The sequence below is a fragment of the Mustela putorius genome, unplaced genomic scaffold (genome assembly GCF_011764305.1).
Source record: "Mustela putorius furo isolate JIRA1106 unplaced genomic scaffold, ASM1176430v1.1 tig00000577_pilon_pilon_pilon, whole genome shotgun sequence".
NCBI lineage: Eukaryota > Metazoa > Chordata > Mammalia > Carnivora > Mustelidae > Mustela > Mustela putorius.
This window is the reverse complement of record NW_025421421.1, coordinates 1,809,552-1,881,640: the sequence shown is the minus strand read 5'-3', so window position 1 is coordinate 1,881,640 and position 72,089 is coordinate 1,809,552. Positions and strand designations below refer to the sequence as shown.

The 72,089-nt window shown below is 38.9% G+C and overlaps 1 pseudogene; it reads right to left on the bottom strand.

Annotated features, from left to right (window-relative positions):
* Positions 1 to 18,150: 18,150 nt before the first annotated feature.
* Positions 18,151 to 57,502, bottom strand: LOC101670179 (annotated as a pseudogene).
* Positions 57,503 to 72,089: the final 14,587 nt, after the last annotated feature.

Below are 72,089 nucleotides of genomic sequence, written 5' to 3'. Positions count from 1 at the left end.
TGTTCGATTCTGTAAAAATTTCACAGGGGGGTTGGAGGTAGGGTGCTTACTTTAGACATTGCCCACATCTATCTATCTTTCCCCAGTCTGAAATTAGCAGGACCCCAGTAATGGATGTTGTCTGTATCCCTCTGTCACAGACCATTGGGTTTCTTACCTCCCTCTCCCCCTGCAACCAGTTGGTCATTTGGACTTTAACATTCTTAACCTCCTTAGTTTAATAGTATTCACCTATCTACTTATTTATTCCAAATTCAGGGTTTCCTAAATAGTAATTCAAGTATAAAAATCCTTGACATCCTGTTACACATGCAGTTTTCTCTTAATACGTAAAGATTAAATCTACTTAGGGCACCTGGGTGGCTCAGTGGGTTAAGCATCTGCCTTCAGCTCAGGTCATAATCCCAGGATCCTGGGATCGAGCCCCACACTGGGCTCCCTGCTCAGTGGGGAGTCTGCTTCTCCCTCTCCCTCCACCCCTCTCCCTGCTCATGCTCTGTCTTTCTCAAATAAATAAAACATTTAAAAAAAGAAAAAAGAAAGATGGGCTTTGAGGGAAATTTGACTGCATACTTGTGGACATGTCTTTCAAGGCATGAACATTTTATTCAGGTTCTTCTGATTGTGATCTTGCTTCTGTGTAAGTTATATGTTGCCAGAAATTTCAATTATTCAAGAAAAATTAGAAATCTAAACTCAAACTGAAATATCCTCGGTTTTATAACTGGCCTAACTGACACCCAGATGGCTCAGTGGGTTGAGTGTCTACTTTCTGCTTGGGTCATGATCTCAGGGTCCTGGGATCGAGTACCATGTCAGGCTCCCTGCTCAGTGGGGAGCCTGCTTCTCCCACTGCCTGCCCCTCCCCCTGCTAGTGTGCTCTCTCTCTCTCTAACAAATAAAATCTTAAAAAAAAAAAAAGATTAATTCTGCTTAATGCCTGTGTCTTCTGTGTTAGTTATGACTTATAATTGGATATTCCAGAGAAAAAGTTTGATAAAGAGAATACCTTAGAAATCATATTATCTGCCATAAATACAAAACTTGCTCCTTCTCTCTTTTGATAAATAGATGTCATTTGTGTCAACAGTTCTATCTAATCAACAATAGCAAAGGGTATATTTTAAAGGTCCAAATCACATCATTTTATGTTACATTTTTAAAAAATTTCAGTAGTATTGTCCTAACATATGTGTGTACACACACAGCTCACCACCCACCCCCGTTAGACATATTTATACATTAAAAATGACTACATTTAAGAAGTTCTGACTGGGCGCCTGGGTGGCTCAGTGGGTTAAGCCGCTGCCTTCGGCTCAGGTCATGATCTCGGGGTCCTGGGATCGAGGCCCGCATCGGGCTCTCTGCTCAGCGGGGAGCCTGCTTCCCTCTCTCTCTCTGCCTGCCTCTCTGTCTACTTGTGATCTCTCTCTGTCAAATAAATAAATAAAATCTTTAAAAAAAAAAAAAAAAAAAAAAAAAAAAAAAAAAAAAAAAAAAAAAAAGAAGTTCTGCACTGAATTTCCTTAGAAATCACCTTAAAACACTCTGGAATCTTAAGAAACTCTAAAACCCTGTGTGATCTTAAAATATGTCTGCATTTAGTATTGATTGCTCTATCTACAGAACAGAAATCTCTCTGAATCACTCAGAAAGGCTTATGTCTGCTAGGGTATCCAGTCTGAATTCTGAAAAGTATTTGCCATTATTTATAATTTGTGGAATGGATAGCTAATAATGTCTGTAATCTTGGTAGTTCTAAGAATAATACTGTAGTCTACACAGTAAGACTTAATCAGTATTGGCTGAAAGCCCTGTAAGTACGTATAATGTGCCCTTTCCATGGCTATGAATAACTCTAAGAAAATGTCACTATTTCACATTTGGATCAGGTGTAGTTCTCACTGAATGCTTTACTGAAACCGTACAAATGTCTTATTTATATGTAGGCAACTACAGGTGGCTCAAGGAGGATGTGTGTTGAGATTATTAATTGGGAAGGCAGACAGATGTTGTTATCCTGGTAGTTTATAAAGCCACCATTTACTCCTTGTGATAGAGTTTGGAGGGGTTCTCAGCTCCTTTCTGAGAGGAAGGAAATGTTGCAGGGACATCACAGACGTGCCTGTGGTCAGAAGGCCACTCCCTTCTCTTTGTTCCATGGTCCTGCTCACACCCTCTCTTCCACATCTCCAGATCTCTGTGTGTCCACAGTGTGTGAGGTGATTATTGATGTAACCTTATCAACACAAGCATGTAGAAGATACAGATACAGAAACTTCTCAGTGCCTGGCAAACTCCCCAGGGGGAGGCCCAGTTCTTCCACTAGCATACGAGAGCATAATGCCGGGTACCTGGCTCTCCACTCACCTGGAGGGGCAATTCCACCGCTACAGGGCAGCCGGCTCTCCTCACCCACTGTTTCCAATCAAACTAGAAGATGGCGGGGGTCTCTGTAAGTGTTCAAGCCATGTAACACATGGTCATCAATAAGACGTCTATGGAATACCTACAGTAGGCAAGACCAGATGGTCCTAGCCCAATACCAAAAAAAAATACACTGGGTATTGCCTCAAAGAGCCTTTCTCTGACAGGACCATGGAGGATATTAACTCGTGTTGCACTTCCCACTGTACCAAATAGCCTACAACAGAGCAGATTATACGCAAACTAGAAACACCACCTGAAATACACCAGAATATGCTAGAATTTATATCATTTTTCGAAGTAGATTAATTCCCAAACGTTTCATTTTGATTCCTACAAATTTAAAAGTTAACAATCACTTCTACTGAGACCTCACTTTACTGATTCCACAGTTACAGCCTCATAGCTAGGATGACCAGAGAGATGTTGATCTGATTGTGAACAATTTTTAGAGTGAGAGGAGGACTAACAATAATTATATCTGAACAACAGGTGTAAACAAGGACTGTCCTGGGACTGAGACATATGGTTATCCCAATGAACCAGATTTTTCTTTGGATAGGAATCAAAATGGCCATGGACTGCCAGTAGCTTGGAAAATATTGGGGGCCATCCATCAAGTGATATAGGCTAAATGGGGCATGGTCATAGACAATGACTTACAGATTTTAAATGTTTAATATGTTGTAGAGAGTGGATACCCACTTATGAGGAAAGTTTACAAATAACCAAAGAACCTCAGAAACCAAAGCTTTGCCTTAATTCACATGCAAATGAAGCTTCCCATTGTCCTTTTAAAATAAACAAGGGGGCACAGAGGCCCTCACATAATCACTAAATTACAAAGAACAGATGTGAGCCATTTATGGGTAAATGTGCTTGCTGGCAGAGAGAAAACAAGATAAAACAGCATGCACTGAAACAACCAAATTGGCTTTTTAATGACTCATACATGTGTGATTACTAAAGACAGCAACAAAAATAAAACTGTTCACTTGACTAAGGCTAATACACTTTAGTTACTTCAAATTAAAGGCTCATTATGCCATTTTTGTGTGTCATACATCCGTTTCTGACAGCCTCATAGAAAGGCACCTTTTCAGAATTTATAGGAACAAAGACATTGCCTGACTCCCTCATGTTAGGGCATTACTGGTTTTGTGACGAACTGTTCTTTCTGTTAAAAGTGTTCTTTCCTAAGTTATGAAATTTCTATTCAGAATCACTTCTGAAGTTCTTAACTCATAATGAACGTTATACCCAGTTTTGAAATAAAGCGGGGAAGGATCTTTCCTCTAAAGAGCATCAGAAATGCAACTTTAAGCCAGGGCTGCTGACCCATCTCCGTTCTTCCTCCTCATCCCTTGCACCCAGCCCATTCCAGCTCACACTCTCTCGGACATGTAGTCCACCAACAGACTCATTCTATTGAGGCCACTTCTCAGCATGCCACATATGAAACACAGGTCTGGATCTTAAATTATATTATCACCCTTTAAAAGTAAACATATTGGCGAGCACTATGAGGGATGATAGTTAAGATTGTATGCATTACAGAGAATGCATGTGATGCTATGTGATTTCAGAGCAAGGGAATTGTTTCCAAAAATTTCATTTAAATTTCAACAGTAGGACAAAGTCAAACTTAAGTCAAAATGAGAACTTTTATTGCACTTCGGCTCATTTAGCCAACTCCCTGACTTCTCCCACTGCTTCTCTCTGGCCACCAGGGACTCAGAAGATGGCCCCCTGGACACATCATCTCAGAAGCACAACCTTCTCCAAAGAATTTTGAATACTGCACAGAAAATGGATTTGCTTAAGCAAAATTGGGAAGTGATGCTAATGTAGGTTAGATACTATGAAGCTTTTTTTTTTTTTTTTTGATGTACATATCTTGCTTGATTAGTGCTCCCTAATACACACCTAAAAAGTACTGCTCTAGGGGCACCTGGTGGCCAGGAGGCTAAGTACTTTTTAGGTGTGTATTAGGGAGCTGAGCTCAGCTCAAGATCTTGGGATACTGGGATGAAGTCTCGCATGAGCCTCCCTGCTCAGCGGGGTGTCTGCAGGTTTTAGTAGTTTTTCTGAGCCTAGTACTGAGCTAGACATTAAACTTCAGAAAACAATAAAGGTGGACTGATGTCAAGCAATTCTTAGTTTAATGAGGTTATTAGTATATTCGTCCTCTAAGCCTGTAAAGCTAGGTGTTTTCTAAAGAGATACTTTGAAAACAATGTCATTCATTAAAAGAGAATTCCACAGATAAAATAGAGCACTATTTAGTTTGAACAAATGAGAATGGATTCTTTAAAAAAAAAATTTATTTATTTATTTTATTTGAGAAAGCAGGCCTTCAAGGGAGTGGGGGGTGGGGGAGGGAAGCCCAGAGGAAGAGGATCTCAAGTGGACTCCTGGCAGACTGGGGAGCTCTGTGCAGGAATTAATCCCAGGACCCTGAGATTCTGACCTGAGCCAAAAACAAGAGGCAGACACTCAGCCAATTGAGCTACCCAGAGACCCCTTGATTCTTTGTTTTAATTTGACCGTAATGATTTAAATGCCTCATGGGAACTTGGAGAGAGGTTAGGGTTTCTAAAATTCCCTTGTGAGCATCCAGTCCCACTCATATCTGTATTAAGGAGAATAACTGCAAATAAACCAACTTTTTAATTAGAAAGGTTAACCTTTACTAGAGCAAACATATATGGTAAATATAGTCAGTCTTACTACTTTTCCACTTGTCATGTATTCAAACAGAGAGCTGGTTGATACATAACCAAGAGAACGCTAGAACTATAATATCTCATAAAAATCTTTTATGCATTGAGTACTATTCCTCAAGTAAGACTCTTCATCACTTTTGGCACTGGACAAACCTCCAGACTAAAGTCAGATCAAAGTCAGGATTTGTACTGACCTTCCTATGTTGACGAGTCTAAAGTTCTCTCATGCATGGTGCCTATAAAATTAGGTTTCTGAACATTTAATTTAAATTAAATTTAGCAAGCAAGAGTTTTTGAGCACATTTTATATGCAAAGCATGATGTCAGGCATTGCCAGAAAAACAGAGTTAAATTCTGCTGAGGTGGGGGCTTGAAAAATATCATATAAAATACATATTAAAATATCAAAACCATATTGATCCCAAAATGCTATTTTTCTATAATAAAGCACTTTGTTAATTGCAGTATCACAAAAGATCAATTACTTAAAGGACAACCTACTATAGCTAAAAGAAACGGCATTAGTTATACAATCTTCATTTGATATAAAATACTGTGATTTTTGTGATCTCCTTTTTAATGTTCCTATTCACAGTAATTGGGTGGCACATTGAGCTCACCAGAGTGATCTTTTTAAACTCTCAACAAATCTACTAAAGTCAGAAAGATATGCCAGACTGTTTGTGTTCATTAATTGCCCCATTCCTTCTGCAATGTTGGAGTACGTTTGGGAGGACGCTGTTCTACACACCATGATGCAAGGGTGAATAAGACAATGTCATCTTTATTTATCTCATTGGAGCATGAAAAAATAAACTATGTGCCACATTAAAATGTGATAAATACTATCCAGAATTGTGTAGTTTTTAGGGAATGGTAATCTTTTTACCCAGGATTCTGTGTTTTATGGGGGATTAGCAATAAAAACTGCATCTACATTGAGACTAAAAAATTAGCCAAATGAAGATATATGAAATGGTCCAGGAATCTGATTCTCAAAGCTAGGGAGGAGGACTCTTTGGGCTACAGACCCCGATCCATGATTACATAAGTTCAAAATTGCCCTCACTTACGTTAGTGATTGAAAATAAAACAACAAATATGGGGCGCCTGGATGGCTCAGTTGGTTAAGCACCTGACTTTTGATTTCAGCTCAGGTCTGATCTCAGGGTCATGAGATCAAGTCCCAAGTTGGGCTCTGTGCTCAGTAGGGAGTCTGCTTAAGATTCTCTCTCTCCCTCTGCCCTTCCCCCCACCCCTGCCAACTTGCATGTGTTCTCTCTAAAATAAAACTTTAAAAAAATAAATGAAACACCAAACAAACATAAATCTCCCTGCCCCACCTGTGAATGTTTCCTGGAGGAGATAAACTTCACCACAGTGACCAAGAGCAGCAAGTGCTCAAAGAGGTGTGAATGCTGCATCCTAGGAAACAGCAAGCAATCTGTGCACCATTCCTATTCCCTCAGTGATCATCAAAATCTCCTAACAATGCTAGACTGTTACATTACACTATTGCTGCTGTTGTAGGGCTCTGTCTCCAAAATGTTAAATATCTGGGGTAGCTTTCCTACATGATAGAGCACTCTATGCACATTCATTTAGTCTATATTCACTCCCAATAGCTAATAAACACTAAGAACACACAATACTCCATGCAAAAGCTTTGAAATATTATGCATATATAAGGAACAGTGTTTAGAGAACAGTTTATTATCTACATGGTATTAGTTTTGATATATAGTAGTTATTAACAGCATTTATAAAGATGAATATTAATTGGAACAACTCGAGAGAGGGCTATCACTGTACAAGGAGGTATTCTTGTGAATTTGCAAAATGGGAGCATCTCCAGGAGCTTATAAATGTTCCAGCAAGAACCAGGAACTTAGAGGCTGGTGTGTCAAGAGTAAAACAAGCATCTTGTGAATTCAGAAGCAGAAGAAGTAAGTTTGTGCTGCCCAAAGGGAAAGCTCCATACCTAAGGGGTGGTGGGATAGGCTTTTAATGATTTCCATAGATGAAGATACCATTCCAGATGGGAGTAATGTTTGCCCCAGAAGGAGGAAGGCCCACAATTTCTTTAACCATAATGAGATCAACTAATTAGCTGGAATAGGTTCTGCATACAGGGGGAAAATCAATTACATAGTTCTGTGCTAGAAGGAGGACCGGATCTCTTCTGTAAAAACAGAGCTGAAAGGAGAGATATGGACTAACCACAGTAGCATGTATTGTTTTTAACTGCAGTTAATGAAAAGAAAGTTCTGTGTTATCATATCCAGAACATACTAACATATAAAAGGATAGCACAGGTAAGGAGAGAAAGGGTCACCTGTGCTAACCATGTTGGTGAGACATCGGATAGGACCTCACGGTAATTATGTGGCATAACTGTGGCGAATGATAAGCAGGAAAATGTCCCATAATCTACTCCAGAGGGGGGCAAACCCAAAACAGGGAAGCCCGGTTATAGGTCAATAATGGATTTTATCTCAAGTTTATAAGTCAATAAATACTTATTTATATATGGAAGAAAATAAGATTCTATGCGGTCACTACCATAAATACAGAAAGGCATGACAGGATTGTATTATTTTCAACATAATTATCAACTTTTTTTTGAAATGCCAGCACGCACGCACTGAGGGAACAGAGAGAGAGGAAGATGGCCAGGGCACAGCAGCCAACTGGCATCCCACACCTCTGCACAAGCTGACTTCACAACAACACAGGAATAAAGGGAGTGAAAACTAATCTGACCCCAAATATAAAAATATCCTACAAGGGGCGCACTGTCAAGAGAAGTTCTACTTAATCACCATGAGGAACTGTGTCAAAATCGGTACAAAGGCTGGACTCCAAGTACCAGGTAACTATCTTCTATTGTCCCCTGCCTGTCATGTCCACCCACATCCCCATCCTCATCACCCCACATAGGTCCTGTTGGCCACAAAGAGGTCATTAAGAGCAGGCAAATGACCTCTTTTGGTATTGACTTTGGTCCCAATGCCAATTTTGAGTTTGCCCCAGAAACTGCTAAGAACTCAGGGTTTTGAGTTCCCACTGCCAAAAAGCATTGAGTATGCGGCTGCTTTTCCAGTGAGTGTGTTTGAAAGGTGCCAAATCTAATTAAGGAAGAATAAAACACAGACAGTATAGAAGTGATATTTAAGAAGATTCCTAAGTGAGGCGTTCTAGGATTAAAATCTGTCAAAACTAGCAATACCTAGGATACAGGATGCTGTTAGAATAAAGTGTGACTTCCTGTAATAGTCATACTGTCACCATCGCTCCTTCCTTTCAATCCTGTTTCCTGGAACCCTAGTTTATCCCAACTTTGTCTAAAATGTTAATTCCCATGTTAAATGTTTTTGTCTGCCTCAACACAATCTCTGTATTGGAAACTGTTGTGACAAAGGTTAATGTCTTCTTCTTTCACCTCTTTAGATCCAGAGGGGAAGTGGTCCTGTCTAGTCTGCTCTCGGAGACTCCAAATCAGTTCTGTTCTGCCTGTATATGATAGTTGAGAGGACCTGGACTTGTTCTGCAGCTTCAGCCAGACTAAGAAATTCTCCTTTTAGCCCTCTGAGATCCTTGGTCATGTCCCTTTGCTTAATCAGCATGGGATGTGTGTGTGTGTGTGTGTGTGTGTGTGTGTTTAACTTCCCAGCTAATTAACATATTTGCCATTTACATTTGCCCTTGAAAATGACACTCAAATTAATAGAAAGAAAATTCAGTGAACATCAGTAAAATATGTAAAGCCACTTTGATTTGTTTTAGAACTGAAGTCCTAGATGTGAAACTTAGAAAAGTAGGTAAAATTCAAAAGTAACATGGAAATAATAGTTTTGTTTGTTTGTTTGTTTGTTTGTTTTAAGAAGCTTCAAGTAGAAGGCTGTACCTATTAAGAGGCCATATAACATTTCAGGGCTATAGTTATCAAATTGAGATCATGGCTCATACACACACACTTATATATTCTTTCAGTGGTTATTAAAAATGATAACAGTTTATATATGATAATTATTTCCTAATATTTGAAATGTTCATTTTTGCTGCCCTTCATCTAGAAGCTTTGCTTGAAATAACATCTTATAGTGTATATAAATCTGCACACAAGCAAACCCCATGTGGAAAAATTGTTCTTTAATCCTCTACTTCTTACAGGCAAACCCAGTGTTTAATGAGATAAGTGACAGGTACGCTATCCCACCAGACCCGCAGGACTCGGAGCCAGGCTACTACGAGAAAATTGGACCTCGGAAGAATTCTTGCCCTTGGCTTCTCAGGTCTCATCACAAGAGCCACCATTTACAGAAGATGATGCTTTTTGGCTTCTATTTAAGCTCATCTCTTTGTCCTTGGTTTTTAAAGCAGCATTTCCCTTCTGCAAGGAGCAGGAGGGTTTCATCTGGCTTTTGACTTACCGTATCTGAATCATGTTCAGGTTCTGTTTGCCAGACTCCTAATTTTAGTTTTGATTACTCAAAGAAGGTATATAATACTCCCACATGACCTTTTAGTAATTAAAGTTTTAATTTTATTGGCTTTTTCTTACAGTCTCAAGATTTCACGCTGGATTTTACTCTTGTTCTCGGGGAGACAATGTATCCATTAATGGATTCTTCAAATAATATTTGACATAACACTGAAACAGGACCTCTCTAAACAAGGGTTAACTATTTCAGTTTGGTTATTCATCTACATTAGTGGTCTCATATTTACTAAGTAGGCCAAAATGAAGAATTAATGCTTTATTTGATGGGATACAAATAGTAGAAACTTCTAAGCAACAAAGTTAATATTTATTTCTTGGCCTAAGATTATTCACCTGTTTTAAAAAACAAAATTAGGTACTTAGGCAATTTCTAAAATAATGCATTTTCTCAATAGTAAGCAAGGCACTCAAGTGTTTAAACTTGATGATGAGGAAGCACCACCCGTAAGAATGTTCAGCTCATATATGGGTAATGGTGTCACAGCTGTAAAGTGCTTGTTGGCTCTTAACCGTATAGTAAGTTTTCCTTCATTTCAAAGAAGAGACTGGAAATACCATCTCTAATACCCCAGGCTTGTGACATCACATTCTCAAGGCAACTGAGTTACAACAAAGGGAGGGAAATATTAATCCACAGAAGAAAAGAGGAGGAATGTATTCCAAACTCTAACATGTTAAAGTAGGTATTCACTAATTTGTAATCTAGGGAGAAAAACAGGTTTCCTTGATGTTTATTTTTCAAATAGGATCGTTTGGGTTTGCCTAAACTTTTCTAGGCAAAATAGCTTATTGCTATTTTTCCAGTTTTCCATAGAAGACTGTATAGAACAAAGCATTCCTCAGGTTTATATTAGATCATTACATTGAGCTCCTGACAGTCAGCAGAGCTTGGCTGACCTTGGGCTAACCTTGATTAGTACGACCAATCAATATTCTTCTATGCTTTTCTTTTAGCATCCTTTCTGAGCCTCTATTAATTGAAGATACTATGCTAGCTATGGCAGAGGTTTTCAAAAGGAAACTTGTCTTCAAGCAGCTTACAGAACATACTTGGATAGGAGACAAATACATAACCAACTATCAGAAGCGAGAATGATGAACTGTTCTGCGAATTCAGAGGAAAGAGATCCGAATTGCAATCCAGTGCTCTTCTCAGACTTTGTTCCATGCATGTGGTGAAAGAGGAATAAATCTTTCTTTAAAGGAAGCTACCCATTTGAAACTCTACTTCATGTAGCAAAAGAGTTAAAGGGACATGCTTAACGTCTCATGGACTGATTTTTTTTTTTTTTCCATTTCTGGTAAAAGCTCATAGGCTGAAGCATCGGTTTCAGAAAAGGAACTGAATGATAGAAACGAAGCCTAGTATATAATTTCTACTTCCTCTGTAGCTAGTAACTTTTAATTAAGTCCTCCAAACCTAATCCTTATTAAAAACATTTACATATTTCTTATTTAGCCATGTTTTAAGATTCTGTTAACAGATATGAATATTGTGGGAAAATAATTGGATTATTTTACACACACACACACACACACACACACATATTATACTTTTTATATTAAAGTGTAACATTTTAGGGGCTCCTGGGTGGCACAGTCAATTAAGCGTTTGACTCTTGATTTTGGCTGAGGTCCTGATCTCAGGTTGGTGAGATCAAGTCCCTAGTCCAGTATCACATGCAGCTCCTTGCTCAGCAGGGAGTTTGCTACTGCCTCTCCCTCTGTCCCTCCCCCTACTTGCACTTTCTAAATCTTTTTTTAAAATAGTAATAAAGTACAAGGTTTTAATTAGGGACAACAAGTAGTATTAATGATCATGATAATTATAAACTAAACTAGTATAGCCTAAAATTCAACACAAAATTAGACATATTTTAGGTAAGGTATGAAAGAAGATACATGACCCTTTGTTTCCAGAACAAAACACTTATGCATTTATCACTTCCACACCTGAAGACAGCATTGAGTGAACAGATGAAGCATTAGTAGAAGAATGGCAATCCATGACCTTGGCCAAGTGAGGCCTAACCACCTACTGACCAAACCCTGCCCTTTGAGTGGTTATCAATCTACCATCTATGAATGAATATAAATCTATTGTCTATTTCTCTCTCCATCTATTTCCTACACCTCTGTCTTAGGCATCAGTCATCATTTCTTATGAAGAGAATGGAAACCATAGCACAGTACATCTCTCAGACTTTCTGATCCATCACTCTTCGAGGCTCCAGGACGGTATTTAAGATGTCTAGATCATTTTGTAGCTAAATGCATGTGGTGCGTTTTGAGATTCCATAACTTGTGCTACAGATAAAATGTTTTTGCTACCTTCAGCTTTCTTAGATTGTTTTTGCTCTTACATGGATCTCTTGGCCTTAGTCTTCACTGGTTTCTTAAATCTGTTTTATTTATAGTCAGTTTCCTCTTCCTGATACTTTTTTATTACCTTTACTAATTTCTAGCCAACGTATACATTAATTATACTAAATATCGTTAGAACATTGTACTTTCTCACCTATATTTTTCTGGCTTTCCTAAAGCTTTCAGGATATTTATTCCAACAATAGGAGAATCATCTTCTTCAAAAAACTTCCGTAGCATGTTTGGCCTTTGCTCGCTAACAAGGACATTGAGTTATGGAGGCTCTATTTGTCTCCCTGTGGATTATTCACTGCTCAGCGGGGCTCAAAGTCCAAGTACAAGAGAAAGAGAAATCTCCCTCCCCAAGCCCTGCTTGTCTCTTATTTTTCTCTCTTCCTTCCCCATCTCCCATCACTTCTTTCTCTTGAATCTGCTCTACGTGTTCTTAAAAAGAAGAGAAAGAGAGAAAATGTTTATTTTTTTCCTCTGAGACACCATAAAAATGTTAACTTATTTATTCATTGTCCTACTCTGTTGTTTTGATATTCTGGAGAAATAGTTACTTGGGCCTATTTTTGGCTCAGTGGGTTAAAGCCTCTGCCTTCAACTCAGGTCATGATCCCAGGGTCCTGGGATCGAGCCCCGCATCGGGCTTTCTGCTCAGCAGGGAGCCTGCTTCCCCTTCTCTCTCTGCCTGCCTCTCTGCCTACTTGTGATCTCTGTCTGTGAAATAAATAAATAAAATCTTAAAAAAAATCTTAATGAACATCTCATTCTCAGCGTGAGGCATGTGGATTTGAATATGTGAAGGTAGGGATGGTGTCTTTTAATTAAGAAAACAAATCTTCACTTGTTGATAGCACGTCTCTGTGGTTTCTCTACATGAAGAACCTACCATTTCCCTATAAATGGAACAGTAAAGGATCCCTTCCCTTGGTACCCTAATTAAGACCTTAGGTGATGATGGATGCCTTCTTCAATTTGACTAGTCTCCTAAAGTTTTCCTGGAAATATCCTAACAGTCTAAACATCTGGAACCAAGGATAAGAAAACACTTACTGAAAAGGTAAAAAAAAAAGGGCATAAGGAAAAAGTTGAATATATGTGTGAAAAACCTTATAGAAACATATGGCTTAAATTTAGTATCAGGTATTTTGTATTTCATAAACTTAATAAATAATAACTTACCCAGTACATACTAAATTGTACTTCACAAATGTCAGTTCATGTAATAATTTTAAAAACACTACTTCACACACGAGCACATTAAAACATGGATATGTTAAGTAAGTTGCCTAAGGCTATACAGGTAAATATGCATTAGAACTATTGGTCAAACCCACATAATATGGCCCCAAAATCACACCCTTAAATACTATACTTTCCCACACATGAACAGTTGTTTACTGTTTGAAAACAGGGTATATGACTCAGATTTCTGAAAGGTTAATTCCCGCATGTGCAGCAGCGCTAATAAGTTTACTACAGAAAAAAAGGGGAGACAATATAATACCCAAAGCAATCTACACATCCAGTGAAATCCCTATCAATACTAATAGCATTTTCACAGAACTAGAACAATACTAAAATTTTTTATGGAATTACAAAGACCCCAAAAAGCAAAAAGTAATCTTGAGAAAGAAAAAACTGAAGGCATCATCATCCCAGATTTCAAGATACACTATAAAACTATAATAATTATGAAGAGGAGAAGGGAGTTGAGGGAAATTGGAGGGGGAGATGAACCATGAGAGACTATGGACTCTGAAAAACAATCTGAGGGTTTTGAAGGGGCGGGGGGTTGGGAGGTTGGGGGAGCCTGGTGGTGGGTATTTTGGAGGGCACGGATTGCATGGAGCACTGGGTGTGTTGCAAAAACAATGAATTGTTATACTGAAAAGAAATTAGAATTTTTTAAAAAACTGTAATAATCAAAACAGTGTAGTATTGGCACAAAAATGGACACATAAATCAAGAGAACAGAGAGCCCAGAAATAAACCCACAATTATATGTTCAGTTAATATACGACAAAAGAGGCATGAATATACATTGGGGGAAAGACAGTCTTTATTTAATAAATGGTGTTCAGTAAAACAATGAAACTGGATCGCTTTCTCACATAGTGCACAAAATAAATTCAAAATGGAATAAAGACCTAAAGGTGAGGCATGAAACTATCAAAATCCTAGAAGAGATCACAGGCAGCATTTTCCTTGATATCACTCATAATGACATATTTCTAGATAGTTCTCCTCAGCCAAGAAAAACAAAAACAACAATAAACTGTTGACACTACACCAAAAATAACAAAGCTTTTGCACAGTGAAGGGCACAATCAACAAAACAAAAAAGCAAGTTCCTGAATGGGAGAAGATACATACAAATGACATAGGTGATAAGAAGTTACTACCAAAAATATAGAGAGAACTCCTACAACTCAACACTAAACGAAGAAAGAGAGAAAATAAATAAGCAAGCAAAAAATTATCTGATGAAAAAAGGGAGAGGAGAGGGTGCATGGGCGGTTCTGTAGGTTAAGCATTTGACTTCGGCTCAGGTCATGATCTCAGGGTCTTGAGATCAAGCCCCATGTTGGGCTCTGCATTGGGCTTGGATCCTGTTTAAGATTCTCTCTGCATCTCCCCCACTCTCACCTTACTCTCAGTTCTCTCTCTAAACACACACACAAGTTTCTGTTTGTTTGTTTGGTTTTGTTTTTGTTTTTTTAGGGGGAAAAATAGAAAACACAGCCTTAATTTTGTATTCTATTGCTGGTGGGCATCAGATTTCCCATACTGCACCTACCAGAAAAGGCAGTCATTCTAAAAGAGCTAAAAGTATTAACAAAGAAGAAGCAATCATCATCCAAGGACAGAACACTGTAAATGCCGGCTAGGAATCTGAGGAAATCCAGTAACTTCTTGCCAAATGAAAATAAAAGAAGTAAGACTGAGAGAAGCAAACTCAGAGAAAAACGACTCTATGAATAAGGTGATAGGTGTGGTATGGATGTAGGAAGGAAGAATTATAGAGTGATGGTATTGCAGTTCTCCAAATATTCAGTAGCTAATAATAGATAAAAGTAACACTAAAAATACATAGGGAAATAAATTAAGAAATACGTGAACAAATTGCTTTTAGGCCGCAGTATAAAGAGTTTAAGAACTACCTGATACCATAAGCCAGGTAATTAATAATAAAGGAGGTGAGCAGAATACTAGTCTCCATAGGAACCTGCAAGTATGCTACAGCCAAAAAAGAGAATCCTTGGACCTTAACACAGAGAGATTACCCTGGATTGTCTTGAAGACCCCAAAACAATTATGGGGGGTCCTGAGAAGTAAAAGAAGAAAACAGAGAAGTAACACAGCGTGAGAAGGACTCTACGCTCCCCTGCTGGCTTTGGAGACAGAGGAAGGGAACAGGTTCTCAGCTAGAGGAGCCAAAAAAGTACACAGTCCAGCTAATGTCTTGCTATTATTAGCACCGGGAGGCTTGCAGTGGATTATTTCCTGTAGAACTCGGTAACAAATCGGTAACAACAACAAAAAAGGTAACAAATCGGTGTTGTTTAAGTTGCTGTTTCTGGAAATTTGTAGAAAACTCAGGCCGGTCATGAATCCCTCTGCAGGAGTTCCGTCCTGTCACTGCAGCACTGTCCCCACTGCAGAGGGTCCTGACTAGGGAATGAGTTCCCACAGCACAGTGAGATAGGGCCTGCTTTGCAGAAGAACGGGGGCTCCTTTGCAGCTTTCCGTAGGTTGTCCTTGGGCTCTGAAGCAACTGCTGAAATCTCCATGATGCTCATTCACACACATCAACGTGCTTTCATCCCCATCTCCTGCTGCCCTGAACTATGTCTTATCCGTGAAAACAGACCTGACTGGGCTGAAGAGAACTAGGGCCCATGCCACTCTCTCTTACGATGGACATACATCTATGTCCATAGGTAACTGGAGGGTGAACATGCTTGAAATAGCATATAAAAACACATCCTAGAATATACACAATTATGTTTAGATTAAAAGTATACATAACAGAATACAAGACTCTGTTATTTTATAAAAAAGCACTAAGGGTATAGAATGTTTCAAACTTTCAATGCATTGTATAGATAAAATGGCTCCTTAAAAGGTAACAAAGTTTCAAATGATAATCCACTGACTCCTTTACATCTCTGTTCAGTAAGTGCCTGTGGAAGGGATTCCAGATCAGTCTTGGACTGTATTCTTCTACTCACCAACTACACCCTTTGGGAGTGCTGGCAAGATTTTGAGATTTAAAACTCCTCTGATTTTGAAGAAAATATGTCCCCCAAATTTAAACTCGAACTCATAAAATTCTATACTACAAGTGTATGATTTGATAAATTTAACACATGTATGTTTTAAAATTTAACCTTATGGGCACCTGGGTGGTGTCTGACTCTTTATTTCAGCTCAGGTTATGATTTCAAGGTTATGGGTTTGGGTCCCATGCTGGGCTTTAAGCTCAGTGGGGAGTCAGCTTGAGACTCTCCCCCCCCTTCCTTTGGCCCTCTCCCCACTCATGCGCACTGGTATGCTCTCTCTTAAAAATAAATCTTTAAAATTAAAATAAAATTTAACCTCAAAGAAGGCTATGAAATACTCAAGCTGTAACTATCTCAAATGAGAACACTCAACTTATGGTGGATTATAAACAAAATCTTGAACACCCAAATTCTGATGGAGAAATGAATCATTAATAACCAATAAATTTGACTGGAATCATCTATTATTTAGGTAAGAAATAAAGAAATAACTCTCCCCCCACTGCTTTCCTTTCTCTCCTTAGTCCTTTCTGAATTTCTCTAGGTTTATCTAATTGAACAAGTTATCTAAGAAATTCCAACTTTTTTTTAAATTAATTTTTTAATTTTAATTTTGTGACCCCTTCTTGCAACAATTTTTATAAGTAATACTGGCCATGTTGGCAAGTTCATGATATTTATATTTGGAAAATAACCAAAAAAAAATCTGTATGATTATCATACTTCATCACAGTTAAAAGCTTCTGATTTTGACAAAGCAAAACCAAATAAGATAGAAATTGCCTGTTACAGATCTACCAATGTATCCTATAATCTAAGGTCTATTATGTTTTGGTAAAATTATACAATATAAACTCAAATTGCTTATGCAACTTGAAAAGATATCAAATCCCATATTATGCATGGAATTTCATATATATTGTAATATATTTGATATTTTCTTAATACAAAGATTCAGAAGTCAACCAATGAAAAGGGGACAAAAAATTCCATCATTATGTCAATATTTGAGGTTTTTTATTATGTCTTTTTAAAAACTTATATGGGTATTTGATTAAATATAAGACAAAAAACTGGAATTCCTTCATTGTACATTACCAAAGGATTTGGTATTTATTTAACCAAAATAAAACACTTGGAGAGCCACAGATTATTCATACAAGTATTGAAATATTTTAATGAGGAAAAACTACAGAAACTGCTTAAAAATTTTAAATTATGGTAGATAATAAAATATGTTCTAAAATTTCAGGTAATTTTTTTTTTTTTTTTTTTTTTTTGCTTTTCTTTTGCAGGATGTAAATCTGGAGGACCTCAAAGAAAAATGTAGCAATTAAGTTTGGAAAAATATAAAAGAGACTTTTACTTTTAGATGGACATTTTTCCCTTTCCTAAAATGTCTATTATTCAAGAAGTATGTTCATAAGTTTCACTAAAAAAACTGTATTTTTAATAATGTAATAGACCTGCTCTAAAAAGTGGTTCTCTTATCTAGATAACATCTATCACACTGCAGTCAACTACAAAAACAAAAAGAGCAAAATACAAATTTAGAGAAACACTTTTTCTAAGGGAAGCCTATTTAAACCCTGTAACCTTTAGAAAAATTCTCAGAGCCCCAAATATATTTCACAAAAATATAGTTTCCCCAGTTTCATGTAATGTGTTCTTAAACATTTTGAGTAAATGATTAGTCAATGGACAGTTGCATTTATAAATAAATTGAAAGTCAAGTAGTCAACATTTCTCATAAAAATAAATTACAGTACATCATGGTCTCCATTGTCCAACACTATTGTTATTACCAGATCTACCTGACAATTTTTTAAAACCAGTCCTAAATCCTACAACTCCCAAGTCCTTGATTAAGCCTGCTACTGTTAATTAAGTGTCCATGATTAACACCCAAACCATAAAGTCTTGGGTGTTTAGCTGAATTACAGGGCTCATGTTTTCCCAGGAGTGTTAAATGAACACTCTGGAGGTGGACTACTGGGTCTAGCTTGAGTCAATGTGACAGGGTTTAAATCATTAGTACCCTTTAAAGGAGGCACTGGAGATACATGATGATCTGAAAAGTGTACGACATTGGCTGCAGTAAGTGTAATCCAATCATCCCTGAGAATTTACACAAAGTTGACACTAGAGTGTACAGCCTGGTGGTCACATGAGCAAGAAGTATGTGTTCATTTGTATCTCATTGAATTCTTCCCATGCTCTGATCCAGCCAATGAGCCAAAACCGAGGGTCTACAAATGCTTATCTCAAACTTCTAAAACTCCATCCAAGGTAGATCCTTCTATGATAAGTTTGTCCAACTGACCAATAACATGGAGTGGTGTCTGGTGGGACAATTGGCCACTGGACACACTCATTGGATACAGAGTGCCAAACGTCATCAGAGCTATGGCTATGGCAGAGGCAGTGTCTACAGCAAAATAATTATTCATTTCAATTAGCATATATGTAATACAAAGAGCAGATTTTCCTGCTAGATTGGCCAAGCAAATGGATTCATTCAAGGATACTGTAAGATACTGTAAGTCCTAGAGGAATTCTACACAAACTTCAACTAGGAACTATAGCATGCTCTCGAAGCCAACTTAACTAGCAGCTTCAAAGAAAGAAGCAAAAGGCTGACTCCAAATAGAAAGCATCATGAAAGAGTTAAAAGAAAGAGCTAACTAATAATCTTCCTGTGTGTATCTTGCAAGGATTAAAAAACTGTTCTTTCTTTTAACATAAAGAGCTCCCCCATGGGGGCAGATACTGCCAAGACCTTAATCTTTCAAATCCGGTGAATAGACCATTTCCTCATCATCACCGGGGAACTTATCAAACATTCATGAAGCTACAACGATCAAACAAGGTCAAGTGGGTATCGGCAGGGAAAGCCCTACCATTAGGGGAACTACATCACACCAGTACGAGTTCGGTACGTGTAAAGTTTACTGCACCAAAGAGCAAGATCTCCCAGGACCCCCAGTCAGCTACTACACATCTAAACCCCTGTCATAACTGGCCAAAAAAAAAGATCTTTGTGGTTTTCTAAAGAGATGATGGGCCCCATAATAGGGAGCAGCCCAGCGCCTGCCAGAGGACACTCTGGAAGCTGGTCTTCCCTGAGCAAGTATTTCAACCTCTAAGGGTAGAAGTATTTTTTGTGATATTTTGTTAAAAGGTAAATGGAATTAATATTTGGACCAGAGGAGCTTTTGGCAATCTCCTCTTCATGGCTGGATATGTGGTATGCCCACTGTGGATCAAAGACTTCTGTAAAGGATACACATTCAGACTTAACAACCACCTGAAATCCTAAGTGGAAATTAACTTTACTGTAGGAAATTTGTAACATATGCTCTTATGATGAAGCTCAAGTGGGTCAAAGAATTACATGATAGAAAAAGAATCTGCACATTCACAGAAAGTGAACGGGTAGGCAAATAATATTGTATGTAAAATACAGTGACTCAAGAAAGGTTATAGGCTGTACTTCACAGCTTATAAGCATTTTTTCCTATACTATTCTTTTTCCTAAACACAAACAACCTTAGTTTTTAAGTAAGTATTTTCAGTTAAACTGTTTAAAGGCCCATATATGGTAACTATGTAATGATTTAAGTTAAACACGGTTTCTTGGTCATGAGGTGCCCTAGTCATCATTCCCCTTTAGGTCCATGACCTTGAGCCTTAACCATCCTTCAGATGTATTCTTATACTAAAAGCTCTTAACAAATTTCATCTTATTTCTAATTGAATGTCAGAGAATTAATGTGTTGACATTGGAATTAATTATCAGTCCCAGCATAATTAAAGTGATATTTAACCACTTAATAGATCAAGGAATGTAGATGGAGAAAAATCTAAGAACTAGATTCTCTATCTGAAAGGAAAACCGTTATTTCAAGCTCTATGCTAATTCAATCCATGATCCCCAAAACAGAACTTTGGGGCGTTCTATTTCATTCTGACTTTAATGAATCCAAACTGAGTCACTGGAACCAATGGCCACTTATTCACATATGTCGTCTATTTCTAATTCTTGGGCCAAATAAGCTCTCAGAAAGATGATTTAAAAAAGAGTCTTAGCACCCATATATATGACAAAGGTATTTTGGCTTGTGAAGAATGACTATAGCTTGTATTCTGGCAAGATTTTTAAAAGATGAAAATCAGCATCATCCTTACAGGAAATAATTCCTAACCCCTTCTGTTCTGTTTGAAGAACAGTCACAAATCATTTTAAAGTCATCGCTCCCAGTGGTGAATTCTCACACTGTCCTAGGCTTTCTACTTTATGGGATTTGAAAAATCAATGAGAGAATTTCATTCAGAATAAAAATGTGAGCACCTTGGACTTGGGAAAGAGCAAACTGCACCACAGCACATCAATATCTTCCATTTGGTACCAGTTGGTACAGAGGTTAAAAAAGTTTAAAAACAAAACCACAAAAACCAGGAAAGAGAGAGGGAGGTGGCTAATTGGAGGGGGAAGGGTGATATATGGACAGAGCATACACAACTCCATACCTGTTCAAGCCCTTAATCTTGGTGCAACACTGGTTTTGGTAAGCTCCCGAAAACGCTAATGAAGTGAGTATCCAGGTAACATACCAAGGAAGGTTAAGGAGCAAGAAGGAGAGCTCATTTATCACAGATGCAGACAAACTTGGGTTCAATTGTCCACTCTGCAACTGCTCAGCTCTAGGACTTAGGGCAAGCTATGTGCCCCCTTTTAAACTCAAGCTTGCCATCTGAAAAATGAGGCCAATAGCTCCTACTTGATAGGATTCTTGTGGGGATTTCATGAAGCCTCAGATCATGAGTATTGAGCCTGTAGAGTCTGTGGTTCAGAAGGATAGGCGTTGGAGTAAAGGCTGACCACCCACATTCTCGTCTCTGTTCAGCCACACACCAGCTGTGCAACTTGCATGTGTGACAGAAATTCTCTGAGCCTCATCTCATCAGTTCTGCCTGAAAAATGCACATGAGTCTATCGCTTCTACCTTCCTCATTTTCCTATTTTCAAATCCAGACAAATAAATTTATATGTGGGAAAAAAAGACTGTTTTTGGATAATAACTACGCAGAGAAGTGGCCTCTAAAGACATTTTTACTTTGAAAGAACCCTCCAGACTCTTTAGGGAAAAAAAAAAAAAAAAAGGCATGAACAAAGCATATATTTACATCGTATTCTTTACTTTAAAAGGTTTAATGTTTCTTAATTAAAAGGCCTAATTAACATTAAAAGACTTAATGCTACTGAGAACAATTATCTTCACTTATATCAGCTAAACTAATAAAAGTGAGATTAAATGGGTATTCATACAATATTTGTCTTGAAATCTCATATTCTGTGTTGTCATTTTGTCCCATATAAAGAGAGGGACTTTAGTAAAGTAGTATTTCCCACTGCGAATGACTTTTTAAAATAATCATCTTAGGTAACTGTGAAGCTTCTTAAGTTTTTACTCTGGATTTCAAGCAAAGGAATCCACCCTGCTTTCCGTATTAACTGCAATATATATATATATATATATATATATATATATATATATGCCTTTTATAAGGTAGTATCATTATTCATAGATGCTTTTAAACAATCACTCCAAATTGGACTCCTTAAACAAGTATGTAAAGAGAAACCAGTCATTACAGGATTTCAGAGGGATCTCAGAAGGCCTCTTGTGATTGGTGGAATTTCTAGAACATAATCCATGTTGACAGTGAGTCAAGAGCTAAAAAAAAATACTATGTTTAAAAAAAGAGAAAGGAACCTGAGGTTATGAATTTGACTTATTTCAGGAATGTTTAAATTTTTTTAAAAGATTTTATTTATTGCACTACTGGGTATTTATTCTAAAGATACAAACGTAGTGATCCAAAGGGGCACATGCACCCGAATGTTTATAGCAGCAATGTCCACAATAGCCAAACTATGGAAAGAACCTAGATTTCCATCAACAGATGAATGGATCAAGAAGATGTGGTATATATACACAATGGAATACTATGCAGCCATCAAAAGAAATGAAATCTTGCCATTTGTGACAACATGGATGGAACTAGAGGGTATCATGCTTAGCGAAGTAAGTCAATCGGAGAAAGACAACTATCATATGATCTCCATGATATGAGGAAGTGGAGATGCAACATGGGGGGTTAAGGGGGTAGGAGAAGAATAAATGAAACAAGATGGGATTGGGAGGGAGACAAACCATAAGTAACTCGTAGTCTCACAAAACAAACTGAGGTTTGCTGGGGGGAGGGAGTTTGGGAGAGGGGGGTAGGGTTATGGACATTGGGGAGGGTATGTGCTATGGTAAGTGCTGTGAAGTGTGTAAACCTGGTGATTCACAGACCTGTACCCCTGGGGATAAAAATATATAATATGTTTATAAAAAATAAAAATAAAAAATAAATTTAAAAAATTTAAAAAAAAAGATTTTATTTATTTGACAGAGAGAGTGTAGGCAGAGAGGCAGGCAGAGAGAGAGGAGGAAGCAGAGAAGCTGAGCAGAGAGCCTCACCCAGGGCTTGATCCCAGGACCCTGGGATCATGACCCAAGCCAAAGGCAGAGGCTTTAACCCACTGAGCCACTCAGGTGCCCCAGGAATGTTCAAAATACATAGGAATGATGCGTTGTTCAGTAGGTGCCTCCCCCACTTGGGGGTGGGGAGGGCTCTCTGAAATATACATGCCAGCCGAAGAAAACCCAATATTCAGAAAGCTACTGAGGTTAAACAAGTTTTAATTCAGCTTTCCAAGGGAATCCATGTCAGTCATGCTCAATTGCTCCTGCCACTCCTGGCTAACATGGTGTGGGCTTTGCAACAGGTGGTTTCGTTCATTCCTGCATCCCTTCACCCACCATGTATGGAACTCTTGTTACCTATCAGTTAGCTTCTAGTCCCCCCAGTTCTGGAAGGAAAGAAAGTATACATAGTGGCTCATCTCTTGAAGATCATAGTCTAGTAGTAAGAGAAGACTAATGAGTATGTACTTATGTGAGGTGAGGGTATGTGCTGGACAGAAAACCAAGGAATAAGGCAGATGGAGAATATAAGGGATGGGAACAGGGGAGGGAGCAGTCCAGCCCAATACTGAATTACATTTAACTTTATTTTATTTTATTTTTTTATTTACAGCATAACAGAATTCATTGTTTTTGCACCACACCCAGTGCTCCATGCAATATGTGCCCTTCATAATACCCACCGCCTGGCTCCCATAACCTCCCACCCCCCGATGGTTCATCTCCCCTTCCAATTTACCCCAACTCCCTTCTCCTCTGCTTTAAAGCAGAATCTGAAACAGGTACCAGCCAGAGCCACTGTCCGAATACAGCTGTGCCTCTCAGAACCTGATTACCAACTGAATTTGTCAATAATGAGTCATTGAGAAGCCCTCAAAAAAATAACAATTGTAATGTCCCAAACAGAAAGTTATTTCTTGAAAACAGACTGAAAATCTAGGTACTGCATTTGACGTTTTATGTGTATTCTTTTTCTTTTTTTCTTTTTTTTTTTTTTTAAAGATTTTATTTATTTATTTAACACAGAGAGAGAGAGATCACAAGTAGGCAGACAGGCAGGCAGAGGTGGGGGGAAAGCAGTCTCCTTGTTGAGCAGAGAGCCCAATGTGGGGATGGATCCCAGGACCCTGAGATCATGACCTGAGCTGAAGGCAGAGGCTTAACCCACTGAGTCCCCCAGGCACCCCTATGTGTATTCTTTTTCGTTATGACATTTTGGGGTCTACTAGGGATGGTTGCAAGATGCAACAGGGTTATATAATTGCAGCCACTGCCACCAAGAAGAGGAGCCTATGTCGCCCACCTTGAATCTGGTGTTTCTTCAGTAAATGGTGGGAGAAGTAATAACACCATGAGTCCCAGGGCCTAATTTCAACAGGAATGCAGCTTCTGCCTTGTCCTCCCCAGGACCCCAAGCATGCTAAGCAGTGAGGAAGCTTGCAATGGAAAACCACTTGCAGAAACATTCCAGACAGTTCAGCTGTCCCAGCTGAGCTCAGGCTCAGGCAAACAAGCAGTTTCTGAGCAAATTTAAGTGAGATTGGCAGCAAAACCTCCCAGGTATCCCACACAGTTCACAGACATAATAAACCTTTGTTGTTTGAAGCCTCTAAGCTTTGGGGCAGGTTTTTAGGCTGCAACAGACAGAGAAACGGAAGCTGCCAGTGATCAGAGGCTCACAGCGAGAAAGAACAGAGCCAAGACTATGAGTTGCGTCTGTCCAACTGCAACCGCTAACCTTTGTAGCACCACAGGTCTAATTTTCCTGAAAACCTGTTTCTTTTTAGTGAAAAAATGAGGTTAAAATAATTCATTAATATCTACCATATTCAACATTCCTATGATTCTGTCAATCAAGGAGCATGTAGGTATATTCCCTGCCCAGCCTCCCCCTCAAATAATCACACCATCCCAGCAATTCCCAGGATAAAAAGTTTTGATGTCTTCAGATTAAAATTCCAGTTATATCAGTAGGTTATATCTAACCTAAAACAAATTACTCTACTTCCAAATATGTTAAAAAAAAAAAAAAAGATGGGTAATGGTAATAGTCATGGAGTACAGATGTGAGCAGATGGAGTAGAGGGCATGAAATGCCTTTAGAGCACACTCAGTTACATTCAGTGCAGTGGAACACAGATCATCCATGTGTATGTGTGTGTGTGTGTATGTGTGTGCAGTCATAAGTAACATTCCAAGCCATACCTGCCTACTACTTGGCATCAAGAATAAAGATGGTGGGGGCGCCCAGATGGCTCAGTGGGTTAAAGCCTCTGCCTTCAGCTCAGGTCATGATCCTAGGGTCCCAGGATCGAGCCCCACGTCCGGCTCTCTGCTCAGCCGGGAGCCTGCTTCCCCTCCTTCTCTCTCTGCCTGCCTCTTTGCCTGCTTGTGATCTCTGTCAAATAAATAAATAAAAATCTTTAAAAAATAATAAAAAAATAAAAAAAGAATAAAGATGGCCCCCAGTCCTCTGATAGTCCTTTCATTGAGAATCGAGGTCTAGGTTTTCTCTTTCAAATTGTTTTGGAATTCTAAGCCATCATGTAAGAAATCCAACTTTTCTGAAATTATCAGGCTGGGGAGGAGGTCAAGTTTGGTCACCTGAAGAGATCACATGGAGAGGGCAGTTCCCATCAGTACAGGCATCTCGATCAAGTGACAGGGGTCCATGAAGATTGAAGGTGCCATCATCAGCTCCAGGTACACCAAGGACCACACAGACAACATTCTACTTCTGCCCACAACCCCCCAATTCATAAATGATCCCATATTGTTATTCTGTGGCAGTTTATTATGTTGAAATAGATAACCAGGACACAAGTGCTTCTAAGTACAAGAAAGACAAAATTCTTAAAATTTCTGTCTCAGTAACTTCATGGCTGCCTGGAACACATTCTCTGTCCCCTTACTCCCCCCACCCCGCCGACTGTCACATACACAGACACACACATGCTCTCCTACATACAGATCTAAATCTATAAAAAACACACAAAATAGTATTATTTTCAAGTTGCCTGATAAACTATGAATTTATAGTGAGAAGTGTATTATAAAATGGAGGATAAAATATAATAAAAACAACAGGAAACACAAATTTGACTATTAAACTCGACCATGAAGCTCACAACAGCCAGAAATCAAGAAAGAAAAATAAAAGACTATATATCTCTCATTCTTGAAAGGGAAGAAACATTATTACTCAAGGTATATCTTGTTCTCCTAGAAACAAACAAAAATTCTTTCAATGGTTCGTTTTATCTGGGCCAGTAGATAAGATAAAAAATGTCTGATGTTAATAAAAACTCACAATTAGTTTTTACAATAAAATCAGAAACCATAAAAGAAAATGTTAAACATGAACCCGTAAGTATGATTTTAAAAAAATAATAAAACATTGGACCTTTTTCTAAACCATATAAAAATGAATAGTCCCCTTAATATTTGAAAGGTTCTTACAAATACATTAGAAATTGGAATACTGACATAAATACACAGTTTACAGAAATAAATTAATGAAATGGCTTTGAAATATATGAGAATATGGCTCAGTCTACTAGCTGAGAATGCAACTTAAAAAAAAAAAAAAGATGCAGTGTTTTCAGATCTCTGGCAAAGATAAAATAGATTTGATGACCCAGCATATGCTGGAGGGAGGTGAAGGTACCATCCCTGTCTTTCTCCATGGCTTGCTGGGGGCATTTCTGCAGTAACTCTCCAGCATACACCTCTAAGACACCATCCTGCATAACTGTTTGCACACATTCACAGATATTTCTGTAAAGATGGTCATTAAATCACCATAATAAATATTTCAGTCTAAATATGGACAGTCTGTTAATGATTGGTAAAATATTAACTTTCAAATATTGAAATTTTATGCAATATTTAATAGATATAAGTATATGCTCAAATACAGAGAGAGTTCTAATATTTCTTCTTAGGTGCATAATGCAAAGTGCAAGTCGTATGCTTTTTACTTTCTCATTCATATAAAAAAGGGGGCATGGACTGTGTATATGCACATATGGGCACAAGCATGTGCATGGAATATTTTTGGAAAGATTCATAAAAAAAACAATATACCTGGGAAATACAACTGGGAAATAATATGTGCAGCAGCTTCACTTTTATATAATTTTTCCCATTTATTTAGATTTGTATTTTTACCATGTACTATTATTCCTCTCTAAAATTAGTGGGGTGGGGAGAAATTCAATGATTTCCCAAGGGCTTCCACATGACATGCAACAGAATAACTAATGGTAATAACACAAATGCAGTATTTGGGGACCTGGAGGTTGTGTAGTTACATACCAGAGAACCCCAGAGTCCCCCAGTTACTTGCTATCACTGCAGAGTCCGATGGGGAGGCAAAGTTCTACCTCTTACCCTCACCAGCTTTAATCAAAACATTCCACTTTTATCTATTTTATACATTGCAGCTACACAAAAGCCTTTGTTTAAATGGGAAAATTCCACTCTTAGACAGGTCTGAGAATTCTTGACATAACAGAATACACTAACAACATATCCCCTAGCTGTCAGCTGTGATCCAGGACACAGCTGGCTAGTTTGATTTTAACCTACATCATTCCATGAGAGTTAAAGGACTCTGTATTTATAGATATATGAAGCTGCCCCAAATCATAAAGTCTCCTACTGACCAGTCTTGTTTGAATGTATTCTGATTAGGGGACAGTATCTATAAAAAGCATTGGCAATTTATTTACCAAATTTCCAAACATGAAAACAAAACAATAAACATGAAAACAAACAAATAAAAACAACAAATGTGTTGTTTTTTTTTTAATTTAATTCTGTAAGGTTTCCTATGTTTTATATAACGGAATTGTTTCACATTAGACTTTATAACTTTGTCCCATTTACTGAGGAACCAATCGTGGGAATCTTGAACATCACAGACTACAACTTGATATTCTCCTTAATAAAAAGAATTTGTAGTTGTGAAGTCTTGGCTGTTACTATGGCCCAGGCTTGCATCGTATTCCTTTCCTAACTGCAACTGAATAGGTCTTCTTTCCCACATCACTTCTATCATTTAAAATGCATTGGCTCCAGTATTTTATTGCCAAACACTCAACCTGCTTCTGTGTCCGAGACCACTTCTGCTTCCTCAACAACAGTGTTCTGTGCAACAGAGAGCTGCTATGGACACAGCTGCTACGGTTTATTCCTATCTTATATAATTTGGGCACGAGAATTTTCTCCTGATGCTCCTGATACAAACAACAGGTCAAATACCAGTCTCTCTTGCAAGGCATAATTCCTACAAATTTTGACTACCCACCCCCTTATGTTTAACATTCCTTTTCAGCCACATTTTTCTACTGGATTCTACTCAGATGTCTAATAACTCCTAGAAACTGATCCTTTTCTGGCAGTTGGTCTTCATTTCTCGACTTAATTTTCATCACTATTCCTCTGCCCTTGACCCCTTCCCACGGGCCCCTCCTCTGAGACTTTTCCTTGGACATGCCTCTCTCCAGGCTAATTGACGGCTTCGCTTGTCCTAGGCTCCACTGAGACCCCAGATAACATGATCTTCTATCCACCCAGAAGGAGAAGTTTCATAGGATTTTCAAACAAATTCAAGTTTTGACGTTCTTTCAGGTCAACAAGAAGAATTTAAATCCTGAATGTTATTCTGAATGTACAATCACAAAGACTTTTTAAAAAATCTTATTTGACGGAGAAGAAGAGAGAGTGAGTACACACACAAGCAGGTGGAGTGGGGAGGTACAGAGGGAGAGGGGGAAGCAGACTCCCCACTGAGCAGGAAACCAGGGATCCCAGGACCGGGGGATCATGACCTTAGCCAGAACAGACACTTAACACCTGAGCCACCCAGGCACACCACAAAGACTCTTCATTAGAAACGGACTAGATATTAATGGGGAACGTAATATTGATTATCAAAAGCCCACACCCAGAAACTATACTTTTACTACAAAATTAATGAAATGAAAGTTTTCTCTACCATAAACTCTGGTACACTTGATTTTTACAGTAATATCAATCTGTTCCCTAAACTTCACTGATTAGGTATAACAGCGCCAAGTAGTTCATAGGAATGGATCACACTTAAATGTCTCATCAATTGGAACTGAGCCACTGGAAATTTGCAAGCTATCCTGCTTTGTTTTGTTTAATAGAGGGCAGGTAGGGGGAATCAGTTCAGTCCCCTCTGTGAATAATTTTGGGAGAAGTCTTAACCGGATTAGGAAAAAAGGCAACTAACAATAATGATCACTTTCCTTTCTCATAGTTGTGTTAACATAATTGCATATGCACATCCAAACAATATAGTGAAGAATGGTGTAAAGGAGAAATGAACACCCCACAGTGAATCAATCTTTTTCAGAGTCAAAGCTGACATTTCAGCTTCCCTGAGGGAAAGTGAGGGGTGAGGTGAGACTAAGACAGTCAGCAGGCTGTCTGGGAGAGGGGGGGAGAGAGGAGAGCTGAAGAGCTGTCAGCTGAAAAGGGAACAGGGTGTAGGAAACATTCCTGCAAACCAGCTGTGCTCTACCACTTTAAACAATCCAGCAAAATCACTATTTTTTTTTCACGTCAAAAAATAACTTATCCTTAGAATATAATATTCTTGCTTAATACTCAATTACCTATGTACAGTTTAGCATTATCTTTGCAGTTGCTAATTTGCAACAGTGTCCCTCCTCCGAAGCATGGAGATCATGGTTAACAAAAGCCAAATGGAAAGATAACACAGTCATGAGTGAAGTTAAAAATAGAAATGAGACATCCTTGCAGACAGTATTCAAAACCCATACACATCTCCTATTAAACCAGATTCCCAATGTCTCTGCAATCCTAGAGGGACAATTTTGGCACAGTCGGAAGTTGCCTCATTTGTCTTGTGTTTCTGAGAGGAACGTATTATCAAAATACCTACAAAGCCTCTTAAACCCTGAACTGTAATTTTCAGCCACCCCCCTTCATCTCTCGAAGCCAGTATCTGAAAGAGTACTAACATCCTGGCTTTGAAGTTTGGTAGAAGTTTAAATACCCAAAAATAATGTCTTTGTGAAAAAAATATAAAAATAAACATCCCGAAGAAATTTTGGTATCTTGCAAATGCCAATTTGTAAGATTTTGGTATCTTGCAAATACCACTTTGTAATGTTGAATACATTACAAATCCAGAGTTAGTAGTTACTTTTATAATATTAAATTCTTTACAAACTTTTAACTTTGGAATATTTTTAAAGATCTTAACAGAGAGAGACAAACACACACTGAGAGAACGAGTGGGAGGAGGGGCAGAAGGAGAAGCGGACTTCCCCCTGAGCAGGGAGTCTGACCCAGGAAGGGATCCCAGGACCCTGGGATCATGACTTGAGCAGATGTCAGATGCTTAACCAAGTGAGCCACCCAGGTGTCCCAGAATATTTTTAGATTTTCCTAAATATTTGGAACAGATTACAGAGTTTCCACATACTCCACACCCATTTTTCAATTATTAAAATCCTACCTTCTGGTTCATTTGTCACAACACATGAATCAATACCTATATACACTTTTAACCTTACTTTGTTAAGATTTATTTTATTTGAGACAGAGAGAGAGAGAGACAGAGAGCATGAGAAGGGAGAGGTCAGAAGGAGAAGTCCACTCCATGCTGAGCAGGAGCCGATGACAGATGTTTAACCAACTGAGCCACCCAGGTTCCCCTGCTCTTTTAATCTTAAATTCAAACTGTATTCAGACTTCCTAGCTTGTACCCTGGGCCCACTGTGTGGCTTTACCACTTCAACAGGCCATCCAGGATAACTCATAGTTGACACATCCCCTGGGCTTTCAGATATGATAGCTTCTCAAATTGTTTTTGATGACATTGGCCAATTGAAGTAGATGGGTCAGGTATATCATAGATTGCTCCTGAACTGGGACTATAGAAATGGTTTTCCATGGTTCGACAGGGATGACTGGTTTGGGGGAGGAAGATCACGGTGGTAACGCATCCTGTGTATCAAAGGTACACACTGTCAACATGACTTCCTGATGTTGATCATGGTCATTTGGCTCAGAAACTGTTCTTCAAGGTTATACTCTGTAGATGTATCTTGCTGCCCTTTTCATACAGTCCTTTTTGGAGCCCACACTTCATGAGCAGGGAATGATGCCCCTCCTCTGGACACTGCAGTATTTCTATGAATTACTTGTGATTCTTCTACAGGAGAGGTCTGTCCTCTCCCCCCTACTTATTCAGTCATTTCTTTCTATCAGCATGGGCGTAAGGATATTTTATACTTTGGGTCACACACTCTAGTACTACTCTACTGTGTTCTTCCTACTGCTCTGTATTTGGTCATCAGCACCTCTTTCAAGAAACTCCTGAGTCCATGTGGCATAACCCTATGATTGGGGGCTTTGCCTTTAGGAGTTCCTGACTTTCTGGAAAAATCAGAGGTTACAGGTTCATGTTACACATTTCTTGCCTGAGTCCTAGAACGAGCTATTTCCCCAAGGAAATAGCTTTCATAGGAAAATGGCATTAGAAACCAAGTACGTACACTGCTGTGGAGTCTGGGGGCTTCCAGCCTCTCCTCACTATGTGAACAAAGAACTGTGTGTGAGCTCACTCAGGTCTGCATGTATAACTGGCGTCCGACCAGATCCACACTGAGCTGAACACGAGCTCATGCAGAGATCACTCTAGTCTCCTCTCTCCACTTACCTCAAAGCTCTCACAGCAGTGGAGAGAAACCTGGCTCCCATGAACCACTATCCTTTCCAAATTATGTGCTTATAAGATTCTGTGATTCTCTCTTAAAGTCTGTGGATGGACATAAACACAGACTCACAAACTTGAAAAAGACTTCAGGGATCATTAGGTTCATTCTCCCTTTTACATATGTGAGAATTGAAGCTTACATGACTTATCAAAGGTTATAAAACTAGTTGCGGACAAACTGACCAAAAAAAAAAAAAAAACAAAAAACAAAAAACAAAACCAACAGGTGTCTTCTCATTGAAATTATTGAACATTTAGGTTTTAGAGTGACACAGCCGAACATTCATATTACAGACGAAGAAACTAAAAAACACCCACAGTTTAATGGTTTACATCTGGTTACTGACAGACTAAAAGTCCATGTAAAATAGGAAACGTGACAACTGGACAGGTGAATCCTCTACTTACCTGAAAAAACCATTAAAATGTTAATCATCAAAACGTATTCTTTGGCTAAACTAGGAGTTCCTATCAACCTACATTAGAGACAGATACTGTAAGTAAATGTAAGATACCTAAAATATTTTGAAATAGATAATGATCTATGACTCAGTACAGAAGTGAATCCATTTAGGGAATTATGGAATTCCTCACCAAGATACAACAGTTTTCTTAAATTCTGCTCTTTCCTGCATAACAGGGAACAAGGTCCTTCCAACTGTCTTGACACTCTTCACAATCAGTCATGAAGGAAATAAATGTTGATGTGGGTATGCCAAGTAATGTGATCAAAGACCTACTGTTATTTAAGAGTTAATATTCATGGAAGATATTAACGTATTTTATTAAGCAATGTTTTGGTTATTAGTATTAGTCATATTAGAAAGTACAAAATAGAGTTTTTCTAAGAAGTAGTTTTTATAACCTTTTTAATAGTAAAATTTACAGAGGACATTTGCAAAGTAATATAAATGAGCAACAAACTAAAATAAAAATTAACATTTATTTAGCTCCTAGATCAGGCACTGAAGTTTTATATGTATTTGCTTATTTAATCTTCAATGAAAATTATTTTCCTTATTTTTGTTTGAGTAATCTATGGCACACAGCAAAACAAATCCAGAAGTAAGGTGGATATTCTAGTTTTTATTGAATTTCAGATTTTCTTTTAAAATGAGATATTATGGCCCTTATGTTCAGAGATCACCTTGTCCAGGAGTTCTTACTGCTACCTGCATATTAGCTAACCTTTAGGACTAAAATACAATACCACTCTGGGAGATTACATGTGGTTCTCAAATTAATGCACAGTCATATGGATTTTTTTGTTTTTAAACACTACTCACTGGGTCCCAACACCAGCGTTTCAGATTTAGTAGATCTGGAGTAGATCCCCCTTATTCCTATTTCAATGAAGTGTCCAAGTGGTGTCAGTGGCCTGGACACCTCACCTGAAATCAGGGAGTGCTGAGTTAAAATCTCTAGAAATCGAGGAATTGGAGCCTGAACTTTTGTTGTTGTTGTTTTTTAAAGATTTTATTTATTGATTTGACAGACAGAGATCACAAGTAGGCAGAAAGGCAGGCAGAGAGAGAGAGGAAGGGAAGCAGGCTCCCTGCTGAGCAGAGAACCCGATGTGGGGCTTGATCCCAGGACCCTAAGATCATGACCCGAGCCAAAGGCAGAAGCTTTAACCCACTGAGCCACCCAGGCACCCTCTTTGGTTGGTTTGTAATGAACTTGGCAACCTTATGAAAATGGAGAATAACCCCCATATGTTAATTTACCAATGTCAGCAGTATGGACCATCTTGTTTTATTTATTACACACAATTTCATTTTCTCATTTCCTTCACTTTTCTTGTCCTTCTCTTTTCCTTCTTTTTTTTTTTTTCCTTCTGTCTTTCTTGAGACTTTTGAAAACAAATCGCAGATGTTATTTCCTTCATAAAGAATTCACATGCTGGGCACCTGGTTGGCTCACTCTGTTAAGCGTCTGATTCATGGTTTCACCTCAGGTCTTGATCTTGGGGTCGTGAGATTGAGCCCCCTGTTGGGTTCCATGTTCAGTGTGGAGTCTGCTTGAGATTCTCTCTTTCCCTCTGTCTGCCCCTCTCCCTACAAATGTTCTCTCTCTCCCTTTAAAATAAATCTTTTTTTTTTTTTAAGATTTTTTATTTATTTGTCAGAGAGAGAGAGGGAGAGAGAGCGAGCACAGGCAGACAGAGTGGCAGGCAGAGACAGAGGGAGAAGCAGGCTCCCTGCTGAGCAAGGAGCCCAATGCGGGACTCGATCCAGGATGCCAGGATCATGACCTGAGCCGAAGGCAGCTGCCCAACCAACTGAGCCACCCAGGCGTCCCTAAAATAAATCTTAAGAAAAAAAAAATTTACATATACTTCTAATCTTTCTTTTCTATCTTTCTTTCTTTTTTTTTTTTTTAAAGATTTCATTTATTTATTTGACACAGAAAGAGTGGGGGAGAGCAAACTTCCCATGGAGCAGGGATGCTAGACTCAATCCCAGGACCCTGAGGATCATGACCTGACACAAAAGACAGACGCTTAACTGACTGAGTCACCCAGGTGCCCTAAGATTTTTTTGTTTTTTCTTAAATAACCACCATGCCATTATTACACAAGTGTCTCTCAACCCCACTCTGCCCATATTTTAATACACAGCCAGGACTAGGAGTCTCTAATGCTAGTCCCACTCCCTTATTTTATGTAATTTAGGAAAAACTGAATCAAGGCAAAAATGATTTGAGACCATAGGTTGGAGGCCTGGAATTAGAGGTCTCACTCCCTAACCTTCTATCTTTTAAACTACATTTTCCCATAGAAAATTAAAAAATACAACATGTTACAAGAAGGAAAACAAACTGTAGTAGGATTGAAGAAGTAATGGTAAGGAGAGGGATTAATGTGTTATGATTGGATTGTGCTACATTGTATTTCAAAAAAATCAAATGACTATCTCTACAGATATGCTCATCTATGGATAGCAGTATGTATAGTGTATTGGAAAGTTGATTTGATTGAGAACACACATTAGTTTCTAGCTCCCCATATACTTGTCAGTCCTAGAACAAATTGCTTAAGTTTCAGTTCCCTAAATGATGTAATATGAATAAGCAGCAACAACTGAAAAAAGCACTTGCAAAGATCTTTATAAAACACTAATAAGTTAACCAAATTTTAAAAATGCTTATTTAGCCATTACTTTGTTTTAGAGGCTACAAATGATTGGGACTATTTTCATTTAAAAATGTGCATATAGGAGCTTCTGGGGAGCTCAGTCAGTTAAGCATCTGCCTTCAGTTTAGGTCATGATCCCAGGATCCTGTGACTGAGTCCCACATTGGGAATCCCTGCTCAGTGGATGGTCTGCTTCTCCCTCTGTCTCTGCCCCTCCCCCTGCTTGTGCTCAAGCTATCAAATTTTAAAAAATAAAAATATGTTTGTGTGTACTTCAATGTGCAAAATATTATGGTTTTAACTTTAAAATATTCTAAATCTGAGGTGCCCGGGTGGCTTAGTCATTAAGCATCTGCCTTCGGCTCAAGTCGTGATCCTAGGGTCCTGGGATTGAGCCCTAAATCAGTCTCCCTACTTGGTGGGAAGCCTGCTTCTCCCTCTCCCACTCCCCTTGCTTGTGTTCCCTTTCTCGCCGTGTCTCTGTCAAATAAATAAATAAAATCTTTTAAACATAAAAAATAAAAAATAAATAAAATACTCTAAACTTGTTTAAGGACTTGTTATATCTGACTTAAGCTATCCATTAAACTTACCGGTTAGGGGCACCTGGGTGGCTCAGTGGGTTAAAGCCTCTGCCTTCAGCTCAGGTCATGATTCCAGGATCCTGGGATGGGGACCCGCATCTGCCTTTCTGCTCAGCAGGGAGCCTGCTTCCTCCTCTCTCTCTGCCTATCTCTTTGCCTACTTGTGATCTCTATCTCTGTCAAATAAATAAAATCTAAAACAAACAAACAAATAAATAAATGTACTGGTTACTAACAGTTGAATCTGATTTTCAAACTACTCTTCAATTTTCTAATATTTTTGTTTCTCATTTATAGATTAATTTATGTATGAAAATCAGATCATCTCCTTTCTAGTTTACTAAAAGATAGTGATTATAAGATTTCACATTAAAAATTTAGAAAGCTTGTATTAATGGCCCCTCAATGATGAATAAAATAAGAAAATTAAGATTGAATACATTAAACTTGTCAGAATTGAATATTTTTTTTATTTTTAAACATGCAGTCTGAGTTTTCTCTAGCTCATATAATTCAAGATAGGGGAAACTTCAAATAGGTAAGCAAGCCTAGAAATTTTCAGTTTAAAATTTTAATGGAGTTTAAAATTAACCAATGAAATTATTTATTTAACACTGTTAAGTAAAAGGAGTGAATCTGGACAGGCACATGGTATGAAATAAACTATCTTCTCTTGGGCTTTCTTTCTGTTTCTTGTGTCACCAAGAGCTTTCTAATGCAACGTGCATCATGTGTATATAAAATGAGAGAAATGCCTGAACTGGACTTGAAATTTCTAGAAATTTCCTTTCTATCAGAGGAACCCCATCTGCCTGCAATAGTTCATCTGATGAATGTTACACACTCCAGGGGATGCACGCTCGGGGATTACAGGGGATTACGCACACGGGGATGCAAACTCACATAAAAATTAAGTTTTACTTAGCACAATCCCCTCTAGTGGAACACAAGGAATAGCACAGATGAGGACAGGGGAAGGGAGGGCAATGTGAAGGGGGAGGAATCCGAGAGGGAGAGGAACCATGAAGGACTCTGGTCCCGGGGAAGCGAACTGAAGTTCTCACAGGGGAGGAGGATGGAGAGAGGGAATAGCCAGCCAGGTAATGGGTTTGAGGAGGCATGTGCTGTGATGCGCACTGAGTGTTACATGCAACAGATGAATTGTTGATCACTGCATCAAAGAGTAATGGTTTACTATACAGTGACTAACTGAACATAATAAAAAAAGTAAGTATCATTTGGATTCAGGAGTGAAAAAGATCTGCGGCCCCCACCCCCCGCCCAGGGATTCTGATGCCTTGAAAACATGTCCCCACTGCCTGATTCACCTTGTAGAGGAAGTAGAAGATGCCGGCCCTCAGTTATTCTAGGGAAATCAGGCAAAGCATGGCCTTTTGCTGTCCCAAGTGTATTATCTATGTAAACCAAATTTCTTCCCCTTTGTCAATACTCACACCAGCCAAAGTACAACTGAATGGATTCTCATCACAGTTTGACGTTTTCAGTTTGATCTAAGATAGAGTTTATGTGGCATCTTTGAGATTTACACAGAGGTGGGATCAGATGGGCAGTCATGCCTCAGAGCTGCTAAATCTTAAGTGTAGTCTGAGACAGGCAGCGTTGCCCGAAGAGCCACGCCAGCAATCCTGGGAAGACACAGGCATATGAGACAAGCTTCACTTCCGTAAGCTCACTGCCATTCACAATCACAACGGTGTACATGTTGACTTGCAGTTTCAGTTCCTAGTAAAGATGCTTGGTATTGGGGGCAGTTCTGTATGAGGAAGAGAGGAGAATCATCAGGGATTTGTCTAAGGATGGCATGTTGAGGCAGAGAACAGCAATAACCTCACAGCCTACGGAAAACTTCCTAAGACCGCTTCTGACCAGGAGCCTAGTGTTCTTTGTATCAAACCAGATCCACTGTGGTGGATTAGTCTCCCCAGAAAAGAAAAAAATTGCTCTTCTATAAATAGTTGACTCTGAGCAAAAGCATTCTGGCTCAGTGTACGTGTCCTTGGAATGGGAATGTGCGAGTATTGGGGGATTAAAGTCAATCCACTTCAGAATGTTTTACCCTCTGACCCCACACACACATCAGTGACTCAACATTGACTGGAAGAAGCAGGCTCAGGAGCTAAAATTGTATCTAAGCTACCAAAGTTCAGCTTGATGCATCTGCTTCGTTATCAGTCATAATATTCATTCTTAAGCTTGAAGACAAGAAGACACTTTTAAAAGTCAGCAAACAGAATACTTAGCCCATGCATTTCCAAAGATGCTTCTCACTGAAAACGGTCATCACTTCCATTATTTTCATTAAGAAATCTGAAGTTATTATACTTGGATTTAATTGGACAGGTTACAACATAATTCCACTCTCTTAACTTTGACTCTTGCTCTGTAAATACAGCCCATAAATGTACCTATCAGTGTCTCACGCATAAGCGCAAGGCATTCCTTTGTCATCACCGATCGCATTGTGTGTGTTCCTTTCATTTTTCACAGCAACTCCTTTAAGGAAATAAAGACTATTCATTTTGTTAAGTTTTGGGGTTTCATTTTTCGACTGGCTTCCCTTTACACTGCCTTTCAAATCTGAGTAGACCCAGTAACTGAAGTGAGAGTAGATGCTAATGAAGGAAACACCCAGAAGGCTTGATGAAAGGACTCTTCCCATTTCTAACATTGCCAATGGTAAAAAGATTATTTTTATTTGTCAACATAGTATAGGAAGTTTACTTCCTATATCCCTAGAACAGAATATGAAATGCAGGCACACATCATTTTTAGGTGCTTCGCAGATATCAAATTTTTTTTATTTAAAATCAAGATAAAGTTTTAAGACTTCAGGGGAGGAAGTCTCTACAGATGTGGTGGCAACAGCATGAGAACTAGAATCGGAAATTGGTCCTGAAGATGGGACCGAATTGCTGCAATCTCCCAACAGAACTTGAACAGACAAGTTGCTTCCTGTCGATGAGCAGAGAAGTGGTTTCTTGAGATGAGTCTATTCCCTATTCCTATGAGGATGCTGTGAAGACTGTTGAGAAGACAACAAAGGATTGAGAACATCATAGAAACTTAGTTGATATAGCAGTGGCAGGGTTTGAGATGATGGACCCCAATTTTGAGAGAAGTTCTACTGTGGGTAAAAGACTATCAAATAGCATCACATGAAAGAAACTGCTCATGAGAGACAAGTCAATCAATGCAGCAAACTTCACGGCTGTCTCTTCTAAGAACTTGCCACGGCCACACCAGCCTTCAGCAGCCACGACCCTGGTCAGATGGCAACCACCATCATCGAGGCAGGACCCCCACCAACAAAAAAGATTATGCCTTGGGGCATCTGGGTGGCTCAGTGGGTTAAGCCTCTGCCTTCCGCTCAGGTCATGATCCCAGGGTCCTGGGATTGAGCTCCACATCAGGCTCTCTGCTCTTCAGGGAGCCTGCTTCCTCCTCTCTCTCTCTCTGCCTGCTTGTGATCTCTGTCTGTGAAATAAATAAATAAAATCTTAAAAAAAAAAAGATTATGCCTTGCTGAAAAGCTCAGATGATGGTTAGCGTTTTTTAGCAATAAACTGTTCTTTTAATTAAGGTATGTTTATATTTTTAGACATAATGCTATTGCACGATTGAAAGACTGCATTATAGTGTAAACATAACTTTTATATGCATTGGGAAACCAAAAAATTCATCTCACTCATTTTATTGCAATTTTTGTATTATTGTGGCTATCTGTAACTGAGCCCATGGTAGCTGGGGAGAGTGCCTGTGGTCCTCTAATTCACACTCCAACCCAAATGACCTCCTTTTTATTATTTTGGATGTCACAAATTGCATCTGTTTTAAACCTGTTCTGTTACAAATAAAATAAAATAAAAAAAAATAAAAATAAAATTCCCTAAAGGTTTCGCTTTTGTGTTTTAACACTTGAAAAATGCGTGACTGGAACTCAGCATGGAAACCCTTTAGCCTGCTTGATGAACCCAGGAGAGGCAAGAAAATAAATAGAAGGGAGAGAGATGTAATGTATTCAGTTTTATCACTTCTCTAGAGGGCAAACCCACAGACGCTCAGTTAGGTCAAGAGAAACTATGTTGTTGCTTTCTGATGGGTTACATGTGATGAACGGAATCCCAAATTGTGTTAGGTTCTATGTGGAGAAGACATTTATTACATCATTAAGTATAAGTTCTCTTTCTTGAAAATTATCTCCCCTTTCCTCCTCCTTCCCTCTCAGCCTGTTTTAAGCAATACAATGTTTCTAAATGAATCAATCCATAATTTTTTAAGTATAATTCCCCAATTCAAAGAATCTGACTTAACCATAACAGGGCTATTCTCCTTTCTGATTTTATTTCCCTTCATTGCATGCTCACCATCTGGCATATTATATACTTGGCGCATTTAATTGTTTACTGTCCATCTCATCACACTAAAATTACCCTGGCTGAATGTAGAGGTTTTTTATAGAACTCTTATATGGCAGTTACCTAGTACATACTCAATAAATACTTGCTCAATTACTAAAAGAATAGCTAAATTAAGGGCGCCTGGGTGGCTCAGTGGGTTAAGCCTCTGCCTTTGGCTCAGGTCATGATTCCTGGGTCCTGGGATTGAGCCTTGCATTGGGCTGTCTACTCCGTGGGGAGCCTGCTTCCTCCTCTCTCTCTGCCTGCCTCTCTGCCTACTTGTGATCTCTATCTGTCAAATGAATTAAAAGAAAAAAGAAAGAAAAAAAAAGAATAGCTAAATTAATAAAAGAAAGTGTTATCAGATAAGTAAAACATTCATATTCTCTAACACACATACCCAAATGGAAAATTGTAACTACCACATCCAAATGATTTAATGAGCCAATCATATCATGTCATGATTCATGATTATTCATCTTGTCAAAAAAAATCAGGTTGCCGTAATAAAAATTTTTAATATTAATGTATATGGAAAAACTGTATTTTTCAGAATATTTGTTCATTCCAAAATATTATGTGTATGTGTATCTACACATATATATAAATATAGGATAGAAAAAAAGGTAAAGCCATTATCATGTATATTAAAGGATTTTTATCTTTACCTATAAAAACCCTAAGACTTTGTCAGCAAATACCAAGAATCAGATTTTAAATGACTTCAAATTGAACTTCAAATATTATTTTTATTTCAAAAGTAGTCCGCTACTTGACTATTAAAATCAGTTGGGAACATTTTTCCACCCAGTAAATTGAAATATTTTCTTTTATCATGAACAGAAGATTTTTTTTAAAATAAAATATCAGCAATTAGGTCACAAAGAAGCACTAAGCCCTCTCTGCATGATGGGTTTTCCTTCCTGCCCTGGAAGTTGTGAGAATCAGAGGGACAGTAACTTTTGAGCCCATAGACTGTACTCAACCTCACTTCAGGATGCATGCTTGATTTTGCACAAGAAAGGGAATGGATCAAGGAGGAAGATCTAATGCAGGAGAAGCAGCCTTTTGTGCTATCCAAGGACAAAAGCAAAATCATGAAATTGATTTTCCATCATATTGGCAGCAGGAAAAGACTTCAAGTCAATTCCTTCCGTTAGAGCACATTTCTCTTAGGAGAAAAATTCACTGTTTGGTTCAACGTAACAAAGATAGCTCCATATTACAGGAAAAATAGCCTTTAAAAATACATTATAAACCCGACCTCAGTAATTATTCAAGCATCTGAGCTTGAAATCCTTGCTTAATACCATCCTCCTAGCACCTATCTGAGATCCTCAAAATTAGCGGTAGAAATTTACACAGTAATTATTCAGTCCTGCTTAGGTATAGTTTGTTAATAATGTGTGGCAGTCTTAAAACCTTCAAAATATTTCTGGTTTCCTTCCCAGACATTCATCTCATCCTGCTTCAAGAAACACAGTGAGATTGCAGTTTTTCCTCTTCTGGACAGGGCAGATGCATGGTTAGTTCTGGCTAATGAGTTGAATGAAACACGGGCCCCTTCCATGCGGAGGCCTTCACTGTGAGCCTCTTGAGCTTTCTCTCCTGCCATGATGCATGGAAACTACTGTGATGTTGGCTACGCTGTTACCTTGGGATTCTGAGTGATTACACTCATGAGGAACTCCATGTCCAAACCCTGGCACCAAATCGTGATGGATACATAATAGGAGTGAGAAATAAAAGTGTGTTGTTTTAAGCCATTAAAGTTGGTGTGGTTCTTAGACAACATAACTTAGACTTCTCCAAGTATAAAGCTTCCCAGAATCAATACCTGGGTAGGCTCACAGCCATTCCCAGGCACACACAGAACAGCTATCACTTAGAGTCTGAAGAGCACCTCCAGCCTAGGTCAAAACAGGGCCTCATACTCTAACAAATGTTCTTTACACAATCTATTGGCTTTTCTGTTTTGTTTTTGCATTTTTTGTTTTGATTTTGCACAAATCACTCTCCCTAAGCTTCCATATTTAGAATTTCCTAAATGCCCCCTTCTCATCTCTCAGATGAAACCTTGACAGACTTGTGCAGTGAACTCTCAGTCTAGTTCTGCACCCTCAAAATCCTGGTACTGAGGAGTTGAGATATACCTATGTGTGTCCATTGGAGATGGGGCAGGGCTAAGACACAGTTCTGCCTTCCCCTCTAGTAAAAATATATTCCCATTGAAACTAATAAATCAAGCCTGTTTGATCCAGCTTGGTTAGGTTCTAGATTAATGTTTATTACAGATTAAGTAGGCATGTGGTATGTTGTCCTAGGAACCTAACCATTTTTAATATTGTTTCTATGTGAAAACGTATTCCAAGTTCCAAACAATTGATTCACAAATTAACTTCTGGAACATGACCAGCTTTTAAATGTGGACTCCTGCATGGCAGAATGAGCAAGGTAGAGAAACAAAGAAATAATACCCCGGTCTGCTATCTTCTGTGGACAAGGATGGTACCCTAATAATGATAAGACTATCATCCAGAGCAGCCTGTCAATTAGAGGTTTACTTAGCATTCACTTAGGAGATCCTGTTTTCTTCTGTAAGTTTTCTGCTACATAATTCACAGCCATACGGGAGGAACTGGACCCTAGAAATGACAGGGGAAAAGGAAACAGAATATATGGTGCCAACATCCTGTCCCCAGTACATCACCGTATTTGTAATCCAGGGGCCTGAGTCCTGACAGTTTTACTGGGAGATGGTTCCTGTGGCAGAAGACAGATGGGGAGTCACTGATAGGCAGAACTCCCTACTTTTTAGTGTACTTTTTTTGGTCACACTGACATTTGATGGAGGTATGCTAGAGTGACTATCATTATTTTACATGTCTGCCTGATCATGCTACTAAGAGAAAATGACCACCTGATTTAGAGAATGGCAAGATGACTAAAGGTAAGCTTGGAATTTCTATTAATACACTCAGTATACACTCAACAGACACTGCACAGTTTAGGCAAAACTGTTTACTGTCTGGCTACTCATCATGCTTGATAGGACATTTCTGCTACTATATGAGATTTCCAGAAATGAGAGGAATTAGGAGCCACAGTTCTCATTAAAATGTTTAGTTTTCAACCAAGCAATACTGGCGTATTTACAGAATGGAAGGAACCCTGAAAAATAATTGAGTCCATTACAGGTTGTAAAGAAAAGCCAGGACTCCACTGTCCACTGAACATGCTAATTGAATCCGACCTTGCAAAAAGATGAAGCAAAGAATGTTTCTCTAATTGCAAAGGTCTCTGGCTGGGTACATATTTCTATTTATCACTTCACACTTGGGCAATACATGGTGCTTCGTATAGATCCTATTTCTTAGGAAAAGATTCTTAATTTGCAGAATAAGACGACTGCTCTTTTTATTGATGCCTCCTACAGTGGTTTGGCATGAACCCTTGGGGATGAAAACTCCAATTAATTTCAAGGCATTTTTAAAAAAATTTCTAGGTTATGGATAAGTTCATTGAACAACTTTCAGAGCCAATGATGACTACTCAAGTAGCTTCTCAGATTACACAGTCAGTGAAAGGGGCAGATCACATTTATACTGACTGCACTCACTTGCTAGGAGTTGTCTCTGGTCACAGAAGTTCAGGTGGTCATAAATCCCTACAGAGTTCAAGGTGAGGATGGTCATATCACACTGGCAGTTACACATGCCATCAATGGCAATTATGAAGTTACAGATACAGATGACATGTAATTCTCACAACTGGATCAGTAAAAATATTATCAATTTCCTTTTTGGTGTCTTGGGGTATCTAGGAGGGGTAGAGCCTGGAGAGTATATCTGGAAGCCCCATGACAGAAGACAAATGCACTAACCCATCTGGCAGAGTAGCCCACGTTGACCAAGATCAAGAACATTGTACATCAAGGGAGGGACAACCACAAGTTACTCGATCTAATGAGTCAGAGTGTCTCTGTTAATTTCATGACTGTTTTCCCTGGGAGACCTCACTGTTCTCTACTATTGGAATATACTGGTGGGAAAACAATAAACAAAAAACAAACAAAAAAAAAAAGAAAAAAAAATAAACACCAAAACAAACCCCTGCCTTTTTGGAACTTATGATCCTAGCAGGGGAAACTGGAGAACACAAATAGATATAGCAGGAAAATATTTAGTAGGTCAGAAGCCTAGCAAGGTTATGGGGAAAAAATCCAGTTAAGTGGAATAGGGAATGTAAGTGTTAGGAGGAGGTGGGAATTTGAAATCAAGTAGGACCACCCTTGATAAGAAAGTGACCTCTGAAAAAAATCCTGAAGGACCCAAAGGTGCTAGCAGACCATTCAGTCTCAGGTTCCTGAGTAGTAGAGTATAGCTGGACTCTGTAACAGGAGGAGGTCAGCGTGCCTGCAAAGCCTGGGTGAGAAATCCAGTATGAGATGAGGCCAGGAAAAGAAAAGGGGTTTAACCAGTCTAAAAGCCTAATGCAGGAGAAGACTGTGGCTCCACCAGGAGTGGAGTAGGGACACAGAGCTGGATGTCTGACAGTTGGGTAACATGAGTACCCACGTGCATCACGAGGGCTCTGCTCATGTGTTGAGTACAGTCACGGAAAGTGCTCACAAGCCCACTGCAATCATCTAACTGAAAGATCACTGGACTGTGGTTTCAGCAAAAATGCTAAGAACTGGTCAGAATATATTTTGAGAGATTTTATAAAGGGTTAATCACCTATGAGAGACAATTGTAGGAGTTAAATAGGAAAGAGATTTGGAGACTGGGCAGGCCAATGGAGGCCACCACACAGGCAGGTCTGGTGGGAAGATGGGCAGGTGGGCAGGCACTGGTGTGGAGTGGGTGGTTGGAGGTTCAAGAGTGATGTTCGGAAGAGAGGTCTGAGCTGGAGACAGAAGTGGGGGAGTAACTATCCACAGATAGCACTGACAGCAGGGAGTGGGTGGGGGCACCAGGAGAAGGAGAGGGTCACATGTCTTGGAAGTACAGGGAATGGCAATCCTGGAACACTACAATGATGACAAGCAGAAAAAAGAGATGTCAGAAAATGAGATCGCCTGACAAGAGAAAGAGGACACAAACATAGTGACCAACACAGAAAACTGGTTCAAAAAAGAAAAGAAGGGGGGAAAAAAAGAAAGAAAAGAAGATGGGATCAATTACTGAAAATGGTTCTTATAGGTGATCAAAGCCGAGAATTGAAAATGGACCAAGGGGGTGTTACAGGGAGGATCCCCGTGACCGTGAGCAGACGGGGTAGTGACGTGACAGGTACGTGAGCAGACGGGGCAGTGACCTGACAGGTACGTGAGCAGACGGGGCAGTGACGTGACAGGTACAAAGGTGTGGTGGGAATGGGTGAAAGGAAGAACATGAGCTGCAGAGCTGGGAGCACTTGAGCAGTTTTGCAGAAATCATGAGCAGAGATCTGGGAAGACAACTGACGGGCTAGACTAGGCAAGGGAAGGCCTTACGCTTTTTTACCTAGGAAAAATAACTGCCTATCTGTGCATTGTTCAGATCATCTGATGGAAAGGAAAACTCGAAGAGAGGAAACCCTTCCATGAACTCAAGAGCCCAAGGATTTATTTCATCAAAGCCCCTTCTGTACGTCAGGATGTTACTGGGGGATATATGGATCTGACATGGGGATTTCACATGGAGAACTGCACATAAAGCTTTGATGGTTAAAAATAGGTATACTCAAAAATCAGAATTGTTACAGTTATGAATATGTAATACATGTTTTTAGTTCACCCTTGTGAACCGAAGGGCCAAATGAGATAATCACTGTGCATATATGTATGTGTGCATTCACAGAAAGTACCTAAAATGTGATCTTACTGCCAATGAAAAACATTTGAATTTTTTACAAGACTAAAATAAAAATCAACTGACCTAATTCAAAAATATAATATTCAAATGGAATTCATTCCTGATATACAAAGGGTGATTATATAATTCATATATCTGTTAAAAAATTCCTATCAATGAACTGAGATATTGACATTATTTCATCAGATATAGAACATTTGATAAAATTAACTTTTAATTATGATTCACATTTTCAGAAAATTAGACCAGTATAAAAATTCCTAAGAAGTAAAATTAATTCCACATACAAATATTTTAGACGTACTCCTCTTATATTAGACATAAATGATGATATATTTTTTTAAATCCTTGATACTGCATAAAATGGTACTACTGATCCTGGCTAATATAATATTACATGAAAGAAACCGGTAAATATGTGGAAAGGTGAAAAACTTTTTTTTTTGCAAGTGATCTAATATCTCATCGAAAATGCAACAGAATCCATTAAGAGCATGAGTGTAATAGATTTGCTGAATGAAGGATTAACTTTGAAAAGGCAGATGGATCACCCTCACCTCTTTATCATTAACAATTAGTAAGGCTGAAAAGGGAAGAAATAAGACAGCCGGAAACCAATACTTCATCTAGGAGACAGCCTGACAAATCATGTGCAATGTCATTCATTAGTTGAAGTTCTGTTGTTTAAATACACATCCAGGTACAGGCACCCGTGAAAACAGATCTATGCACCTAGTAAAAGGGCATATGACAAATATGGCGATCTATCAATGAGATAATCTCAATCTATCAATGAGAAAGTGATGAACTCTGTTGCGTGTTCTAAGACAAGTCCCTTTAGTTTTAGCAGCACATATCATCCACCCTCTGAGAGCTTTCTATGAGGGAACCCACCCTATCCAAGAGGGGTGTGGGGGATAACCTAGAAGTGGCTAAGAGTCCAACTGTCCCTCAGTGGGAAATGACCCCTGGGGTGGTGTTACTCTCCAGTTACAAACCATGATAGCCTGTTGGAAGAAAACTCACCTTCCACTGGTCTTTTCCTTTTTTCACTTAACCACTCCCTGCTGATTTTTTTTAAAGATATTATCTCATAAATCACTTGCATTGTTTGGAATTCTTGTCTAAGAGATGGTTTTGGTGAAATCAAACCAAAGTAGAGCTGTACTTCATTCTTCAAAGGTGAAATTCAGTTGGATTTATACCCAAATATCAAAACAAAAATTTAATATAGAAAATTCACAGAGGAAAATCTAATCCCAGTGCAAGCAACTCTTGTTAAATGAAACATCAAAAGTACAACTTGTTGGACACCATAAACTAAGTCTGAGAGGATAAGTAGCCAGGAGAAAATATGTAAAATGTATAAAACTGAAAATTGATCCATACCTGAAATGAAAACAATTCTGGGAAGAAAAAAAAAAAAAAAAAAGAAAGATGAAAAAGAATGTGTAGCAGAAAAATGGGTGAACAGAGTGACCAGGCAATGCAGAGAAAAGGAAGAGGAAGTGGCTAACAGAGAAGAAGCAGTATTCCACATGAATCAGAGAAGCAGAAATTAGAAACAGACAGACACTCTCTGTATGAACATAATCTGAGTTTCAAAAACTGGAAATTGTGATTTTACCATTAGGAAGGGAGAATGTGGAAATGGTGACCTTCCAACACTGCTGATTTGACAAAATTGTTAGAGTCATTCTGCTGAGAATTTATAGGACCTACTGAAGTGAAGATTTGTATGACCTATGGCCCTTCAAAAAAATTTTGCCTATGTAGCCGTTTCTTTTTTATTTACTTATTTATTTGACAGACAGAGATCACAAGTAGGCAAAGAAGCAGGCAGAGAGAGAGGAGGAAGCAGGCTCCCTGCTGAGTAGAGCGCTCGATGCCAGACTCGATCCCAGGACACTGGGATCACGACCCGAGCCGAAGGCAGAGGCTTTAACGCACTGAGCCACCCATGTGCCCCTATGTGGCCCTTTATTACAAAACCTAATATACTCATATATCAGGGGGATCCAGCAATCACGCCCCTTGCTATGTGTCCAAAGGGGTTGAAAACGGTCTATGCAAAAACATGCACACAGATTTACAGCAGCTTTATTCTTAGTCACCAAAACCTGACAACAACAAAGGTCTCCTTCATTAGGGATGTGTATAAAACAGTGGAGCAACCAGACAACATAATACTCATGCACAAAACAAATGAGCTGTGAAATCATGAGAAGACTCTGTGAAGTAAAAGCAGCCAATCTTCAAAGGTTGCCTGCTGCAGGGTTCCAACTATTGGACATTGAGGGAAAAGCAAAACTAGGGACCCAGTAAAAAGATGAGGGGTTGGGGAGGAAGGGGTAAATAGGTGGCATAGAGGGCTCTAATTTATGGCCCTGTTTTACTCTGTCCCATACTTGCATGAACGATATATGGCTTTAGGAGTCGTCTACAACATGGAGAGAGTCATAATGTGAAGTTTGACTTTAGGGATAACAATGTGTCAATATAGGTTTACCAATTGTAAGAAATGCAGCATTCCAGGGGTCGTGCAGACAGTTGGGGATAATGTGGATACTGAACATGTGGGGGCGGGGTATGTGGGAACTCTGCACCTTCCTCTCAATTCTGCCATCTGTCTACAACTGCTTTCAATGTCTTTTTTAAAAGTCTGTATGATCTAGAGTGTAGCTTTTCCAGATATTAAGGTTAGTCTTAATACCATGAGATTATAAATAATAAATTATGTTTGACCTACAAACAGTGATTTCCATTGTACATTCACCATAGTGCAGAGTTTTGATAGTGGGAAGTAGAAAACACAGATGCCTATCATGGTGAGGTTTTGGTGAAATGTGGTAGGTAATCCTGTGTAGTGGCTAGAACCAACAACCAGTACAGCCTGTACCCCCAGTAGAGTTCTGTCACTTAGTGTCTAATGATTCTGTAAAAGAAACTTTTAATAGCAATTAATATAAAGTAAGAACACATACAGCTCTGTGTTGAGCAAAGACAGGTAAAGGCACGCTTATCTAGAGACCTGTATTAACAAAGTTAAGTGTGAATTTGCCTGTGAGGAAGATAATGGGCACAGAGATTAGAAATAAAGGAAGAGGGGGGAGGAGTCAAGAAGGCGGAGAAGTAGCAGGCTGAAACTACATCAGCTAGCAGGAGATCAACTAGATAGCTTATCTAAAGATTGCAAACACCTACAAATCCATCGGCAGATCGAAGAGAAGAAGAACAGCAATTCTGGAAACAGAAAAACAAACGCTTTCTGAAAGGTAGGACCAGCGGAGACATGAATCCAAAGAGACGGGAAGATAGACCCTGGGGGGGAGGGGCCGGCTCCCGGCAAGCAGCGGAGCAACGGAGCACAAAATCAGGACTTTTAAAAGTCTGTTCCACTGAGGGTCATCGCTCCAGAGGCTAAACCGGGGCAAAGCCCACGCAGGGTCAGCGTGGCCTCCGGTCCTGCGGGGTCACAGAAGGATCAGGGGTGTCTGAGTGTCGCAGAGCTTGCAGGTATTGGAATGGGAAAGCCGGCTACAGAGACAGAGCCGACAGTAAGCTCACAGCTCGGTGTTACCTTGAACCAGTCGCAGGCTCGGTGAGCTCGGAGCGCAGCCAGAGGTCAGGCAGATGGGAGTAACTGGGCGCTGTTCTCTGAGGGCACACTGAGGAGTGGGGCCCCGGGCTCTCGGCTCCTCCGGGCCGGAGACAGGAGGCCACCATTTGTATTCCCGACCTCCAGAACTCTATGGAAAGCGCTCAGGGAACAAAAGCTCCTGAAAGCAAACCCAAGCGGATTACTCAGCCCAGTCCCTGGTAAGGGCTGTGCAATTCCGCCTGGGGCAAAGACACTTGAGAATCACTACACCAGGCCCCTCCCCCAGAAGATCAACAAGAAATCCAGCCAAGACCAAGTTCACCTACCAAGGAGTGGGGTTTCAATACCAAGAAGAGCAGGAGAATTCCAGAGGAGGAGAAAGCAAAGCATGGAACTCATGGCTTTCTCCCTGTGATTTTTTTTTGTCTTGCAGTTAATTTAATTTTTTTCTTTTTCATTTTTTTTTTCTCTTGCCTTCGGGTAAAATTTTTTTTTTAACTTTTACCCTTTTCTTTTTTAAAGTTTTTTAACTAGTTTATCTAATATATATATTTTTTCTTTTTTATATTTTTCTTTATTCGTTTTCTTTTTTTTTAATTCTTTTCTTTTTTTTTTTTTTTTTCTGTCTTCCCTTTTGAACCTCTTTTCATCCCCTTTCTCCCCACTCACGATTTTGGATCTCTTCTGATTTGGTTAAAGCATATTTTCCTGGGGTTGTTGCCACCCTTTTAGTATTTTACTTGCTCCTTCATATACTCTTATCTGGACAAAATGACAAGATGGAAAAATTCACCACAAAAAAAAGAACAAGAGGCAGTACCCAAGGCTAGGGACCTAATCAATACAGACATTGGTAATATGTCAGATCAAGAGTTCAGAATGACAATTCTCAACGTTCTAGCCGGGCTCGAAAAAGGCATGGAAGATATTAGAGAAACCCTCTCGGGAGACATAAAAGCCCTTTCTGGAGAAATAAAAGAACTAAAATCTAACCAAGTTGAAATCAAAAAAGCTATTAATGAGGTGCAATAAAAAATGGAGGCTCTCACTGCTAGGATAAATGAGGCAGAAGAAAGAATTAGTGATATAGAAGACCAAATGACAGAGAATAAAGAAGCTGAGCAAAAGAGGGACAAACAGCTACTGGACCACGAGGGGAGAATTCGAGAGATAAGTGACACCATAAGACGAAACACAATTAGAATAATTGGGATTCCAGAAGAAGAAGAAAGAGAGAGGAGAGCAGAAGGTATACTGGAGAGAATTATTGGGGAGGATTTCCCCAATATGGCAAAGGGAACGAGCATCAAAATTCAGGAGGTTCAGAGAATGCGCCTCAAAATCAATAAGAATAGGCCCACACCCCATCACCTAATAGTAAAATTTACAAGTCTCAGTGACAAAGAGAAAATCCTGAAAGCAGCCCGGGAAAAGAAGTCTGTAACATACAATGGTAAAAAGATTAGATTGGCAGCTGACTTATCCACAGAGACCTGGCAGGCTAGAAAGAGCTGGGATGATATTTTCAGAGCACTAAACAAGAAAAACATGCAGCCAAGAATACTATATCCAGCTAGGCTATCATTGAAAATAGAAGGAGAGATTAAAAGCTTCCAGGACAAACAACAACTGAAAGAGTTTGCAAACACCAAACCAGCTCTACAGGAAATCTTGAAAGGGGTCCTCTAAGCAAAGAGAGAGCCTACAAGTGGTAGATCAGAAAGGAACAGAGACCATACACAGTAACAGTCACCATACAGGCAATACAGTGGCACTAAATTCATATCTCTCAATAGTTACCCTGAATGTTAATGGGCTAAATGCCCCTGTCAAAAGACACAGGGTATCAGAATGGATAAAAAAACAAAACCCATCTATATGTTGCCTCCAAGAAACTCATTTTAAGCCCAAAGACACCTCCAGATTTAAAGTGAGGGGGTGGAAAAGAATTTACAATGCTAATGACATCAGAAGAAAGCAGGAGTGGCAATCCTTATATCAGATCAATTAGATTTTAAGCAAAAGACTATAATAAGAGATGAGGAAGGACACTATATCATACTCAAAGGTTCTGTCCAACAAGAAGATCTAACAATTTTAAATACCTATACCCCCAATGTGGGAGCAGCCAACTATATAAACCAATTAATAACAAAATCAAAGAAACACATCAACAATAATACAATAATAGTAGGGGACTTTAACCCTCCCCTCACTGAAATGGACAGATCATCCAAGCAAAAGATCAGCAAGGAAATAAAGGCCTTAAACGACACACTGGACCAGATGGACATCACAGATATATTCAGAACATTTCATCCCAAAGCAACAGAATACACATTCTTCACTAGTGCACATGGAACATTCTCCAGAATAGATCACATCCTCGGTCCTAAATCAGGACTCAATCGATATCAAAAGATTGGGATCATTCCCTGCATATTTTCAGACCACAATGCTCTAAAGCTAGAACTCAACCACAAAAGGAAGTTTGGAAAGAACCCAAATACAAGCATCCTTCTAAAGAATGAATGGGTCAACCGGGAAATTAAAGAAGAATTGAAAAAAATCATGGAAACAAATGATAATGAAAATACAACGGTTCAAAATCTGTGGGACACAACAAAGGCAGTCCTGAGAGGAAAATATATAGCGGTACAAGCCTTTCTCAAGAAACAAGAAAGGTCTCAGGTACACAACCTAATCCTACATCTAAAGGAGTTGGAAAAAGAACAAGAAGGAAACCCTAAGCCCAGCAGGAGAAGAGAAATCATAAAGATCAGAGCAGAAATCAATGAAATAGAAACCAAAAAAGACAATAGAACAAATCAACGAAACTAGGAGCTGGTTCTTTGAAAGAATTAATAAAATTGATAAACCCCTGGCCCGACTTATCAAAAAGAAAAGAGAAAGGACCCAAATAAATAAAATCATGAACGAAAGAGGAGAGATCACAACTAACACCAAAGAAATACAAACTATTATAAGAACATACTATGAGCAACTCTACGCCAACTAATTTGACAATCTGGAAGAAATGGATGCATTCCTAGAAACATATAAACAACCACAACTGAACCAAAAAGAAATAGAAAGCCTGAACAGACCCATAACCAGTAAGGAGATTGAAACAGTCATTAAAAATCTCCAAACAAACAAAAGCCCAGTGCCAGACAGCTTCCCGGGGGAATTCTACCAAACATTTAAAGAAGAACTAATTCCTATTTTCCTGAAACTGTTCCAAAAAAGAGAAATGGAAGGAAAACTTCCACACTCCTTTTATGAGGCCAGCATCACCTTGATCCCCAAGCCAGACAAGGATCCCATCAAAAAAGAGAGCTATAGACCAATATCCTTAATGAACACAGATGCAAAAATTCTCACCAAAATACTAGCCAATAGGATTCAACAGTACATTAAAAGGATTATTCACCACGACCAAGTGGGATTTATTCCACGGCTGCAAGGTTGGTTCAACATCCGCAAATCAGCCAATGTAATACAACACATCAATAAAAGAAAGAACAAGAACCATATGATACTCTCAATAGATGCTGAAAAAGCATTTGACAAAGTACAGCATCCCTTCCTGATCAAAACTCTTCAAAGTGTAGGGATAGAGGGCACATACCTCAATATCATCAAAGCCATCTATGAAAACCCACCGCAAATATCATTCTCAATGGAGAAAAACTGAAAGCTTTTCTGCTAAGGTCAGGAACACTGCAGGGATGTCCATTATCACCACTGCTCTTCAACATAGTACTAGAGGTCCTAGCCTCAGCAATCAGACAACACAAGGAAAAATAAAGGCATCCAAATCGGCAAAGAAGAAGTCAAATTATCACTCTTCACAGATGATATGATACTATATGTGGAAAACCCAAAAGAGTCCACTCCAAAACTGCTAGAACTTGTACAGGAATTCAGTAAAGTGTCAGGATATAAAATCAATGCACAGAAATCAGTTGCATTTCTCTATACCAACAACAAGACAGAAGAAAGAGAAATTAAGGAGTCTATCCCATTTACAATTGCACCCAAAACCATAAGATACCTAGGAATAAACCTAACCAAAGAGGCACAGAATCTATACTCAGAAAACTATAGAGTACTCATGAAAGAAATTGAGGAAGACACAAAGAAATGGAAAAATGTTCCATGCTCCTGGATTGGAAGAATAAATATTGTGAAAATGTCTATGCTACCTAAAGCAATCTACACATTTAATGCAATTCCTATCAAAGTACCATCCATCTTTTTCAAAGAAATGGAACAAATAATTCTAAAATTTATATGGAACCAGAAAAGACCTCGAATAGCCAAAGGGTTATTGAAAAAGAAAGCCAAAGTTGGTGGCATCACAATTCCGGACTTCAATATCTATTACAAAGCTGTCATCATCAAGACAGCATGTTACTGGCACAAAAGCAGACACATAGATCAATGGAACAGAATAGAGAGCCCAGAAATAGACCCTCAACTCTATGGTCAACCAATCTTCGACAAAGCAGGAAAGAACGTCCAATGGAAAAAAGACAGCCTCTTCAATAAATGGTGCTGGGAAAATTGGACAGCCACATGCAGAAAAATGAAATTGGACCATTTCCTTACACCACACATGAAAATAGACTCAAAATGAATATAGGACCTCAATGTGTGAAAGGAATCCATCAAAATCCTTGAGGAGAACACAGGCAGCAACCTCTGCGACCTCAGCCGCAGAACATCTTCCTAGAAACATCGCCAAAGGCAAGGGAAGCAAGGGCAAAAATGAACTATTGGGATTTCATCAAGATCAAAAGCTTTTGCACAGCAAAGGAAAGAGTCAACAAAACCAAAAGACAACTGACAGAATGGGAGAAGATATTTGCAAACGATATATCAGATAAAGGACTAGTGTCCAGAATCTATAAAGAACTTAGCAAACTCAACACCCAAAGAACAAATAATCCAATCAAGAAATGGGCAGAGGACATGAACAGACATTTCTGGAAAGAAGACATCCAGATGGCCAACAGACACATGAAAAAGTGCTCCATATCACTCGGCATCAGGGAAATACAAATCAAAACCACAATGAGATATCACCTCACACCAGTCAGAATGGCTAAAATCAACAAGTCAGGAAATGACAGATGCTGGTGAGGATGCGGAGAAAGGGGAACCCTCCTACACTGTTGGTGGGAATGCAAGCTGGTGAAGCCACTCTGGAAAACAGCATGGAGGTTCCTCAAAATGTTGAAAATAGAACTGCCCTATGACCCAGCAATAGCACTACTGGTTATTTACCCTAAAGATACAAACGTAGTGATCCAAAGGGGCACGTGCACCCAAATGTTTATAGCAGCAATGTCCACAATAGCCAAACTATGGAAAGAACCTAGATGTCCATCAACAGATGAATGGATCAAGAAGATGTGGTATATATACACAATGGAATACTATGCAGCCATCAAAAGAAATGAAATCTTGTCATTTGCGACAACATGGATGGAACTAGAGCGTACCATGCTTAGCAAAATAAGTCAAGCAGAGAAAGACAACTATCATATGATCTCCCTGATATGAGGAAGTGGTGATGCAACATGGGGGCGTAAGTGGGTAGAAGAAGAATCAATGAAACAAGATGGAATTGGGAGGGAGAAAAACAATAAGTGACTCTTAATCTCACAAAACAAACTGAGGGTTGCTGGGAGGAGGCGGGTTGGGAGAAAGGGGTGGGATTATCACATTGGGGAGGGTATGTGCTTTGGTGAGTGCTGTGAAGTGTGTAAACCTGGCGATTCACAGACCTGTACCCCTGGGGATAAAAATATATGTTTACAAAAAATAAAAAAAATAAATTAAAAAAAAAGAAATAAAGGAAGAAAATATTAAAAACTCATGCCTGCCAGATGGGGAGATTCGCATGTGCATGCCAGTCATGAAAGTGTGCCACAAACTGATAAGTATCATTAAGTCTCTAAATCTGTGGCTAAAACGAAGCTAGAAAATGTATTTCCTACCTATTATGATTATTGTGAAAATTAACTTAGAAAATTCATCTGAAGGGCTTAGCCCAACTTAGTGTATAGTGAATATTTAATACATGATATTATGCTGTCATAATTATCATCACTGTGATTACAGTATCTGTGTGCGTTTTTTTTCCCACTCTTTAATGGACATTTCCACCAATGCTGTTTTCCCTACAAAGTCCTCTAAACCTTGTATCACAAAGAACAATTATTATAAACCTGTGATTCACTTGCAGAAGCATAATATGCAATTTATCTTAATACTCTCTTGGCTTCCCTCAAACTGACAGGGGATTTGGAATAGGTTCACTTCTTGAATGAAATGGCAAGAGCGAATTTTCACTTGCGTTAAACTAAAACAAAACCTCTCCAGCCATATTCAGGAACTGGAGGCTAGGTGATGGGACACAACATGCTAGCCTACTGGATTTCACTTTCGAGTTCCCAAGACCAGGGAATGGAAGTGAGGAGTGAACAGGTTTAGCAATCCAATCCATATACAAAGCTGACTTGCTGCAGGTTGATTTTCAGAAAAGCAAAACCTGCACTTTTACCCCAGCCAGTCAAAACCAATATGATGAAGCAATTCTCTCTGATGGGACACATACTGGAAGAAATCCCAGGCCATACAATGCAATGCTTCCCAGTGCAGAAAGCTGGGTTCATTGCATCAAACTCTGGCTAGAGATCAGTAGCTCTCCTCAGAAGTACACGGCCAGCTCTGCCTTTAGGAAGTTGTCTGAGGGAAGAGGAAGGAACCCAGGGGGGCTCAGGCTCAGTCCTCACCCCATGCCACACTGCAAGCAGGAAGCAGCAACCTGAGCTATTCAGCCCCTCCAGCCTCACCCACTCACTTCTGGAGGCCTGCCTTTGTTTTTCTCAGAGCTATTACCACACATGTGTGCAGGGGGGACGTCTGGTGTACCCACAGGCCCTTCAGGTAGTGGTTTTCCCAACGTTCACCAAGGACTTTGGCCACACTTAATACCTGCACAGAATAGAAAACCGAGCACTGAACATGATAACTATTTGTGTTTTATAAGCCATTTTAATGAAGTTACTACTGAAGAAACTGCAACTGAGACAAGGAGAAAGAGTAATAATATTAAAAAGAAGAACAAGAAGAAAACCAAGATTTAACATCTTTGCAGTGGCAACTTGAGGTGGTTAAACAGGCAGGATTTGAATTTAGAGACACAGTCAGAATCTTGACTTTACTCCTCACTTGTGAGTTGACCCTACAGAACTCAGTTAGCCCCTCAACATCTTTGTTTAGTCAGCTGTAAAATCAGCTCCAGTGTTGCTAGAATAATTAATCTAACACCCAGTGCATAACAGGATCAATAAATATAATTATGAGTTAAGATTAATAAATTTTACTAATTATAAATAATATACTGTGTTATTTAATAAGTAATAAAACAATTACAAATTCATTACCACTTGTCAGATACTATCATTAGGCTATACTTTGTCCAAGGCATAGTTAATAATTTGGCCCCCAAATATTTTCTAGCTTTTTGGCCCAGTATTTGTCAAGGAGAATCTTCCAGTGGCTATGAAAATGCATTAAGATGCCATCAGTATGGGATTTATTCTCAATACCACGACCGCTTTTTAGTCTTTTGCCTTCAGTTGTCAATATAGGGTATCACACACTAGGAGGTAAACAGACTAAGAAAGAAACAGACTTACTCTGGTTCTCGCCTAAGTCACACCTGGTGGTGGTTTACTCAAAGGACAGTAGACAGCCACTGATCTGTTGTACGCGCATCCCATGAATCCACCACACCGCACAGCCCCCTTCGTAGGGAGCCTCCCATTCATGAGGGCAGAGTCTGTGGCGAGTGAGTAATTGCAGGAGGATAAACAGATGTACAGAGAACTCTGGAACCCTAAATCCCAGGCTGTGTGGGAAAACAGAGACCCTCCATAGCCCGTGATGCCAGAGACTGTGGGCAGTGGAAGCTATTGCAGACAGAAAGATGAAGAGAGTTCTGCTCAGAGGAGAAAATACGGACCCATGAACGTGAGAGGACCCCAAAGACAAGGGCGTAGAAAGTCCTCTGGTTTCGCACACTTCCTCCTGAGTCAGGTGGATGCAGGAGGAAGTGTCCTTCTCACACTGAGCAGAGGGGTTAGCACGAGGAGAAGTCAGAGCTGCAGTGATAAGCTGGTAGAGAATCACACTGTTTAGACATGTTTGCGAAGAAATAGTGATTTCCATGTTTCTTATGTCCACAGCCAAGAGTCGCATGGGTTTGTAGGTCTGGACAAGTCAGTAGTCCTTCCATTCTGTGCCTAGAATGATGAATAGACCCAAACATCCCAGTAGAGGCACAATAATGGTTAACCAGGAGTGTGGTTATGTGCTGGACAGTACGAAAGGAAGTGTGAACACAGAAAATCTGTAAAAGGACGTTTTGTTCAAAGAGTGGATGCGTAATCAAGTATTAACAAGATAGAGGGGAAATGGAAATGATTTTCAGGGAAACCCATGGTAAAGATTGGTTTTGTATATAAGGCAGAGGGATTGGTGAAATGGAAGATTAAAATGAAAAAGAATACTTGAGAGATTTATCTAAGAATCTAAAAAATATTGTGTGTTTGCTGGGCTACCATGTCTATAAGAATAAAAATAAAAGTGCCAGAGTGATACGAGACTTCAGTCAAATTTTCATTATTGTTTAGGGAAATTTCAACTATTTGGGAAATAAATGTGGTTATATACATCTCTTTAAATATTCTGTCCTCAGGTAAAATGTGATTCTTGACAAAAGGTTTAATCAATAGGAACAATAAAACACATACATAGCAAATTTAACTGGGCTAGTGGCTTGCATAATTAAAATGCAAAAAGAACTAATCACCATCCTGCAGCTTCAGGGAAAGAATCCATACATTATAAATTATGATCATTAGATAGTAGATGTATCATTAATCGTCAGCTATATCTTGATGAAAACCAAAAATGGTTTAGATTGTTAAACACATCTAGTGTATATTTTAAACACTATTTATAACTCTAATTCACTACAATTTTGAAAATATTAAGCACTAATGTTATGGCCTGAATGTTTGTGTTCCCTCAACTTCCTATGTTGAATTCCTAACCCCAGGTGATGGTGTTAGAAGGTGGGCCTTTGGGAGTGAGGAAGTCGTGAGTAGGGGCCCTCATGAATGACATCACTGCTCTTAGGAAAGAGGTCCACAGGGCTCCTGCAACCCTCCCTCCCTGAGGGAACTGGAAGAGGGCACTCAACTGACCAAGCTGGCCTCCTGGTCCCGGACTTTCAGCTCCAAAAGGTAAGAAATAACCCCCCCCCCCTTATTAATAAGCCACCTGGTGTGTGGTATTTAGTTACAACATCCAGAAGTAGCAAACACAATGCCTTCTGTCAACGATCATCAATCAGTCTAAGAGCAATTCAGATTAATTTACATTCATTCATTTGACACACACGTGTTGGATACAGACTGTTTTCCATCATTTTTGTACTGGAAATACAGCAGTGAACCAAAGAGATGAAGCCCATATCTTCCTGGCGGGAAGGGACGGAATTATTCAGTATATTTAAAAGTGAGGACGTATTTAGGTATAGTTTTAGAGGATGCTCACAAGGCATGAGTTTAGAGTTTTTAAAAGAGCTAGGATATTCAAACTTTGCACTGCGAGTGAATAGATGAAGTCTGCTCCCCACTGGGAGGGGGGATGTTTTCAAACACTTTTGGGACTGCTGAACTTGTCGGATGCAGTCCAAGGCCTTGTAAGCATAGCCTTCATAAATCGAGCTCTGACCACCTTCCAATAAGTTTTCATACTCTGTGTATTGGTTTGGATACTGTAAGAGAAACCTCACTGCTTCAGGGGCTGATTCTGAACATAGGTGCAGCCTTCGGTAGGGTCCCACAAGTCACTACTGCACACATTTGTAATTGTGAATGGAAAAGAGATGATAAAGAGAAGGATTTGACTTCAACTTCATCAGATGTATTACTTGCAGGTCATTCTTATGAGGCTGCAGAGAAGACATTCTAGAATTAACAGACTCCCTATATATTTAACAGAGGTGATACTGCCTGGTACCCATAACCAGTTACCAAAATAGCATAACACAGCAGGAAACCACTCAGAGTGGTCTCTCTGGTCTCCTATCAATTAGTATCAACACAAGAGACTTTTTAGTTCCCAAACTACGGCTTGACCTCATAATTTCATACTCTTTAACAAGTGATTTGAAGGCAATCTTCAGTATTTCTGACATTAAGAAACATACAGATAGAAACAGATATGCAAATTTTTATGTTTTCAGACTTAAAAAAAATCACTTCCTCAAACACGTTCAGCTTGTCTGAACTACAAGCTCTTTTTACTAGCAAGTGCTGGAATTTCATGTTAGTGCTCTTTAGTCTCAGAAGTTGGTTTAATTTCTGAATGAAAGGCATACCTTAAAAATGTATTCTCATTAGTTTAGTGTAAACCAGATGAAATACAAACGGAATGTTCCAACATTGAAAGGTGGTCAAGTTTCTATCCATCTTGAATCTAACTCACATTATAAGATGGCACTCCATAAAAAAAAAAAAAAAAACACATGTTTATACAGTCATTTGTTCAAGACATGCAATAGTAAAATACTGCACAGATTTGTTTTTTAGATTTTATTTATCTGACAGAGATCATAAGTAGACAGAGAAGCAGGCAGAGAGAGAGGGGGGAAGCAGGCTCCCTTGTTGAGCAACAGGCCTGATGCAAGGCTCAATCCCAGGACCCTGGGATCATGACCTGAGCAGAAGACAGAGGCTTTAACTCACTGAGCCACCAGGCGCTCCAATACTGCACAAATTTTAGAGAAAATAAGCACATGAAAATATGTTCCACAACATATATCATCTCAAAAGACAGATACTGCAGGACTGGTAGCATTTAACATTTCTCAGAAAGTGGCACTTAGTAGGACGTAATGGAATAAATTTATTTATTTGATCTCTTAAAAACCATAATTATGACTAAATACTGTAAGTGACAATTGATGTGGGTGTAGACAATTTTTAAAATTTTGTTTACTTATAAACAATGAGTTTTAGTATATTTCACTTTGTGATAATAGCTTAAAATACAAGAGTTAAATTCTAAATATTTAAGGAATAGCTATGTATTATTTAATTAGAAAATTATAAAATGTTTTTAACAGAATATTCTTGCCTTCCTTAAAAGAATGTCTTTGTATTTAAGTGTGACTACTCCTTAAGAAAATATAAAATGTGGTAAAAGAGCCAGCTAAGATTAACAAAGATCCAAATGTTTGACACCACTGTAATAACACTTGAGTAGTTTGGTATTCTCAGGTATTTACTGTTAAATTGTAGTGCAAACCCACAGGGTATCTCTATATACATATCAAAACAATACATATTCTATTTCACCCACCAGTTATATTTCTGAATTTTTCTTTAGGTAAACTTGCACATATGGAAACAACATGCATAAATGCGTAAAAGATACACACTGCACACTTGTATATATGTACATACAGTACACATATGTGTACACATAAATATACACACATGTACATGCTATACATTGCAACATTTATAAAAATTAAGAATTAGTGAAAACTGGAAAGTCCACCAAAATGAAACTGGTTAAATTATGGTACATTCATGTACTAGAATCCTATGCAAAACAAAAAAAATATGAATCAAAATATACATACACTATTAAAAGAGAAACAATGTATAGGGCAGCATATGTATTCTGCAAACTTCAGTGTAAAACGGGGGTTATGTATTAACAGATGTTTTAATATAAAACTTCCATCTAAGTAAATAAGAAGGGAGTATTGAAGAAACAGATATGGTTAACTTATGGTTCACCAAGCTAGAAAAATGATTTCCCTATACACGCCATTTTAATTAGTAATTTTTGAAGTATGTGATAGAGTTAACTATTAAGTTTAAGAACAAGCTAATTAATAGGAAGGAAAATCAGCCCTCATTTTCCCTATTTTGTAGTCTGACTTTGACCCTCCTTCCTCATTAGTACTTTTGGAGGTGAGAACTACAGGGGTCTTGGACCTGGCTGGAAGAACCAAGACATTGGCAGGGAAGGGAACCCACAATGGTAGAGGTAAGAAGAGGAAAAGTGCCCAGCTAGTAGTAGCTCCTAAGATTTATTAGTTCAGCTCTCATTCTCAAATGTTCCTACCCTCCACATGTTAAACTCAGCAAGATAAAGAGAATGGAAAGATAAGCCACCGACTGGGAGACAGTATCTGCAAAAGAAGCATTTGATGAAGGACTGCTCTCCAAATGATGCAAACAAACAAACAAAAACCTTAAAACTCAAGAAAATAAGCAACCCCATTAAAAAATGGGCCAAAGATCTTGACACCTCACCAAAGAAGATATGCAGATGGAAAATAAGCACGTGAAAATATGTTCCACATCATATATCATCAGGGAGATGCAGTTTAAACCGTGAGATACCACTATACACCACCAAAATGGCCAGAACTTGAAACAGTGACATCACATGCTGATGAGGACATGCAGCACAGGGACTCTCACATGCTGCTGGCGGGAAAGCAAAATGGTGCAGCTTCCACTTTGAAAGGCAGTTTGTGGTTTCATACAGAACTAAACATTTCACCATATCAACCACCAATCATATGCGGATTGTATTTCCCAAAGGAGCTGAAAGCTTACATTCACACACGAACTTGCATACAGATGTTCACAACAGACATTCACTTGTAACTGGCAAAATTTAGAAGCAACCAAAATGTCCTCCATCTGGGTAATGATTAAAGAAACTGTGGTATATCCATAACTAACATCATATTCAAAGGTGAGAAACTGAATTTTTCACTGAAGTTCAGAAATGAGACAAGGATGTCCACTCTCACTACTACTACTCAATATAGTATTGGAAGTATTAGCCACAGCAGTCAGACAAGAAAGGAATCCATATTGATAAGAAAGAAGTAAAACTTTCACTATTTGCAGATTGCATGATACCATATATAGAGAACCCTAAAGACTCCACCAAAAAACCAGTAGGACTGAAAAATGAGTAAGTTTGAAAGATACAAAAAGCAATGTAGAGAAACCCATCGCATTTCTATGCAATAATGATGAAGTAACAGAAAGAGAAATTGAAAAAGCAATCCCATTTACAATAGCACCAAAAATAAAATGCCTGGGAATAAATTCAAACAAGGAGGTGAAAGACCTATACTCCAAAAACTATAGAACACTGATGAAAGAAACTGAATATGACACAAACAAGTGAAAAGAAATCCCATGCTCATGGATGGGAAGAACAAATACTGTTAAAACGTACATGCCACCCAAAAACAATCAACAGATTTAATACAATTGCCATCAGGACACCAATAGGACACCATTTTTTACAGAACTAGTACAAATAATATTAATATTTGTATGGAACTACAAAAGACCCAGAATAGCCAGAGCAATCTTAAAGATAAAACTGATGCAACACAATTCAAGATTTTAAGTTATACTACAAAGCTATAGTAATCAAAACATTATGATACAGAAATAAAAACAAAAAGACAACACCAGAAAATTCAGAAATAAACCCACAATTATATGGTCAATTTATCTTTGTTCAAGGGGCAAAAATATGCAATGGGAAAAAGTCTTCAACAAATGGTGTTGGGAAAGCTGGACAGCTACTTGCAAAAGTAGCCATACACAAAAATAAACCCCAAATGGATTACAAACCTAAATCTGAGACCAGAAACCTAACAATCCTAGGAGAGAGCACAGGCAGCAACCTCTTTGTCCTCAGCTGCAGCATCCAAAGCACTAAGGAAGAAGTCAAACTTGCACTATTAGCAGAGGACAAGATGCTTTATGTATAAAACCTGAAAGACTACCAAAAAATTGCTAGAATATGTGAATTTAGCAAAGTCACAGGATATAAAAATGAACATACAGAAATCCATTGCATTTTTATACACCAATAATGAAGTAGCAGAAAATGCAATTGATTCCATTTAAAATTGCACAAAAAACAATAAGATACAATTGAGTAAACCTAAACAAAGGGGTAAAAAATCTGTCTTTGAAAACTACAGAACACTTATGAAAGAAATTGAAGACATCACAAAGAAATGGAAAAACATTCTATGCTCATGGACTGGAAGAACAGATATTGTTAAAATGCCTATGCCACCCAAAGCAATCTACATTTTCAAAGAAATCTCTATTAAAATATTGCCAGCATTTTTTATAGAGATAGAGCAAACAATCCTAAAATTTGATAGAACCACAGAAGACCCTAAACAACTAAAACAATCCTGAAAAAGAAAAGCAAAGCTGGAGGCATCACAATTCTGGACTTCAAACTATATTACAAAGCTTTAATCATTAAGACCGTGTGGCACTGGCACAAAAATATACACATAGGTCAATGAAATAAGAATAGGAACCCCAGAAATGAACCCTCAACTCTATGCTCAATTAACCTATGACAAAGCAGGAAAAGTTACCAAATGGAAAAAGACAGTTTCTTCAACAAATGGTGTTGGGAGAACAGGACAGCCACATGCTGAAGAATGACAATGGACCAATTTCTTAAACCATATACAAAAATAAACTTAAAATGGATGAAAGACCTAACTGTGAGAAAAGAATCCATCAAAATCCTAGATAACACAGGCAGTACCCTCTTTGATCTCGGCTCCAGCAATTCTTATCTAGACATGTCTCTAAAGGTTAGGGAAACAAAAGTAAAAATGAACTACCAGGACTCCATCAAGAGAGAAAGCTGCACAGCAAAGGAAACAATCAATACAACTGAAAGGCAGCCTACTGAATGGGAGAAGATATTTGCAAAGGACATATCTGATAAAGGGTTAATATCTAAAAGTTATCAAACTCAACACCCAAAAAATAAGTAATCCACTTAAGAAATGGGCAGAAGACATGAACAGACATTTCTCCAAAGAAAACATCCAGAAGGCTTACAGACATATGGAAAGATGTTCAACACCACTCATCATCAGGGAAATACAAATCAAAACCAGAATGAGTTACCATCTTATACTGGTTTGAATGGCTAAAATTAACAACTCAGGAAATGACAGATGTTGGTGAGGATGCCGAGAAAGTAGAATCCTCATACACTGTTAATGGGAATGCAAACTGGTGCAGACACTCTAAAAACAATATGGAGATCCCTCAAAAAGTTAAAAATGGGACTACCTCATGTCGCAGGTATGGCACTACTAGATATTTACCCAAAGGATACAAACAGTGACATGAAGGGTCATATGAACCCTAATGTTTATAGCATTATCAACAATAGCTAAAATATGAAAAGAGCTCAAATATCCAAACATGTGTGTGCATGTGCGTGCACGCGTGTGTGTGCACGCACACACACACACACACAAGTATTAGCCATCAAAAAGAACAAAATCTTGCCATTTGCTGTGAAGTGGCTGGAGCTAGAGTGCATCATGCAAAGCAGAATAAGTCAGAGAAAGACAAAGACCATACAGTTTCGCTCCTGTGAGAAATTTAAGTAACAAAACAGAAGAACATATGAGAAGGAAAGGAAAAATAAGATAAAAACAGAGAGGTAAACCATAAGAGACTGTAGAGCACTGAGGGTTGATGGAGGGAGGGAGGTGCAGTATGAGCTGGATGGGGGATAAGAATTGAGGAAGGCACTAGCTGTGATGATCACTAGGTGTTATACATAAGTGATGAATTACTGAACTCTACTCCTGAAGCCTATGCTATATGATGTTCACTAACTTGAATTTAAATAAAAACTGGAGCAAAAGAAAAAGGGCAGTAAAAATGTAAAGTACAAGAAAATTTGATGCTATGAATAAAAGATGGTCTTGAACAGTTGCCCCCCCCGTTACATTGAAAGAAAAACGTAAAAAAAAAAAAGTGCACGTATGGTGACGAGCACTGAGTAATGTACAGAATTGTTACATCACTGTATTGTACACCTGGGAATATTACACTGTATGTTAACTATACTGGGATTTTTTTTTTTAAAGGAAAGACACTCTGCTATATTCAGACAACGAATATTCAGTGCTAAAAGGAAATGCAGTATAAGCCATGCAAAATGGAAGCTTAAATGCGTGTTAGTAAGTGAAAGAAGCCAACCCGGAAATGCTACATACTGTGGAATTCCAACATTCTGGAGAAGGTACAACTATGGAGACTGTAAAGAAATCAGCGGTTGCAGGGAGGGAAGAAGGAAGAAACAGAGCACAGAGTTTGCTTAGGGCAAGAAACTCTTCTGTATAGTAGAATTGTAGTTATGGGTCAACAAAAATTTGTCTAAAATAGGAGGCTCCCCCCAGTAGTGAATGCTTGTGTGAGCTGCAGACATGGGATGATCACGTGTTCATGCGTGTTCATCAGTTGCAATAAACAATGGTAGGAAGCTGGCAATCAGCTGGCTGTGCGTGTGGAAGAAGGGCTAGATGGGGAATAGGACTTCATCTGCCACCCCTGCCCGCAGTAGGGATTACGGACAAATTCCCAATTGACAAAGAAGCGTGTTCCTTTGGAGATCCGTAGCAACATACAGCAGGAGTTCCTCCACAGCAACGTGAATGAAACTTCTCTCCATACAAACAGATCACCCCACAGTGCCCAGCAATCACATGGCCAGACACAAATGCAGGGACCAAGGCCTTGTGGTTACAGAGGTGAATGCTATCACACTGTTTCATTTTCAGGTATTTTATTTTTACCTGTAGGTCGGACAGGCCTCCTCATGATTTTGTTACCCATGTATTTTGTCTCATCTATGTAAAAAAAAACAAATTAATCATATTTCCATCTTACACATGGATATAGCACTAGTAAACAATTTTTCCTCCAAGGTCATGCCAGTAGGAAGGGATAGATTCCAGATTTGAACCTGGTGGTTAGATAAGCCACACTTTCAAAAATCAAGGATAGAACCCTTGAGCTGCAATTGGAAATGATGATTTTCTCAGATGCTCTGGTTTCTAATTCCAATGAAGACTTGCACAAATTGGTTGTAAAGTCACAGTCATGATACAGCAAATGTAATTGCCACTTTAATTATTCACAGTGATTAATTCACAAGGGAAAGGACCGGCATCCCACACTTGTAGCTTCAAGTTCTCAATTTTGAATGCCTTTATATTTTTTACCACTTGTCATAGATTTATCTGTTGTTGCACAGCAGCTGTATTTCACAAATTGGCTTTTGAAAAAGAAAAACTCATCTCTCGAAAGCAAAAATACAGTTTTAGAAACTTTTAGAGTAATTAATTTTCTTTATGGGTATTTCATGTGGGCCATCCTCTGCTCTGTTGCACTTTGGATCCCTTTATTTCTTCCTTCCCGGAGATTTTTTTCATAGGAAAAATATATAAAAGATGTTGTTCAACATTCAGCTCGGCATTAAGAAAATGTGATTTGCCCTTTCTGGGCACCAAAGTAATCACGTCCTAACACTGTAGAGAAAGCAGCACCTTGAGCATACCATGAAATAGTTATCCAGAAGTCATTTAATTTTCTTCATCACTAAGAATTAGCCACCAGAAGCTGCAGCTTTAGTTCATTTTAACGGTACTGCTCTAAGTAAGGAAGAGACAGAGAAAGTCATTGTCTGCAAGGTCCACAGACTTGAGAATTGCAGCAGGGGATAGAGAAGCTACATTATCTCCTGAGAGTTTCCCACCACCGAAGTTAATTCTTAGAAGTCTGTCTCTGCAGAAGCAGCTTAAAAGGATTTGAACAAGATAAGTCCGTGCGGCATCCCCTCTGCTATGCTGTGGGGCACAAGTTCCAGAAAAGGAAAGAAAAATCAGTGTGAGGTGTTGATAGCACTAAGCTATTTAGGGTATTATTTTTAAGCAGGATTTTACTTTGTGCCTTTTGTTTCTACACACATAATAAAATTACCTAATATTTATTGAGCATTCGCAGCTACATTCATTTTAGAAATGAAGGAGCAGAGGATAAACAATCCAGGAACATGATCAGGCAACGTGGTTTCAGAGCAAAGACTCAGCCCCACCTGATACAAGGCCGATCGTTCTGATGCCGGACTTAGACCTCAGCCCAATCAATACTGTCTCTTTATTCACGTCTCCCTTTGCACTGGCCTCACCAGAACCAGTTATTTCCTCACTGCAATACTACTCACAAGATGTGTCCCTTCTTTCAATACTGCTTACAGTTGGAAAATTGATTCTTTTCTGTTTGAAAGCAATTCTTGGTTTTGCATTAAAAAGACACTTTCTGGCAATCTCCCTCCCTCCTTCTGGTTCTGCAAGTGTAACTCAGAGAAGCAGCCTCTTTATGCTTTGAGTGAACCAAAGCATCAAGAAAGATTAAAAATCATCATCACATACATATATACTTGCTCTGCTGAACCTCCAAGAGCCTTGCAGATGAGTGCTCTGCCAAGAAAACACATCCTGAGGCGTGATATTTCACTTTTTACAGACAGGCTAAGTGAAGAGTCCTGAGATGTCCCTGTCATTGCCAGAAAAACAGAAAAACTTTTGCCCTAACTATCTTTAATTAGGACTTGCATTTGACAATAAATCCATTTTTAAAAAAAAACGAGCATATGAACTATTGAACCGTATCACCGCTGACTTTTAGCAGAAATGAAGACTCTGTAGTGTAAGCCTAATTATAGCCATTAACAAATATGTAATGTAAACAGCAAAGCAGTGATTTATCTGCCTTTCTGGGAAGTCTCACTGTTCAAAGAAATAGGAATTATTGACTAACTCCTTCCAATCTTTCACAGGTGACAAGTGACCAAGCTTGTTTATATGTTTGCTTTTTCCTAATTTCTAACATTTCAGCTGTAAGATATTCTTTATATTCCAGAAAAAGAATCTTACAGACTGACAATGGTCTCCTAAAGTGTCGATTTATGCTAAAATACACATTTCTTGATTAAAGATGTACATCTGGGTGGCTCAGTGGTTAAGCTGCTGCCTTCAGCTCAGGTCATGATCTCAGGGTCCTGGGATCGAGTCCCGCATCGGGCTCTCTGCTCAGCAGGGAGCCTGCTTCCTCCTCTCTCTCTCTGCCTGCCTCTCTGCCTACTTGTGATTTCTCTCTGTCAAATAAATAAATAAAATCTTTAAAAAAAAAATCTTATTCTTCAAATTTCCATTCTTCTAAGTATAGTAAACAAGAATCCCCAGTTGAATCTGATACATAAAAGTAGTTAGCCACCAATTTACAAGTTAGATCAAGCTAGGGGATGGGAGCATAGGATGGACTATAAGGAACACCCCTATCAAATTAATGCCAAGCATAGTTCCGGAGTTTTAAGTTGCCTAGGATGTTTAGTTGTCATATACACTCAAAAATTACACTGAGGGAGATAAAGTGAGTTGGTCTGATGGTTCAGTGGGAAGACGGGGTGATGCATTCATGAATGCACTAACTCTAAGAAGTTACAAAGAACTTCAGGGCACTCTGAGGTGGTCCTATAGTATGTCTCAGCAATATTTACAAAGACGTATCAATAGTTTCTCAGCAAATCTCAAGAATTAACGTCCAATACTCCAGCTGGTAGAACGCATACTGTTAAAAGTTTTATAGGTGACAAAATAATCCTAGACTCCCAAAGAGACATACAGAACACGCAAACGAAAATAAACACTAAACTGTAATTGTCAGTAAAAAAAACTATAAGCGGTAAAACAGATCTCATGGAATGTTTTTTCCTTCCTTTCATAATCACCTCCCACAACCAACAAAACAGATGATCCAGGTAGTTCCTGTTATGGGAACCTGAGCCACTACTGTACGTGGCCTCGATGCAGAGGACTGAGTCACAGCAACCTTAGTGAGCCTTAAATATCACTTAGGTGTCAACTATCTGGACAAGGGGATGACAAAATCATGTATATGTGCCTTATCTATAATCCTGCTGAGAACACGGAAAACACGCAAAGGGGTAAATCAATTAGAGTGAAGAAAAGAAAATGGGGCTCACATCTGAGGGAGGAGTTGCCTGCAGAAGAGAAAATACAACACAGTTGAGAAAGAGTAAAAGGATTCACAGCCATGAGTGGTGGGTCAAATCTGACCCAGGGGCAGGGTGAGGGGTGGTGTTCAACTCCTACTAGGAGGAGGGTCCAGACGAGGCAGGACCAAGACCCAGTCCCCTCCTGCGGTCTATTCTCTGTGCACGTCCACAGCAGCTGTGGGAAGTGATGCTGACCTTGGAGCATATGCCCTCCTCAAGGCCAGTACCCTTCACAGCCCATGTCCCCACAGCATAGAGAGTGAATGGTCCTACATTTTCCCAGGTCCACACTTGTGGGTGAGCAATGCCTTCTAGAAGGAAGAAGGGGCTCCATGGGGAGATCTGTTGACACAACACTGTGAAATTTACTAATGATGGCTATAAAGAAAGACAGCTTCCAAACAATGGTTAATAAACTTCTGATGAGTCAATGGTCTCCAATGTTGAATTTTTATTCAGCCTAAAAGCTAAGAATACATTAAGAATTACTGAGAAAATAAAAATATTTTAGGCACTTAGAAATTATCTGAAAATCGAATTCATTCTCCATTCACAGCTCTACTGGAATGCAGCCACACCCAATTGCTTGCATACCATTTATACCCATGTTACCACTGCAACAGCAGAAACAGACAATGGCCTGTGAAGACTAACATATTTACAGGAAACATTTACTGATGACTGTTCTGTAATAATAATATTTAAAAAAACACCAGAACAAGGCATAATGCAAAGAAAAAAAACACCAGCGATATTACATGCTCGAATAGAGAGTTGTTATCAAAGTTTTGAGAAATAAAGTGATTCTTAAACTAGAATTCTACAGCTCTTTGAAGAAATAACACTCAAATAGAAGGGAGAATAAATGAGTTTTCAAACAAGGATTCAGAAAATTTATCATCTGTGATCCATTCTTGAGATATTACTTGAAGATAGATTCTAGCAAACTGAAGTGGGAGATACGTGAAGACATCAGATTCTTTAAACAGTAGTTTTAGTTGAGAACACCAGGAAGAGAACATCAGGATTACATCTGCATATCATTTTTCAGTGCACCTTACTTTTAAAAAGATTTTTATATTCAACAAGAAAAAAAATGCAATAAGGATCTCAAAAAATGAAAATCCAATTAGCTCAGACTTCAATATAAAGAAACCTGAAACATGGAAAATTATAAAAGAAGAATGTCCAGGAGGAAAATGCTTATGAGTCAAACACTGATGTCATAAAAAAGGAAATATATTTATAGAACACTACACAGTCAAGAAATAAAGGGTATAAAGTCATAACAGTCATAATATAAATGCTGTTTTCTCGTGTTCAGCCTTTATAACCAGCCTACGAACAAAGCAAGAATGTCTTGGTTTTCATTTTCAATGCAGAATATAACAGTTAACCTTGAAAATGTGAAAATAAAAGTTTTGCTGACTGTGGGAGACTGAAGTTGGAGGGGAAGGACGGGGGACTGATAGTCTCATTCTTCATGCAGTGGAACAAGATATAGCCTATGTGCAGAACAGAATCAAGGTGCTGGTTAGAAGTTGGAAAATACAGACCTAAGAAAATAATTTCAAATGGGAATTACAGACTAATGCCTAGGAGATATGAAGGAATGCAAGCAACTGACAGAAGAAAATATGTATCCAGCTACTGATGTTGTAACCAGGCACTGAGCTGTATTTATGGTATTTTTCTAGATATCATGTGGGCCACAAAGAATATGCAGGCAAGATGATCTAACTTGTGGTTGCCATTTTTATAACCTCAAGGTTACAGAACAAACAAAAGAAAAAGCAAAGACAACAGAAGAATATTAGAAGGAAAAAGAGAAAGAGAAGCGTTATCAAGTCAAGCATCTCTGATGGCAAGCTCTCTTTCCTGCTGGGTAATCAAGGAAATGTCAAAACGCTGGAGGCAAAACCTAAAAAAAACTAGGAGCAGAAGTTACCACATCTCCCTCTGGATGAGGACAAGGTGGGGCCAGAGCACCCCCCTTCCCCACCAGCTGGTTCACCTTCCAACTTCTCCATAGCAGTCAGGTGTTACGTTTGTTTTAGGATATTGAACTTCTTGCAACTATTTGCTAACAAAAGAGTGAAATGATTTTTAACATATGGAACATTTTATCATCTACAAAGAATATTCTGTATCTGTCAGTTTGTAATCTCAAGTAAAGCACGATCAAATTCCTAGGAATGGAGAATGCAGACCAGGAATGGCGAATGCGGACCCAGGGTTTTAAGGTAGGTGTGCCAGCCTGAGATGGGCGGGGCAGGGCAGGCAGTGCCATGGGCCAGAGGGAAAAACTGCTGAAAGCCCAATAATGAAATTTGTTCCTGAGACACCAAACAAATCTTCTGTCTGGGAAGGGACACCATGCTAAGATACTGATGGCAGTGATTTATTTATTTATTTATTTTTAAAAATAGTAATACCAAGTGATGTGAACCGTAACAAGAGGGAAAGGAAACACCTGAGATTTCCGGCATTTCTCTCCCCAAGTCAGCATTGGCAGAGATGGGCTCTGGGGACAGAGGATGCACCAGAGGGATCCTTGCGGTCCTCAAGGGTGTTAAGGCAGGACAGAGGAGTGAGGATATTCTCCCCATTGCGGATTAGAGGTCCAAGGTCTTGTTGGTTCGGGACAGATCACGCTCATCAGTGAGACTCTTGAAGCTCTGGTGTGGTAGGAAATAGTTATACAAACGTCAGTGACAGAACAGCAACGAGATGACGGACGGACCTACAGAGTCTCACTAGTGCCACTGCCAACACACAACAACGTGTATTACATCCGTTATGT